The 72,089-nt window shown below is 39.1% G+C and overlaps 2 protein-coding genes across 5 annotated transcripts; one reads left to right on the plus strand and one right to left on the minus strand.

The window, feature by feature from the left end:
* Positions 1-3,286: 3,286 nt before the first annotated feature.
* Positions 3,287-41,206, minus strand: PDHX (pyruvate dehydrogenase complex component X). 4 transcript variants are annotated; one of them, XM_048306198.1, is made up of 11 exons: positions 41,114-41,206; positions 33,978-34,061; positions 29,191-29,291; positions 24,077-24,282; positions 22,710-22,808; positions 16,889-17,063; positions 15,318-15,465; positions 13,111-13,169; positions 10,246-10,404; positions 7,978-8,042; positions 3,287-5,997 (listed from the first exon to the last, which is right to left on the minus strand). In XM_048306198.1, the coding sequence occupies exons 2-11, from the start codon at positions 34,036-34,038 to the stop codon at positions 5,733-5,735; spliced, it is 1,338 nt and encodes a 445-aa protein (XP_048162155.1). In that variant the 5' UTR covers positions 34,039-34,061; positions 41,114-41,206; the 3' UTR covers positions 3,287-5,732. The 4 variants fall into 4 exon arrangements, with proteins under 4 accessions (XP_048162155.1, XP_048162153.1, XP_048162156.1 ...); XM_048306196.1 differs by lacking the exon at positions 41,114-41,206 and adding an exon at positions 40,747-40,915; XM_048306199.1 differs by lacking the exon at positions 41,114-41,206 and adding an exon at positions 40,709-40,730.
* A 12-nt stretch (positions 41,207-41,218) lies between these two features.
* On the plus strand, positions 41,219-54,264 carry LOC125327123 (APAF1 interacting protein). The gene is made up of 8 exons (XM_048306201.1): positions 41,219-41,326; positions 43,660-43,760; positions 46,637-46,685; positions 47,962-48,079; positions 49,128-49,263; positions 51,816-51,983; positions 52,524-52,646; positions 53,823-54,264. The coding sequence occupies exons 1-7, from the start codon at positions 41,219-41,221 to the stop codon at positions 52,621-52,623; spliced, it is 780 nt and encodes a 259-aa protein (XP_048162158.1). The 3' UTR covers positions 52,624-52,646; positions 53,823-54,264.
* The last annotated feature ends 17,825 nt before the right edge of the window (positions 54,265-72,089 follow it).

Below are 72,089 nucleotides of genomic sequence, written 5' to 3' on the forward strand. Positions count from 1 at the left end.
CACTAGTTAGGCAACCTGTTGTCTCAGTGGAGCATTATAGCTATTCAAGAGAGGGATTTTGGTTGGTTGGTTGGTTTTTTGTTTGTTTTGCTTGTTGTTATTTTAGAGATGGAATTTCCTGTGGCATTGATGCCTCAATTCCGAAATTAAAAGTAAATTGTCAATTACCATCCATGACTAGTTTGATTTAAATGGCATACACAGAGACACACTACTGAGCTGTATATAGTGCACATCCACAGGAGGACAGCTTAAAAATTAAACTGGACTCAGGCTTAGAAAAGCACAGGAAAAAATAATGGCTTAGCCTGTGTCTAAATCAGTCCCAATACCATATGTTTTCCAGAATATCTCTTTTTGGACTGTTAGAATTATCTGTAAGTTAAGTAAAGTACTCTGCAACAATTGCATGTTTTACTTGGTCAGTAGACTTTTTATTATTTAACAAAAAAAAAAGCTTAAAACCTCTTCAAGTGCATCAGACAAATTATTCACACACAAGACAACTCTTTCTGCCTCTGCAGCCCCCAAAATACTATACTGAGGTAGGTACAAGGGAAGGCTGCTTTCTCACCCAGATTGCTTCACAGATTCTTCAGGGTATCTCTCTTAGCCGAGAGTATTTGCTCCCAGCTATCATTGCACCTGTCTTATCACTCATGTTTGAGCAACAGATGCGATGTTGCAATTACTCTCTTCCAATGTAATCAGGGCAGGTTTCTCTCAGGCCTCCCCCAGTGTGGTACCTGTACACACCACATCGAAACAAGAACATTAAAGCAGAAATGTTGAAGTCTCAGCAGGGGAATTCAGAAGCCTGTCCCTGTTCATCCTGTAGCCCAAACCTGAAAGACTTTAACAAACATGGTTGAAAAAGCAGCAGATGGTCTTTACCAGCCCATCTCTGCACATACAGAGATTGTACATGGGCCTGCACGTGCACATGGGAATTATGCAGTTCCTTTAAAAGGAGGTCCAAGAAGTAAAATTCCCTTTCTAAATGCATTATGGAATATTAAAGTTTTGAAGTATTATTTCCTTCAGTTTGCCCATGACAATTACATAGACAGAGATCACCTGCTTATACTTTACAGCTTAAAGAAATCCAGGCACTCCTTCATAAAGAATAAAATAGATAAAATACCATAAAAATAATGCTGTTCAAGTACAGGTGCAAATGACTACTTTCTTTTGACTTTCTTTCATCTTTTCTACCCTCTACAATAGGGATTGTCTTCAAAATTAAAGATGTCTTCCTGCAACTGCTTAAATGTAGTCTTTGGCTAAAGTGCCTCTCTCAGCTCAGACTGCACTTACAATTTAAGCCATGTGAATAATATTTGAGACAGCTCTGACAGGTGAATTTCAATAATCACTCCTATGAGTATTATCCATTTCAGTAAGAGGGCCTTGAGCCTCTGTTTGTGGCCTCTGTCTGCAGCTGTCAGAGGGCATACAAATACATGTGGATAACAGCCAAGGAGGTACCTTAGAGCATTGTTTCGGATAACTTTGCATATCCTGAAACGTTTCTTCTGCTCCAGCCTGGGAGTCACTCAGAATCATTAGCCCTTGTTATGAGCTTTAGTAAGACACCACCTGCTTTGAAGAGTGTGATTGTTACTGTAGGTTCAAAATATGAATGGACAGAGGAAAGACTCCAAACCTACCTGAAAAATCTGTAATTCCTCTATATTAGTCAACAGGGAAACACAAGGTGTTAAAACATCAGATGAATTTCTCTGGGCACAACCAATTAGATTCTGAATTGACTCCAAAGTAACTGCAAATTAGTTCTCTCTCTAAATACTCTTGGCGGGGGGGGGTGGAATTTGAATGTTACTTTCATTTGAATCTGTACATTGTTTGTACTTCCAAGTGAATAGTAAAGGTGCTGTAGAATTCCTTCCTAGAATGAGCAAGTAAGTAACATACTGCACTCAGAATATCGGGTTGAAATTCACACCGTAAGCCAGAAGTTTCAAACTTCAGAAGAGTGTAAGAAGAGTTATTTTCCTGATCAACCCAGGGATCTGTGGTAGTTCCTATTCTCCAGGCAAGGAGGAGGAAACAGCATGTTGCTGTCTGCTGAAACCTCCAGAAAGTCAGTGCATGCTGCTGATGCAGACTGGGACATGACACAGCAAGTATAAGCATCTGCACAAGCAAACGGCCTCCGTGGAAAGAAAAGAAATTAAAAGTGTACCAAAGCTGCAAAATGAAACATAATTATTTCTTAGAATAGGCAACTGAAACAGGAATTAGTTGATGATTAGGTCAATGCAGAGTATCCTTCAATTGCTTGGATCCCTGCAAAGTGAAGTGAATAGTGTGCTGAATGCACATTACATAGACAATGCAAAAATAATGAAACTGCAGGAGAGATCTGCTGCTCTAACAAGTCACTACATTCTTCAGACAACAGTGAGCAGAAATAAAAACGTTCACAGCTGCCCTTTCTTCCTATCTAGGTCTAAGCCACAAGAGAAACTTACAAAGTATAAAAAGGAATATTCTCTTGTTCTCTTATCTTTTAAGGAGATAAATAGTGGTATTCATTAACGTAGCATGAATCATTTTCCTTAGTACAGGTACCGAACAAACAGAAATGTCTGTAATTTTCCAGCTAGTTATTTTCTCATAATGACACAAATGTTTAACTTGACAGGTAGGGCCATTATTATGGAGAAAGGGAAGAACAGTATGGTTATTGTATCTGAATAATTAGGTACCATGACACCTATGTGTTAAAACAAAATTGACGTAAAAGTGAAGGAGCGCAAACTGAGTTCAAGCAAACAATGATGTTTTTTCACTGATACAGATGAAAGATGCAGATTTTGTAAAGTAAACATGCAAAGTAGCCTGTCAAGTTTCCAGTAAATGATTTTCACCCCAGTTTAATCAACATGTGATTTCACCCAAATCCTAAGTTTCTCTATTTCTTGGAACATGTTTCTACACATCTCTAGCAGGCTACTGTTAACATCTTCCTACTTCACTCAAGCATGACTACAGACAAAGAAATCCCAAGAGGTTGCAAGTTTAAAACTTATTCTTAACTAAGAACATGCTGAAAGACACTTTCACCTTAAAAGATTTTTTCCTGTTTAATCAATTATGGATGTAACTGCTACACTGGCTTAGAGGAATCTGCTGTCTATGCCTTCAACATTTTAGGGACAAACAGAATAGAACATCATTGCATATGAGTCAGCAGTGTGCCCTGGCAGCCAAAAGGGCCAACTGTATTTTGAGGTGCAGAACACAGCATCAAGCAGGAAGATAAATTAAAGAAATTTTATTTCATAAGGAGTCGATTGCAGGGGAAAAAAAAAAAGAAAACAACCTAAAAGTCAAATATTCTGACATTGCAATTAGGGATTAAAGCATGACACACAGTTCAAGATTTGCCAACAAAGTCCCAAATAGCTACCCTTTATTTTTTTCCTAATCATGCTTCCTGCAATGGGAAATGATACAAAGATAGTAAGTATCCTAAAGGCACACATTTCCAGCACATATTAGTATACTACTTCATTTTTATGGTTTTTTAAATTACTCAAGAAAGTAGATGTCTTCATTGCATTTCTTGCTTTGGTATGTAAAGAATAGGCCGACAGAAGACATTTGAAAGAATAAAACACAAAAAGCTAAATTTTTCAACTGTGAAAATTTTACTTTGAGACAAATTTGCTTCAAAAGTAAGCATACCCATTACAAATGATTCACTTTCTGGCCATTTTACCCATTATCCCTATCCCAAATCATCAAGAAGATACTAAATGTTAAATTTGAATCTGTATGGGCAGGTATTTGTTGTCTCACTTCTGCTTAAGTGGTAGTTGTTGCCAAAGGGTACATTTCCTCTGAATTAAGGAGATCTGACTGCTATCACTTGTCTAAATTCCACACATTTCCTTCACAGGCTGACGACTGACAAATCATATCCACGTCAAATTACAATGCTGGCAAGCAGGCAGGTGTAAAGAAATTGGAATTCAAGCCTGTATTAGCCTTGCCCAGTTCCAAAGCTACAAAAGTTTATTTAACCTGGAGAAGCTGCCTTGCCTGCTGGGACAGCACAAGGGATGCGAGCACCCGCAAGGGTGAGACGGGACACACATGCCATACTTACGTGCAACAGCGCCTTGCAGTGGCTCCGGGAGCGCAGGGAAAGCAGCGGCTCGAAGCACGAAGGGAACGCGCTCCACGCGGAACGGGAGCAGCGCAGAGCAGCCACGCAGCCCTCACCCCCGGGAGCACGGCCGAGGGCTGCCGGGGAACACACAGCACCACGGCAGCGACGCGTGCACAAGTGAAAAGCAGGAAATCACACCGTGAATCGCCCTGCAGAATCTCTTGGGCAGCGCAGATTCAGCAAATAATGAGAGCTTCTTGCACATTAAGGACAACCCAGAAATTGGTCTTTTCACAGTAATATGAGGTTGACAAACAGCTTTGGAAAAACTGAAAGTTAACCATTTCAAATTGCAAATTAATCCTCAGGACCCAATCTTTAATATGGTTTATCAGGAAGAAACTCTTGGAAATAGAGAACAGCTATGTCCACTCCTGCACAGTAAACTAGATCTTCTAATCAAAATCTCTCCCTACAGTCAGATTAATACTTCATGAAATTTATTATATCAGAAGAAGGAAAAGAAGCAAACTCATTTAGCAAAAATTCTCAACTCAGTGTTAAGTAAAGGTTGTCTTGCAATTAGCTGTTTTACTTGTTGAGCTGCAGCCATAATTAATTCCTACAAATCATTAGGAAAAAGCACTTGCACAAACCAGAATAAGACAAACTCCCATAATTCTACTGACAATTTATATTCTCATGAGGTCCTGTAAACACAGTTATTTCCTAACATTTACATGCAATATGTGGTTCCATATTTATAGGTAAGAAAGATACCAATCTAATTCTGTTAAACTTCAGGCCACTGCACTTGAGCCTCCCAGTTACATTTCAATATACACTCATGATGAAACACTTTCTACTTACATCTACATTCCATCCATGCAAAGAACACCATTAATCAGCAAAATTTGACTATTTATATTGGGACCTCTATGAGAACACTGCTTGCACAATTAACTTGTGTTTTTTTCAATACTTAAAGGAGGCTTCTAAGAAAGATTGGAACAAACTTTTTAGCAGGGCCTGTTGCAGTAGGAGAACAGGTGATGGTTTTAAACTGAAAGTGGGTAGATTCAAACTAGATATAAGGAAGAAGATTTTTACAATGAGGGTGGTGAAAAACAGGAATAGGTTCCCCAGAGAGGCAGAAGATCACCCATCCCTGGAAACATTCAAGGTCAGGGTGGATGGGGCTCAGAAGATGTCCCTGCTCACTGCAGGAGGAGCTTGACAAAATGACCTTTAAAGGTCCCTTCCAACCCAAATTATTCTATTATTCCCTTTTATATTTCATAAAGTTTTATTGAGTTTATTTTACAGATGAGATTGACTTTCCTATGCAAACATGGGCCATTGGTACTGTGTGTTTAAAGAATTGTGGTATGTTAACTTTACAGTCTTTTAGCTTTACAGTATAAAACCTGGTTATTACAGAAGACTAAAAGCATGAGTGCTTCACATTAATTCATAAATTGAATATTTTTAACTGTCCATCTCCAGCTATTTACTCCTCTTTACAGAAAAACAACCCTAAGTATATAATAGTTATCTATGTTGTCAAAACAGGAAGCAATCTTCACCAAGTTTAATTTAAGGCCAGTCGTATTGGATTCTCTATATTGGCTTTCAAGGTCTCCAGAAACTTTGAAGCCAGTTCATCATCCACCACTCGACCATCGCTTGAAAGAGTCACTGTCATGAGTTGATGCTGTTCAAGTTTCTCATTCCCTTCTTCATCTTCCACAATCTTGAGCTCTGGTCTTGCTCGGCCCACAGCGAGGATGCAGGCCTGAGGAGGGTTTATGACTGCTGTGAAATCACTGATGCCAAACATGCCCAGATTGGAGATACTGAATAGAACAGAAAAGAGTTTCAGTAACATCAGAAATTACATATTCCCTACAAGAAATTATCTATATTCAATGACTACTATGACTTAAATCCCCTCCAAGGCAAAACCCATTAAGTTAAAAATAGATATGAACTGTTTTTAGTTGAGTACATTCACACTCTCAAGGGTTTGGAATTTTTGCAATTAAAAATAACGCACCTTTTTAGAAGTCCCATTTCTTTACAGCAATATATTCTTGCACTGCACACACTGAAGCCAGAAAGTAGGCAAGTAAAGCAGTATCTTTAAATATATTTTGCCTGTCCCTGTTCTGAGTCAAATGTCTTTTAGACTGAACTTCACAACTGCAAGTTCCAATGGCTGCTGGTATCCAGTAAGTGATAAAATTTGGGCATCCAAGTATCACTCAGGCACATGAAAGCCTCATTGTGCCTTTCTCCCTCAAACACTTCCGTCCATGTCACCACCTGTGAAGTGGTGTATTAGGAAAGGCTTGGACTCTTTTGTGACAAGTTGTCTATGGAGAAAGCTGGCCTACCATCTCCTCCTTTCTGGTTATAGTTACGGCAAAGAGTAGAAAAACGATTAAACAGCACAGAATCATGGAAGAGCTTGGGTTGGAAGGGACTTTTAAAGGTCATCTAGTCCAGCTTCCACTGCAACAAGCTTCTTCAACTAGATCAGGCCATTCAGAGCCCTGTCCAACCTGACTTTGAATGTTTCTGGGATGGGGCATCCACCACCTCTCTGGGCAACCTATTGATGGACATTCGTACCAAGTTGTGTCCCTCACGGGGCCGTATTGGGACAGTGCTGTTTCATGTCTTCAGCAGTGACACTGACAAAGGGTTCAAGTATACCCTCAACAAATCTGCACCAAGCTGAGTAGTGCTGCTGACAAACCTGAGGGATGGGATGCCATCCAGAGGGACCCAGACAGGCTCAAGTATTGGGCTCATGAGATTCAACAAGGCCAATTGGAAGGTGCTGCACCAGGGCCAGAGCAACCCCCAATATCAACACAGGCTGGGGGATGAACCAATCAAGAGCAGCCCTTCTGAGATGGACTTGGGGGTGCTGGTGGATGAAAAGCAGGTCCTGAGGCAGCAGTGCACACTTGCAGCTCAGGAAGCAAACCATATCCTGGGCTGCATCGAAAGTGGTGTGGCCAGCAGGTCAAGGGCAGTAATTCTGCCTCTCTACTCTGCTACTCTGAGACTCCACCTGGAGTGCTGCATCCAGTGCTGGCATCAGAGAATCACAGAACCATTAAGGGTGGAAAAGACTTCTAAGATCAATTCCAACCATCAGACAGCACCATGTTCACCACTACACCATGTCCTTAAGTGTCACATCCACCTGCTTTTTGAACACTTCCAGGGATGGTGACTCAACCACTTCCCTGGACAGCCTGTTCCAATGCTTGTCAATCCATTTCATGTTTTTTTTCCTAATATCCAATCTAAACTTCCCCTGGTGCAATTTGAGGCCATTTCCTTTCCTCCTCTTATTATCTAGGAGAATAAACCAACCCACATCTCGCTATAACTACACTCCTTTCAGGCAGAAAGAGAACAGTGATAAGGTCCCCCTGAGCCTCCTTTTCTCCAGACTAAACAATCCCAGTTTCCTCAGCTATTCCTCACAAGACTTGTGCTCCAGACCCTTCTCCAGCATCATTGCCCTTCTCTGGACACGCTCCAGCACCTCAATGTCTTTCTTGTGGGGATTGGCCAAAACTGAACACTGGACTCAAGGTGTGGCATCCCCAGTGCCGAGTACAGATGAAATGAACTTGGTTCATTTCACCTGGTTCACCAAGGTAATTGTTTCCCCCTGATACAAAACAGTCTAGTTTTGGCCCTCAGAATCATCACATGGAGTTTCATCCTAAACAGAGCAAGATTTTAAAAGCAATGCATTAAAAGACAGTGGAATAGCTGAGGATAAAATAGTTCTGAACCCATGCTGTATTTACCTGAAAGATCCTCCCTGGTACTCTTCTGGTAACAGTTTTCCATCTCTAGCCTTCTTTGCTAGAGCCTGAAGAAAATGAAAGAAGAAAACAGGCAGAGAAAAGAAAGAAATTAGTGTGTTGTAATAGACTAATTCTTTTTTTTTTTCAGTAAGACATTTTAAGTACCATACAGACATTAAGTCAGCAAAAGTCACCTGCTTTTGAATTTAGGGAAGCACTTCAGCAACACTTTTGTTGTATCTGCAGTGATTTGGCAGAGAGACTAGGGCACAAAACTTCATTTTCCTACCAATACTGGCTGTTCAATAAAAGCTGTTCTCTCACCTTACAAATATTGTTCCAGGTTTTACAATGGAACCACCATTCTCCCTGGTGTTTTTAGATTGTCTAGCAAAATACTGGTAAGTTCACAGTTTTCCTGTTTAAAGAAATATTTGTTTAAAGAAACTGACATGTACCATTTCAGAACTTTCTACCAGATAGAATGTATTTCTTCCAGCTAAACATTCAACTACCTTTTGAAGGATGCCTTTAAGGCCACTCCTTCTGTGATCTCCATTTCATTTGTGAGACTTTTCTTTAAAATTCAACAGAAGAAATGTTCAAATACAGCCCAAGAAGTTCATGCTATGTTCCAAGATAAGATCACAGAGTTGTACAAAACTTTAACATTTATAATAAGCATGTCAAAGTTACAAGGATACACTGAGCTTTAATTTAGGCTTTTACTCATCTCTGAGTAATTGGTGAACCAGAAGACAATAGCCATGGGAACAGCATTCACACAACAGGGTCAATATAAGCGTGATGCATTTGTGCAATTGCATTATTTGAATGATGAAAATATGGTGCCTGGATGCACATGACCTGGAAAGAAGTTAAAATTATCCTACAGCAGAAGGGGATATATCAGCAATTACACAAAGAAAGCGCCTGCCAAACTACAGGAAGACTGATAGAGGAGCAGCTGCAGTTACAGTGTGTATGTGCATGTCAGGTATGTATTTATTTCAGTAATTCAGTGAGGAAGCTGAAAAGCAAAATGATGTTGGTGTGGACACCTGCAATCTATGTAACCCAGTGTCTTTTAGAGGGAGCAGTGTGACCTGTGTCACACACATTCCGTTGGAAACGCAAGGGGAATGCTCACTATCATCACCCCACCGAATGTAACACAAGCCTGCATTTCCATCACGGGAACTGCAGGACATTGATTTGTGGTAGCAGAGGTTTGCAATACTGCACAGTATTGGGGACGATAATGAAAGCCCAACATTCAACAATGCTTTTATTCTTGGCATTCTATCACTAACCCCAGAACCATCTCAGCTGGCCTTCCTCCTCAACTAGCGAAAGGAATTGTTTTCACAACACATCCAGCATAAAGTAAGCAATATGGACTGGAAAAACCTTGAAAACACCCATTTATGAATGTTTTGTGGCATGACCCATCTTTCTCTGCTACAACTTTGTTGGCTGTTCCCCTCTGTTAGCACAGACCATTATGATTTCTGTAGTTTTTTGCAAAAGGCAAGGATTTACAAAGTGCAGTGGTGTCTAGTTTGGGGACAGTTTTATGCCCTAGGAGCTGCTTCCATTGCATTCTTCAGATGCTGCAGGCTTTTGATTAGCACTTGTTAAATGACAAAAAAAAGGCCTGTGTTGGGACATTTCACCATTCCTTGTACTTTTACCTGCCAAAAACCACTCCTTTATCTGGCAACAACTGCCACATATCACTCTGACTGGCACCTGGTCTATGCAAAATACTGCTCATTAGTCTGAGGAGTTTAATGTTACATCCTTAATTGAACTGCATATTGAAAAAAATGCAGACAGAAATATGTTTGATAATATAACTGCAAAGAGAGTAAAAAAAGCGGACACAAGAAATTTTCTGGGAAAGGGAAAAAACACCAAAAAACCAAAATCTCAAAGCCCAAGACTGGAAATACTAAAGATATAGCATTAAGTAGCTTTCTCTTGAGGATTAAAGAAATACTATTATATTGAATTGCAAAAGTCTGTACAGGTTTATTTTTCAAGCAGTCTAGCCACCATTCAACTAAATAACATGATATTATTGTTAACTAAAAATGAAGAGAGTTGCAAAATTAATACGAATTTTGAAGTATAAGTAATGCTGAAACTGCTTTAGATCCACTGCCTTTGTTATTAGTGATGTGTATCTGGGTCACGCTACATTTTCTGCTACAGAAAGCGATACAGCTGCTGTATTCCTCAGCCTGCTGCACTTTTCAGACCTACCTTTGCAGAGGCAGCAATTTCCTTTATTCCCTTGGCAGCAACATCTTTTATAATTGGCGTAATGAGCCCTCGGTCCGTTGCCACGGCAATGGAGATGTCAATGGACTGCAGCCGCCTGCAGGCTTCCCCATCCCACGTTACATTCACATCTGGCATTTGCTGAAACACAGACAGACAATAAAAAAAGACAGCTGTTAGAAGAATAACAGTGCAATGAGTTATTAAGAAAAAGGAAATGCCTTTAAGACACATAGCTACATACAGGCATTCACCAAGTTAATTAGGTTGTACTGATTTTATTTATATTTACTTTGTCAAAAACCATGAATGTATGCACCAGAAACTGAAAATGCCAGGAGAGACAGAAGTTTTTTTGGTGTTGCTAGGAAAAGAAAACCAAACTAATTACTACAAATTCCTTCACTGATACCACCTTATGATGGCCCAGCATGTAAAGCTTCAAAGCAGTGCAATTTCTCCCACAAAATAAATCACAGGATGTTGAATTTAAAAGCGTGGAAATGGACATCCTACTACACCCATGTGTTGTTTTCCACTGGTGTCTCAAGCATGACTCTCAACAAATAAAAGATGCTGCAGGTACACTCACTGTTATTCAGAAGTTCTCCTAAATGCATCAGATTTTTTTTTTTTTTGGATAGACTAAGTTAAAATTGAGATGTTTACTGATCATTTCATTTAGTTTTTTGAGTTTATTGAAATGAAGAAGGTATTCCAGAAAAAAGTATGGGAGGGACACACTATCAAAAGTGAATCTAATATCTATCTAAAGTAACTGCACTCCTAGGAAGAAGTGGTGTGACAGTACTCTCAGTTCCTATTCTTCAACACCAGAATGTAGAGTGTAAAAAAAGAAAAAGAAAAAGAAGAAAAGAGAGAGAAGAAGAAAAAGGTATGTAGTATCCTACTTTGCAAGCTAAATAAAGTTCTAGAAGTCCGACAGTTTACACAGCAGTAAGATGCCCTCAAGTGGGTGCTGTGCAACTATAACTCTTTATATAAGGTTGTTCAAAAGAGATGGTAGGGAAAGAATTTGTCACTTCAACAATTAAAGATTCATTTTTAAAGGACAGCTGCTATAGGAGCTGTTGTTACAAAGCCCAACCACTTGAGAATAATCCTGGAAGTTTTCGTTCCTTCCTCCATCCTTCTCTCTCCTTGTTCCAGAAAGAAAGAATTGCTCTACTGGGCTATTATCTAGTGAGCCCACTAGCCATTCACAAAATTCTGGCTGTCAAATGGCAAGACCAAGCTGAAACACAGAACCCATAGCTGGACTTGTGATATCCTAAGTGAAGGAGAAATTTAGCGTGTTTAAGAACTGATACAAGCAGTTTCTTGAGGTGTGTGCCAAACAATTATAAACTTCCAAACCAGCTGCAGTCAGCTCACTAAAGCTAAAAGAACACATTTTCATTGTTCAGAAATAAAATAGTAACGAAACACTCTTTGAAGAGTGCCCAGAAAAGAGTCAGTGAAACTGCATTGAATTTAAACTTGAGGATGTATTCACACCACCCAATTTCAGGGGGGGAAGGTGCAAGTGGAAGTGGGTTTTATTTTTTTAAAGCAGTTGCTCATGTCTTTTCTGAAATGCTGACAGAATGCTGAGATGTGAGCTTGATCATGAACTTGTTTCCTGATATACTGAGTTAAATCTGTTGTTTTGGTTTTTTTTAATGTATTATTTTAAAAGTCAAACAAATGCCAGCATAGATTTCTAACAAAGCAATAGGATAGAGAATTTTATTGATTACTTCCATATCAACACAACATTATTATCATCTCAAAAACTAACAACCCCTCAGAAGACAGAACACAAAACCTCTTGCTCTCTGTCTCCTGTTCCTTTCACCGGCTCTCTGGTGCAGAGATCTGTTATCCAACACTCACAGCAGTTCATGGTAAATTTTGGGGGTCACCATTTCCTCACAAAAGTTTCTTTAGGCCACCAGAAGAAGCTTCTTGTTATGTACATGTCTAACATGTACTAACATGTACATGTACTAACTAAAAACTAATGTTTTTAGTATTAACTTGCAGAGTTTTTTCCAGTCTAAATAAGGCCTCACATTTCTCTCAGGCACTTCCTTATGAAACTGCCTAGAATCCTGTCTATTTTCTGTCCAAATTGCAATTATACATTAAACTATACCTCTTAAAATTATACATTAATATTTAGTACATATTCAGCTAGAAATCATTTAAATGTTTTCCAGTCCAGTGTTCTCTCAATTCCATACATCCATAGGAATAGGAATAGTCCGGTACCTTAAACATAACTTCCGCTCTCAACTTTTAAATAGTTAAAATTATCCTCACAAATGAGAAAAACAGCTCTCACATCCTTTCCAACGTTTTTATATTACTGTGAGGTAATCCAGGCAACGAGAATTCCTAGCAATGAGCAAAGACTGGTTGCCAGAAGAATTTTTACTTCAATGCAGGTATCACTGAATGTGCCATCAGAATACATCTGAGGTAATAACAAGGTTGGTATAAAGATAAATGTTTGTTTATAACTAAGAGAAATAAGATGCAACTAATATTAGATGAATGATCTTGACAATTACTTTAGTCTGCTGACAAAGTAACTACTGCGATTTGCAGATGTTAACTGCAGTAGGTGGATCTTCACTAAGAAGTTCTCATTTTTACAGTTCACAGCATAGACAGTGAAGAGAATTTTACCTGGAAACCTAAAAAACCTGGCAATAAGCAATACAGAATTACCAGCTTTACTATGATCACATTCGTATCTCCACATAGGCTCACAAAATACTTTTCTTGTCTCCTTGGCAGTTTACTATTAAAATATATTTTTAAAGTCAATTATTTGCTTACCTTCAGAGTAACTGCTGTTGCCTTGATAATAAAATCATTTACAGATACTTTAATGTCATCTGCAAAAAGAAACAGAAAAATTTAAAAAAAGGACAACAGTCATTGTTCATATGATTTATCAGCATTTGTGTGATGACAAGATTCCAGTGATTCAGCAGATTTACTCCTTTGAAGCATTGCCAGAAAGTCATTCACCTTCAAACTCCAATAATAAAAGCAAGAAAACTACTTTTTTCCCCCTTGGGACAAAAGGCATATCCATCAAGAAAAATGTCATGCAGAGACACTCAGGAGAGTTTCAGGAGACTGAAACTGATAACTAAAATCAGGAGTGGCAGCAGAAGCAGGGGCAATAGATACAATGCAGATTATGCCATAAGATTACCCTGAAATGCATGATATTTACATAGTGTTAAACTTACAATTTTTGCAATTAAAAAAAAAAAACTACATTACCCTTCCACCACGATCACTGCTGTTAGCAAAACTGATCAAGCAGCAAAACTGCTCAATTTTCAAATCCGGTTTACGGCATATAACACACATATCTTTACAAATACTTTTGCAAGGGAAAATTATTTATAGAAAATTGTATCAAGTGAAACATTCTTAAGTCATCACAAATTTAGAGGAGCAAACCAAGTATCCACTTACCACATAACTGGCCTGCAACATTTGCCATGATTAGTAATCTATGTATAAGAAGAGAGACAGCATTCCAACAGAACATTATGGAATTTGCAATTACTATGCTGCACTGACAGAATTTCACATCAGAAAAACCTGTATCTTGGTCATCAAATATACACTGGTTTCTATTGACATACTACATTCCTAACCCTTGGCAAAAATGTCACTGTCCAGTAGTAGAGCAGGAATACAGTTAAATAATCCATGTCTGATATTTTGCCCTGCGTCACTGAAGTTTATAGTAGTAGAAAACACCATAATTTCCATCAGAGAAAACATAAACATCTACCAGGACAATCTCTGCAATTCAATTTCATGCAAAGACATATGGCATTTCCACCTCTACATTTAAAGGAAATATTCATTAAGAATCAACAACAGCAGGAGAGGTGTGAAAAATTTCAAGTGAGTGATCCTTTTTTGGTTCATTCCTTATGAACTGCTGCTGTTTAAAGAAAATATCAGTATCATAAAATGTCTTTGACATTAACTTGTGAATAAAATACCATTAGGAAAAAAAAACAGGTAGAAAAATGACCTGGATACTGTTGCATTAAAAATTAGTCACTCAAAACTCCAGTGGAAGGAGAAGCAGTTCCTGTATCTTCATCTTGAAAATCTGAATATACCGGTCAAATTTCATTTTAGACCACACAAACAGATAAACAAGCACGGGCTAGTCACTAGAACAGAACAGTTGGCCTCAGTTTCTCAGTCGGTACAGCAACAAAAATGTAAATTAACACTATCCTGCTACGTTATTCTGAATGCAGAGCTCACATGGCTTTGGAAAGCTACCATTTGAACCTACAGGCTTTCAAACCATGACAGCAATTGTGAAGCTTTAGATCAAAACTTGAAGTGTCTTAGACCTACAGTTACTCATTTTTCATTCTTGTGATAATGAGGTGATGAGAAACATCTCAAAGCTGAACTATTGAGAACAAACTACGCAAATGGTACCAGAAAAAAGGACTAATAGAACAACACTAAGAAGAATCCAAGTGAAATTGTTCATGCCCTTTTCTCTTGTGCAGACAGCTATATTCTCCCATGAATGTCTTCAGTCTTTAGAACTAATCTTTGGTCTTGAAAAAAACAGAGTGTAGTAGGAGAAAAACCAGCCTGCTGTTTCTTCCCTTTATAAAATAACAGGCCCTCAGATTTTTTACCCAAGTCACAGACTTAGTACTGGTCTATGAGGTGCATGCCTGCGTGTCTCCATCACCAAACAGAGCGTCACTACTTGCTTATGCAGCCTGAACATTGTGGAAAATTAGTTGGCAAAGTAATGCCGCTGTCTTCCTGTATCCTGACAAGCTGTCCAATTCAATAATTGCCAGGAACTACAGCTTGAGTCCAACATACAGAATACTGAAAAAAAATTATTTGACTGCATAGTGGTCTGCCTATACAAAATCGATACCTCCTGGGGAAGTTTATGTAAACAAGACAAATTATGTATTACTATAACCACATTAGTATTACCACACCTTCAAGTAAATCGCACTACTAACCTTTGGCCAATTCTTTCCTCAATTTCAAAACAGCATCAATGGCACAGTCAGCAGCAGCATATGCATGAGGTATGGTAGTTTTAGACTCCGTTAATCTCTTGGCAATAACTCTTCGGATGTTGCTAGCTGGGATTTCTGTGAATGTGCCCTGAAAGAAATCAGATGCTGCATATTAAATATCAGGAGAGCAAACAAACCTCCCCTTTGCTGAAACAGTACTCCAGCATTTATGCATTATCATCAGTGACTCCTGCCCACTTCAGCTATCCCCTAGGTATCCAAAAGTGATACATTCCAACTACTGAAATTAATATGACTAAGACCATTGAGTGTTCTAGTCTATTCCTGTAAACTGGGATCAACACAACAGGTTTTACAGAATAATTCCATTTTGCAGTATAGAATTAAACCTGTTTAAAAAAAAAAATCCAAATATTGAGGCATTAATTTTCAGCCAGAGTCTATAAGCATTATTCCATCTTCCTGATTTGGCATATTGCTCAGATCATGCTTTGTTCCATTTAAATTGTAACAGAGCATTTCCTCAGTAAGCTACTGCTTTTTCAGTTCCCTGAGTAGTTCATTAAGACAGGTTTTACTGCATCTTTTCTGTTATTCTTCTCCCTCCTTCCACATATATCGAATAATGTTTCACTGGCCAACTTTCTCCTAGAAGGAGGTCAACTTGCCAGAAATCTCTCAAAATATTAGTGACTACAGAAAGCAAGCAAAATAAATGGTTCTGTAAAACATTATTTTGCATACCTAATCTTTAGCACATATCCCTTGAACATACAAGGATTCACATACTCAAATAGTACTCAATACACAGTAAATTGCAATATGTATGTTCTGGTGCAATTGTAGAAACATTTTATTCTGTAATGGATCTGGGTCTGAGCTTGTGTGTTCTTTAGTTCTTTGTACAGTGCAAAAAAAAAAAAAAAAAAAAAAGACGGCATTTTCTGAATATTACGAATTGTAGCTACATTGTAAACTTCAGCCTAAAAAGATACATCAAATTTAGATCTAGAGCCAGAAAATGTTTTTCACGAAAGCTTTTCAACTTCTACTAATGTACATTTCAGCAAGGGCATTTATTCTTTAAAAAAATAATTTCTGGTATTCTAACACTTCAATTTAACATAGAAACTTATTTAGGTTCTAGAGTTTGCAAAATTACTCTCCAAGGCAACCACCAAGAAGCCTTTTCCTTCCTCACTTCTTGACAACTCATTAATGGACACTTACACTTGCAGGAAAGCAAACAAATCAAGTACAGTAAAAATAAATCATCATTCCAGTTTCTCCAAGGCCCGCAATATAAATTTTTTCATCGCTTCAATTTGCAAGCTACACAAAATAGTATGCAGACCATAATTTCGAGGATTTCAGTTTTAATTACATTGCCTTAGAATCACTGAAACACACTAAAAACTGCACATCACTGAGCTTGACATCTAGGTGGCCTTAGTTTCCTTCCTCTCTCCAGATCTACAAATCTCAGAGCTACTGAAGTAGCTATTGCACTATTCAGCTGTAGCAATGCTGAAATCTTAGCAGAGTGTTACCAGGGCAGCAGGTTGTCCTGGAGTGGAAACTGCTGGAATTGCTGGCCTTGGATATGGAGAAGTCACGGCTGTTGCTAGTGAAGGAGAAGGCACCGCAGCAGGAGGTGGAGAAACCACAGGTTTCAATTCACTGGGTTTACCTTTCTGCTTCTGTTGCAGAAGTTTGAGAGCATCCCTGGTGATTAAACAGAGTGAAATATTGACAACAAAGAAACTATTTAACAATTCCCTAAGCATTACTATTCCATCACTTATTCTATTTAATTAGCCACTTCTGTACATTTAAATTTCTGTTGTCAAACCAAATATTAAGAAGGTAATTATTATTAGACGATATTAATTTTGTGCTGCCTTTGTGGTATCTTTTTAGTAAATTCTCATTAATTTCCATGAATAAAAGGGCCTGAATATGCAGTAACAGAAAGCATTTGTGTTAGAGAAGCGTAACAATCATCATCATTACTTGTGAGTGTGCAAAGTGATTTTTGATTTGCATTAACAATTCTTCTGAATAAAAGAGTATATTTATTCAGGCTATAAAGCCTCAAATAAAAGCTGTTTCATCTATTTGAAATAAACTGAATTTAATGTAATTACTTAGTGCTAAGTGAAAACTGAGTAATAGATTTATAACTCATTTCTCTGTACCTTTCCAACATAAATTTGGAGAGTTGGGCACTAATGTTATACAGGCCCATACTTCCTAACACCACATTAGAGAAACAAAGCTGAAGCATTCTCCTAGGATTTTATACTGATACAGCTACCACCACAAAATCTTCCTGTTCTGGGCACAGCATGACAGACATGAGAGACTCCCATCTCTAAGCCATGATAGGGTGCTCTAGGTGCACTGCATTCATAAAGCAACAAGCTAAAGATCAGCACCTACAAGGCTGAACAGAAATAACTGCATTTCCACCACCACTGCCAGCTGCAAGGCAAGACAGTTGTAGATTTCCTGTAGGTCTCTCTTTATGCTCCAGATCTGCTAACAAAAGCCTCTATCATATACCCTAGATAAATCTCTATCATTTCATGAAGACACAGCATGTACACAAAAGTTTAATTACACAAATTGGCAGAGGAAATTAAAATAAATTAAAAATCAGACTACTTACAACCCTACCACGGTTTTGAAACACAATTCATAAATACTAAACAAAGCTATCTAATTTCAGTAGATTACTGTTTGAGAGACTACTCTTGAGTGGCAGCCAAGAGTTATTAAATTTTTATAGGAGGAACAAAATCTCAGAACATTATGCATTCTTAGTTCTTCCTAAAAAGTAGCACTCCAGCACTGAGTGAGAAAATGAAAAAACTTTCAATTTTCAAAGAACTGAAAATTGAAAAGCTCTACATAATGCCTTTTCCCATTGCTGACTTGCTTCAATTTATTCTTACCTTCAACACATAGTTCAACAAAATATTGAAAACAAACAAGTAAATGAGCTCAAGATAAAATTTTTCCTAATTAAAAGTTGTTACTTGTTTTCCCAAATTAACATGCTAGCCAAAATTTGTTTTAAAATTAAGTGTTTAGTATTTAACACACCTACTATATCAGGGGAAAAAAATTAGATTTCATAGAATGAAAATCATTCCCTACCATGACAATTTGAGACACAAAAAGTAACTGCATGACATAATACAAGTTTTTTGTTAACATATTAGAAGGTACCAAAAATTAGTTGAGGGTTTTCACTTGGCAGTCATTAGAGAGACCATCTGGTTTTGGTGTTTTTTAGAGTGTTAACTGAAAAACGTATTGCCAAAATTGAGCTTATTTTTAGATTAAAAGATTTGCTCAAAACTTTCTGAAACTCATTTGTATTGTACAAAAGACACATACATACAAATGAAAATTTAGATGCATGTTATACATACATATGAATAGAGCTTCCCCCCACTAATTCCACATAATTTAACTGATTAAGAAAAACAGGTACAGCAGTGTTATGACTCTCATAGTTGCAACACTGAAAGCCTGAATATGAGTAGAGTTAGAAGAGGAATCAAAGCAGATAAAATAAAACAGGTTTAAGTACAAGTCAGGTAAATAGATGCTTTATTAGAACTGGAAAAAGAAGGGTTGGTCACATCTTTCCAACAACTCTATAAATTTCTATCAACACAAGACAGTACCAGAGAAAGATAGGAGGTATGTTGGGGTTTTAGTTTAGTCTTAGGTTTTCCTGTTAAAGGAATTTTCTCCCATATGCATGTTGCTAGGGGACAAATAGCTGTACTTAAGAAAGACAAAAAGGGGAGTGGGGCGGGCCTGGCTACTCCTTTGTCTACACCTGGGTGTGGGGACAGTTCGCTCTGAGCGTCCGGAGAGAGAAGCTGCAGAGAAAGGAGCTGCTGCTGCTTTCTTTTTGGCCGTTCTTTCTTCCTGCTGGAAGCAACGCCGGGACCCCAAAAGCCGCTTTCCCTGCCCTGCTGGAGACCGAGCTGTGGCTGCCCTGCCCCGCTGCTGCTTCGAGTTTTCGCTACGCTGCAGCCCTGCTCGCCCTGCCTGCCTGGGCCTCCGTGGTTTTTCCCGTCTGGATACATCTCGCCTGCCACCCGGGATTTGCGTTCGTCCCTGCCATTCCAGCCTGCTGTTCCTGAGAGCCCGGGATCAGCTGCCCAGCGGTTTGTGAAGCCTTTGTCCCATCCCTTCCCGGGATCCCAGGGCACCAGAGCCGCGGGTTTCCCGAGCTCGCTCCGGAGCGCCCCCTGCAGCCGCGGGGGAACCATCGCACCTGCCCTGCTCACCGGGAGCCGCCAGCGCCCCTGCCGGCTGCGAGCGGAACTGCACCCGAGGGGAAATAGCCTGACAGCCGAGAAGGCTGGCACTGGGTTTGTGATTGCTGTTACTGCCATAGTTGTTGTTGTTTTGTTTGACTGGTTATACACATATATATATATAGTAAAGAACTGTTATTCCTATTTCCCACATCTTTGCCTAAAGGCCCTTGATTTCAAAATATAATAACTTGGAGGGAAAAGGGGTTATATCTGCCACTTCAAGGGGGGCCTCTGCCTTCCTTAGCAGACACCTGTCTTTCAAAACCGAGACAAGGTAACATGAAAGAGCAGCCTGCTTCGCAGAAAAGGTATGAGAGTTTGGTAAACATTTAATAAACAAAAATATGCCATACCAAACTGTTATTAGGAATATAGAGATTCTGGCAACTCTGTTACACTTCAGCTTACCACTACTACAGAAGTGTGTAGTCATTTCACTTCATGTTAGCCAAAATCCAAAGAATGGTGAAAGCAAACTGAGCACTTTGTGTTCAAAACATACTTTTCCTGATATGAGCAAGTTAGTTACACAGACACCTAAGAATCACTGAGGATCCAACGGTGCCAACAGAGATGCATGGATTGACACAAGCTTCCTGTGGTGGCAGTTACTGCTCTTTATTGTACCCAACCCCTTTCACAGGTTTCATATTCCCCTTTCACACGTTTACACCTGTTTACTCAATTCAGAGACGATTTCCTGGAAAAAGGAAAATGGTTAGCAGAGATTCAGAACACAATAGAACTTCAGAGCACATCAGAAACTTCCAGGTATCAGACCTATTGCACTAGCAACATTATAGAAGGAACCCATTCCTCCCACATGGCAGCTGACAAACTGCACACAGCAGAGATCCCATGCTCAGTCCATACTCAATACGTGCATTTACATGAATTTAATCTCCAGAAAAACAGCACTGCATGCGTGTGCTGGCCTTTCTCTGCAAGTCCAAAATGCCTGAGCAGCTCAGAGATTCCAAGACACACTAACTTAACAACAGCTGGGAGGAACATGCCTCAGAAAAACACAGTTCTCAGTAACCAGCCTTTTCATGGCTCCATTTATAAATCCCTAGATCACTATTAAATAGAATGGGAAAAGGCAGTAGTAGCTGAAACAATCAATTTTAATATAGCCCTCCCAAACAGCATCTGAGCTGATGAGTAGAAAAATGGTACAATCTTTGACAGAATTTGTGAGTCACTTTGTACTGGCACACCAATTCTCTAGGACGTTTTTGATGGAAGTGATATTAAGTGATATAAGAAGAAATTATTACTAGATTCTATTACTTAGAAATAACAAATAAAAAAACTCTGCAACTCGATTAAAAAAAAAAATCACACACAAAATCAACAATAACAAAACAGGCAGGAAAAAGACAACAGTAATTCAACACTGAACAGACCCATATGAGCAATATAAATAAATAAAAGTATGCAGATAAATAAAATATTGGCCTACTAAGGGAGTCGATCATGACAGAGAACACCAGTAGAGTGGAAGTTCCAGCTGCTGTTACAAGTTTTACAGTGAATTGAATTTAAAGATTGAAAGTTGGGGGAAAGAATCTTGCTTGCTTACACAACTCGCTATCTTCGTTTCTCGTAATCTGGTGAGTGCAGCAAAGGAAATATTTCCCTGAATATCTGCAGCAGCTCTCTATAAAAATCTGCACATTTCATTTCAAACTGAATATAATAGCAGAGTCTGTAGGCATCTGAAAGATTAGCTCCATTTCAAAAGAATGGTTAGAAAACCCCAGACATTCTTCATCTTAAATTGACATTTCAAAGTCAAATCTTTTGTATGAAAAAAGCAGTTTTTAAAAGAAATTATTTTGCTAGATAATTCTCATAACTACAGAAAAATCTTTGCTAGATCTCCATGACAACTAGGAAAAGTTAATTCATTAGCTCAAAGTCCCAGAGGGTTTCCACCTGCCATAGCCTCGTTACACACCATAAATTACCATTACACTTACATAATTAACAAAGAACTCTCTCTGATGATTTGCTGTTACATAGGATATTCTATCTATTCAATTCCTTATTACATTTCAACTCTGCCAAAGATCATAAGAAAAAAAAAAAAGCTTTGAAAAACTGTCTGCTGCTTTTCTGGCTCCAGTTCCAAGTTACACTGACCTGATCCTGGTTGTCTTTGAATGGAACTAAACTAACAGCAGCCAGGAAAGTCTGTGTGAGTGAATGATGGTATTTGTCAAAAGGAATAATTTTACTGAGAACACAAATATTTTTTTCTGCCAACATTCTCACCTCCAACAACATACATGCATCATTTCAAGGCTAAATGCACTACCACGTTTTTGCACACAACCTCCTCACTCAAAGGCTGGAGTGCCAATCATTACACTGGAATACTTAAAAGGTATAATAAACTGCTAGAAGCCTGATCATAACAAACCACAGCTTTGTAAACAAATATCCTTTAAATCATAGAGAGGAAAAAAAGGAAACGTGGGAGAAAAACAGAATTCTGGAATTTCTTATGATTACACTTCATTGCTTCCCCCAGCCTAATAAAAATGGGAAAAAATGAAATCCTGACAGATTTCAGAACAGAACTGCAGCAAAAAAAGCAAAAGATCTGAACTCCCTAAAGAAAAGGAGTTGAAGAAAACAGGCCACTGGTATTCTGTTATGGCTCTGCATGCATCTTGGGTAGTACAATTCTTGAGATCCATAGCGGCAGCTAACAGTGGTGCTTAGGAGGCAATAGCCACCATTAGGCTGAGCTGCAGGAAATGTGACAGCAGTACCACACAGCTAAGATGGGACTTAAAAAATGCAAATATATTTTTTGGTTTTTTACTAATTAAGGGCTTCTTCAAATATTTCCTAATCCATTCTCCCTATCTTTTCAACAGGTTTTTCAAATTTAACTAAGCCCATCCATAGCAAAAAATGGAACAAAGACACAGATTTTTTAATAAATAAACTTCAAACTAATGGAGATTGCTCTAGTATCAGAAGTTGTAAGTTTACCAAATTATCTACATACTCTTTAGTGAAGATTCCTCGAGGCCCAGTAGGTGTAACATTGCTTGGCTCTAGTCCATGTGTCTCCAGAATGTTGCGAGCTGCAGGGCTTAAGCGAACCCTGAAGAAATGAGGGGAAAAAATACATTTTTTAAATATTAAGATTAACTTATTTCCTTAATGTACACCATGAGAAACTACATTTCTCTCTGGTGAACTACAAAGCAGAGTACATTGGTACAAAGTACCCAGTGCATCTTAACACGATTTGCCTTTTGAAATTAGGAGAAAAGCCAACATCTAGAGAAAATGTTTTAGAATTCTTAGATACAAAGCAACAACACACTCAGAAAAGAATAAATACTTGGTTTCAAGTCTTTCCACAAAATCTCCTACTTATTATTTCCTAAAGGAGACTACATTTGCACCTCATTGAATTTTAAGAATGGTCCATTAAGCCCTTGCCAAAAAAACCCCATATCATAAATGATCATTTGGTTCTAAACATGCTGATACATCTCCAACAGTTGCAGTGAAAAAGCACTTCTGATGATCTTTGGTACTAAAAGGAAAAACATAACCCTTTCAAGGATCCTTTTGTGGATCATCCTCCTACTACAGGTAATGCCTGGGCAATGACTTCAGTTAGTTGTCTTCCACTTGCACAAGAAAAGCCTAAATGCTGGCAGCATTTAGAACACAGCAAGCCAGAGAGAAAAGGTAACGAGGTTGGGGGAAAAAAAAACCCCATAACACAAGTAAGATATATCCTCCAAACAGGATATATCCTGGGATATGAAGCACTGATTTATGGATTACTGCTACCTGACTAACACTGGGCCTGACTCCCCATCCAAGGTGTTTGCAATGCTTAGAATACCAACGGATCCAAACCGAACTAACAAAGAGCACATAAACCTACTGTTTTAAGTTTTTCACATTCCACTGTTATGAAAATATTTGAATAATTTTTTTCTAATATCAAAAATGCAACAGCTTGGAAGGGTTTTGGAATGTGCCATTTCTTTGTTTATTTTTTCTCCTCAAACAAATAGAAAACAAGTCATAGGTACACTTAGCGTCTGATGCATAAGCACTGGTGTCCATCCTATATCAGCACAACTTCATAAATCAATTGCATGACCGAATAAAAGCACGTTTAATTAAATTAATAAAAAAATAATTAATACAATTACGTTGTTTGAATTGACTTACTGGGCTTTAGAGCAAAGACATATTCTAGGCCTGCAAGGTTTATCACCTCATTCATACTTAATCACTCTTAAACTAACAGCGTACTACTAGGTAAAAAAGGACAGAAGACTTTGCTTGGTTCAGTTCTACTGATCTACTAAAGAGTTCCATTTCATAACAAACATAGAAACTTACTGCAATTTCCCAGGCTGATGTTGCAGTTTAGGAGGGGCTGAAACTGCAGGACCTGCAGGAGGTGAGGCACCTGCAGGTGCTGGTGGAGCCACAGAAGATGGATCACCAGCATCAGCTGGCATTTCAACCTGTTTCCAGTCCTGTCCTTCCTCTACCAGCAGACCAATTAGTGAGCCCAAGCGAACATTTTTGCTTCCTTCTTCCACCTAAATTAAGAACATTAAGTTACATATTACTCTGTCTGCTCTAATATGACTAGAACAAGTAGATGTCAAAGTTTCAGGCATATTAATGACAATTCATCAGTAAGATTGATCCCATTTTATTGCTACTATTAATAAGATATTTCAAGACTGAAATTAATTATAATTGCTATTATAAGGAGAGGAACATTAAGTTATGTCCCAAATCCGATACACCTAAAGTTAGCATTCAGAAATCAAAGTAACCTTTTATAGACACAGACTTTGCAGCTCAGAACTAGAATAGAAAAAGAAAACTTGTTATAATTTTGCTTAACTTTTCATCTCCTGGATTTTTGAGTCACTGCTAGGTTTTCATTACTCACAATAAAAAAACCCCTGCATAAACCTCAATGAACCCCAGAAACTCAGATGTAGAAAGAGCTGAAGTAAGTAGAAGGATTTGAAGGTTCTGGGATGAGAGGCTGGCCACAAGCCAACAGTGTGGATTTGCAGCCCAGAAAGGCAAATGCAGGAGTGCGGCCAGCAGGGAGAGGGAGATGATTCTGCCCCTCTACTCCACTTTTGTGAGACCCCACCTGGAGAGCTGTGTCCAGGTCTGGGATCCTCAACAAGACATGGACCTGCTAAGAGTGGGTCCAGAGGAGGGCCACAAAGATGACCAGAGGGCTGAAGCACCTCTCCTACAAAGGCTGAGAGCTGGGGTTGTTCAGCGTGGAGAAGAGGCTTTGGAGAGACATTATACCCGCCTTTCAGTACCTAAAAGGTGGGGAGAGGGCCTTTTTATACAGGCAGGACAAGGGGTAATGGTTTTACAATCAAAGAGGGCAAGTTTCTCTTAGAAAAAAATTCTTTACTCAAAGGTGGAGAAGCACTGGAACAGGTTGCCCATAAGGGTTGTGGATGCCCTATTCCTGGAAGCATTCAGGGCCAGGTTGGATGGGGCCCTGTGCAACCTGATCTAGTGAACAGCATCCCTCCCAGGGGGGTTGGAATGAGATGATCTTTAAGGTACCTTACAACCCAAACCAGTCAATGATTCTATGTAGCCAAGAAGAGTCAAAAAAATCCTAACTTTGCTGACAAGCCAACAAAGCACAGGTGACCATGACAGGGAGAAAAAATTAGAGATTAAGTGCACAGAGAAATAAAATTCCCTTGGAGCTTTTGCCACTGCAGCATAATCCTTTAGTCACTAACAAATATATACTAAAGTAAATGTTTATTTCCTCCACTGGGAAGAAAAATGGACAGCGCTTATGCTGGCTCATTCTGCAATGGAATTTTTACACAAAGTGGCTTCCATACCAATCCTCATTTAGGTCATGAATGAGAAAATGGTAATGGAGACTAATGTTAGGGAAACTTTCCTGTCTGACCATCCAGGAGCCACTCTGGCAGTCACAGTCCCACCACGTGAGCTGGGACCGAAGCCCCTTTACAGTGGGTGGCTCCAGTGACCCCATGGGTGTCCCCCTTGGCTCCCTGCACACTCCACACTCACACAGTCAGACAGGGTTTCCTTACAGCTCAGCCCTGGGTTTTCCCATAGCAGAATCTCAGACACCTGGATCCCTAAAGCAATTTTAATTGTGGCCCAGTAACACAAAACCAGCTTGAGCTCGTGCCTCTGGGGAAGGACCATGAACAAAGGAATCCCTGTGCTTTTATACCCTCAGTCTGTGTTGCTGATAGCCTGGGGTCTCCCTGCTGAGTCCTTGGCTCCTGCTGTGTCCAAGTCCCTGGTCACCTGGCCGGTGCCACAGGTCCCTCTGCCCTCTGTGGTGCAAAGGGTCAGCACCAGGTCAGGGCCCCTTGCCTGGGGCTCCCACCATGTTCCCCAGCCAGGGCACAACCTGCAGCTCCCAGGGCAGCTGCACACCCAGCTACCTGCTCTAGGTCTATCCCTCAACAATTAATTACAGTTCTTAAACAATCATTCATCATCTGTTTGGTTCCTAATTGAACTGTAAAGTATTTTAGGAAAAAAAAAATCAGTGTTAATTTAAGAAGCAACTCTACTGAAAGAATAATCATCATTCTGAAATTACCCTTCTAATATTTCATTCAGTTATTTAATCTTTTATGGCATTTTACACTGAATCAGACATGATCATTAAAAGACCTATTCAGATAGAGAAGAAATATATATGCATGAGTTTCTATTTTACCGTTAGCCTGCTCTTTCTTAAACCATGCACAGATTATACAGTCAAGAAAAGCCAAGAAGGGTTACAGAACATGAATTAATTCAACCTAATGAACCTTCTATCTTTAAATGCAAAACCCAAAGCATTAAGCAGACTGTGCTTATTTGGCTCAAGTTTTTCATACCGAACTCCGTGAAGATGGTTCAGAATTTTAGCTGGTATCAAAAGGCACAACATTTTTGTCTAATTTCTTTTAGAAAGTGAGTAAAATTTGGCCAGATGATAGCTCAGAGGCACAAAACATTCCTAAATTCCCACCAATTACATCACATCTTAAACTTCTGAGTGGCCCTTGGAAGGATAATCTTTTCAATAAGTAATCATCAGTCCATCCACAAACCTGACACAGCTTTTTTTATAAGCCTTACACAAACATCTATTGAACACCCAATACAGAGCAGAAATATCCACCAGGTACTGCAGAAAGACAACCAAGGATCACACCTGAGCTAGAGAAAAAAGAAAAGAAAATCTGAAAATTTCTGATCTTATTGCTCACTTGTTATTTCAGTTTCTAAAACATTAGGTTTCTTCTGTACTTTTTAGGAGACTGGAATAAAAGCCTCTCTATTCTGTACTCTAATTCTTTGGCCCACCATTTCTAGAGTCCAAGGATTAAAAGAATCCATTGAAGACTGGGTTTGCATAATGATCTGTTCATGTTACTCCAATAAAGCTGCCTCTCTTCCCTTATCCTGAAACACGTTATAGTTATTTTCTACCTCCTGGATTCTCCTTCTCAGGTTCAGCTCTTGGCATAGGATTGTTACCGGATGATATGGATATAACTAAGGCTGAATGTCACTGCTCCATGACAGTGATATAGCTACATGGAAGCTATGCAGCTGCTGGAAAGTCTGCCTTTGATCTATCAAAAAACGTGCCACAGGAGCAATACACACAAAGAAATTTTGAAATTTGCAAGGCATTTGCATACAAGAGAGGAAACAAAAACCCCACAGCTTCTGAAGTACTAATGTTACTTGTAGCCATCATGAATTACTATTAAAGAAACTTAGCAAATTTCAATTTTTTTTTTTTAATATCTCCCTAGGATTAATTCTTTAATACTTTGACAGACAGAATCCCCATATCTCCTCCTCACATAACCTAACAAAGCAGTGTCTGCACATGCAGAATAGATTGCACAAGATTTTGTCACGGCTATTAGAGGCAAACTAATTTTCAGAACCATTCAAAACTGAAGAAGAGAATTAAAAATAGTGAAAGCACTGCCCAGCAATTCTTTAAATAACTACATGGAGACTAAAATCACATTAAAAAAATACATCTGATGTGAGACTTCATCCAGGGATAGCAGAATAGATCCTCTGAAACTTATTAAGTGTGTTATTCCACAGTTGTACACAAAAACTCAGAAGTTTCAAGGTGGTACAAAAAGACTGAACATCTGTGAAAAAAATACTATTTAGCAACGCAATTAAAAGAAGGAAAAAGATGTTAAAAACTCTTACTTGTCTATATACACTAGTGCTCAAATGCAAGTTATCCTGTAGAAATTAAACACTAATGACAGTTTTTGTAAGCCTGATAGAGTTCACTTACAGCTGAGTTCCATCTTACATCCCCTCTCCTTCCTACCCAGCCCCACACCTATCTTGACACTTTCACTTTTGCAAAGGATGTTGCCTTTGCTTATACAAAAAAGGAAGATACTAAACAGAACATCACTTCTCAAATGCTGCCACGCAGGAAAATACTCTCCCTTTTCTGTTTTTCCAAAAGATAACTGTGCAAATACATGCTGATGTAAGAAAATGCAACTGTAGAAGAGATAGGAAGTGTAATACACCAATCTAAAAAGCTTTTGTAATAGCAGCAGAAATACGTGTCTCACTGTGTGCAGGGTAGACTTTTCTCATGGCTCCAGGAACTAGTTTGTACCCATGCCCATTCTGCTGTTTCCTAAGTAGCTGGATTGCAATTAATACTAGTATGCCTAATTTGTATAATTATGTGATCCACACTTCATGGGTAGATATTCCCTAGATGAGACCACCCTGACCAAATGACATATTTACTGTAAGTACCCATTTCTCATATTTTTATTTTATTCCAAATTCTTCCAGTTCAGCCTATTGTTTAAATAATTGAGGAGGGAGAGAAGAAACAGCTGCAATACACCACCAGCTGAGACTGTTCAGAAAATTTGCAACTCATCCCAGTTCTTCTTCTTTATATTAAGCTTAATCAATCTAATTTTGATAGAGGATATTATTAACGCAACTGTTCTCTGGGTCAGCCCATCTTGTATACCATTCCACCTTGACTGATAGCACAAGATAATCTAGCACAAAGACAATACGTCCTGGGTAAAGTACCACCCAAAATTCCATATTCCAACTGATTGTTACTTGTTTTCCTATAACTCAGTGTAAGAGGAGTCATAAACTACAATATTTCATCGCCATAATTCACAAGGTGTAAAACATACAAAACAACCTAATTCAATCAGGTTAAGTGAAAATCCATTAAATATATATAGAATCATGTACCACGTACCAATAGTCTGGTACTTACGTGGAACAAACAGAACAATTATTTCTCCCTAGGAATGCAAGCAAGTGCATTTTTCTGAATGCTGAGGAGAAATTTAGCTATCTAAACTAGTTTTTGAGGCAATATGCAAACAGTCTGAAGAGAAGTTACATCACCCTACTCAGAAATGCAGGATCCCTACCAGTATTTTAGCCAATATGCCATCATCACTTGATTCCATGGTAACCACTGCTTTGTCCGTTTCAATTTCACACAACGCATCTCCAACATTCACTGTGTCACCTGCAAAACACAACAGAACTTAAGAATACTTACCCCTAAGCTTCTTTTTAGATTTATTTAACCATGGAAGATAAATATTCACCATCTAATATAGTCATTTTGTATTCTTTAATCTATTTTATACCTACTTGATCCCCCATGATTACTTATCATATTGTATCTTTCCTTTCCAAAGAAAATCACCAAGATTCAAGAAACACAAACTGCTGTGGCAGAACACTGACATGTTCCAAGTACTGATGTTTACAGTAGGCTTTCCAAGAGGCAGTACACACACAATGAAATTTATTTCCAGAACCCCATACTCAATAGCACTGCCGTGAATAAAATACTGAGCCTTCCACATTCACTGGTAGCCACCAGTCAGAGCAAGCTACCTAAAACTGCTTATGACAATGGTATCATAGTTCTGTAACTGCTATCTATACTATTAAAGACATTCAAATAAAAACCTCAGGAATTTTAATGTCTTCGGGAAAGCACAGCTGCAAGCTTGCTTAATCTCCTACATAGTTCAGAAAGGTCTTTTTAAGCGTTCATTCATTCATACTTACTTTGTGAAATAAGAATATGCACAAGTGCTACAAATTGCTTTTGCTACATTACACAAATCCAAGATTAATTCTGAAGCATACTCTTCCTCTGCTTTTGAAGAGTAACTGTATCTGCTAGCAGATGATAAAGATATTATGTGTCTGGATTATTTCAACAAATCAATACTGACTAGATGGCCAACATTAAAACTGAAATTACATTAAAAACTGTAAGGTAGTTGAATGTTTTGGCTTCCAACAAAATACAGCTTTTTTTCCTTATGGAGACAACGCATACCAGCCTAAAACATGCTTACAATTTTATATGAAGTAAAATTTTAATATTTCCCCATTACCAGAAATGTTGCAATAGCATTACCTGTCTAAGCATTTAGCTTAACTACTGATACTACTCTCTTGTGCTTAAGGAGCAGAATTAAAACCTAGTGCAGGTTACCACCTATATTTAGGTAAGAGACAAACACTATAAAAAAAAGGTTTCCTGTTTCACAACTACATGAATTAGAAAGGGAAAATGAGGTGTTGTACCTCATTTGTGTTAAATGAAAACATCAAAAACTCAGCCACCTACATAATTCTAGAAGTCATAAACGTTCCTATTACAGAAATTGGTAGAGAAATATACTTCATCTTTTTAATGTAAAAATCTAACAGCCACATTACACTTTGCAATAACTAGAGCATGAACAGTTTTATTATAAGAGGAAGTCAAAACTCCAGGCTCTATACTAGTGTTTTAATTTTACTGGATCATTAATTCAAGTAGCCTATATATCAGATCATTAGGCAAGTACTTCTCAGCTGTTAAGAAATCAAATTGTTGGGCAAATTCTGTAATTTGCAGAGCTAAGATTGGCAAGCAGAAAGGATCTTAACTCTGTATCTTCATCTGCCATCAGACTGTAAGTGTTCTGCACCATTAAAAAGAAATCTCAGTGCTCAGAGACCGGCAGCAGTACCTCCAGCAGGCTTGGCCAGCCAAGCCAAACACCTTCATCCATGCGTTTGTCACACATCACATCCCAACTTGGGTACCTGAGGCGGCTGTTCACAGAAAACTGTTACCTTGCACAGGGAAGGCAAGAGGAAAAGTCTTCAGAGAACTGGATAAACCACTTTTCCACTACTTTTTTTTTGTTTTCCTTTCATTGCTGCAGCCATAAAGTCGACATAAATTTGAAAGGCAATTGACTAAAAGCAGTCTAAGAATACTTCACCACAGCATTCAAGTCCTATGTGTGTTTCAGTACCCAAGTACAACAGAAAGGACAATACTTATTTTCATTAGAGATTGAAAAACTTTTGATTGCTCCTAATTGATGCACACTTTGATGTCAATTACAAATCAGCTTTTCCAATAATTAGGATTAGGAAAGAACATTTTTGCAAAGTGTATCTTTGCTCTTACACTTTAAACTGAGAGCAGTATTTGCAACAGAAGCTGCCTGAATGGGAGCTCTCTAAGACAATGAGCAATGCCCTTGAAAAAACTTAAGCGGGGTTTGGGCTTTTTTGTTTGTTTTTTGGGTTTTTTTCTTTCTTTGTTTTTGGTTTGGTTTGCTTTTAGTGATTAAATTCTTACAGCTAGGCTGAATGGTTAGGATCTCTAGTGAAGCAGAGTATCTTTCTAGCAGATCCAGTGGGCATCCAATAGCCTTGGTGCTCTGTTCAACTACTGACAGACAAGTATCCAAATCACAAGATACAAACTGCCTTTCTTAATGTACTCTTTGCAAATAAAAACAGAGTTGACTGAACATAGATACTGAAGTCCCTGGAGCTGATGTGTCACAAGGTAGCAGAGTTACACAGCGCGTGGATGCTGCCAGCACTGTTGTATATTCTGTTTTCTGCCCACATTAACAAGAGGATTTTGGTCTCCTGGGCTGTCAGTCTACCATCTTTCATCAACATTAAATTCATACATAATAAATACAAGATTTTCGAAACATAATTTTATCTTTGTGAGAATGACTTTATTACCCACAGTAATCAACATGAAACTGCATTAAGAATGAGAAGGAAAAGTAAAGCTGTCAATTAAATTCAGCTCTTTCCTTTCTGCAGTAGTGAAATTATCTGTCCATCCTTGTGAAACCGTAAAATGAAAACATTTGATATTTACACAAAGAACAGAAAAATTATCAAAATAGTATTACACTGACCCCTTCTGGTCATACAGTGGGAAAAACATTTCACATGCAAGCAACTTGCTTCTGTCAGCTGCTTAAAAATATTTTCTTGGATATTAGATTGTCAAACATTTATATTCAGCAATAACACTACTTTTACATGGCAAATGCTCTAGAGAATTAAGTAGTTAAGAGCATTCCTTACAGAGAGGAGTGTAAGCAATAAATCACTTCACTATTTTCTTCAAAATTTATCTTCACTTCTTTTTTTTAATATTGTCTTTATGTTTATTGTCCAGACTCTTAGAGGAAACAAAAGTATTGACAGGAACTAATTATGGTCACAGATGTGGCCAATAAGAGAAAATACTATATTCAGGTTTGATCTTCTTTCTAAATAGAAAACAGAACAATAAAAATACTAAAATACTTTTCTTTCAAAGTCCAATCATCAATTAAGCTTTGATTTTAATTTAATTAAAGCAGGTGTGGAGATTTTTTTTTCTTTTGTGTTAGGGTTGAAGGCTAGTGGAAAGACTGAGAAAAACCACTGTATAGCTTCTACATTCTAACACTTTTTTATGAGGAAAGCTGATTCATTCCTGTTGGGGAGCAAACTGGAATGTACTTCAACTCCTACCAAGCTCTCTTTGCTTTCTCTTGCAATTTTGAATGCTATAATTACTGTAAGAGAGGCTACTGTTGATTTTTAATGTTTTACAATTGTTGACAACTAACAAATATAAAAAGGTCTTTGGATCATTCTTTCCTCTCTGCATAACCTTGGACTTGATTAACTGAAGCTTCAAGTTTCAAGAACACTGGTGCTTTTTTTCCATAGACATAAACTTCTGTATTGCTCCTAGTAAATTCTGCAAAAATTCTTACTAAAAGTTTCATGAGTAAAAGGCCAAGTCCACTACTGGAGCAAGAAGCTGCCATTCAGTCACCTCTCAAAATGTAGGAAAGCAAAGTTCTCCAGCAACACATTAATGGAAGCTGTATCAACACTTAAAAGGGTAAGCCAAAGGAAAAGGCTTATCTAGGCACAATAGCCAAAACATGTTTAGCTATCCAAATTGTATCTGTCGAAGATAATAAGCTTCGACATATTTTCTTTTCTCCAGATGTATCCATCTCTTTAATTCTCTAAAAATGCCTGTGAACAAGATATATTCCTACTGCCATCCAAAACCCTGCAAGACATCCTATACCAATGGACAGCTGCTACCTGGAAACCAAAACTACAGTCAAAATTCAGGTTTAATATAAAATTGAAGAAGGGACAGCGAAGAGTAAACGGGAAAAAGGTGTCCTGACAGAACAGGAACTGCTCACTTTTCTACAGATCATTTTTCATTTACATGCAACCTACGTGAAGATGAAACTTGACAGACTTTTTATCCAGTTGCTCCAAAATATTTTAACAGAAGCACATAGTTGTCAGAGTGCAGAGTTCAGGCTTTTTTTGGATGAGTAGGTTGGGTTTCAGTTGGGGTTCTTTTAGGGAAAAATTTCCCCATTTGGTATTAGGTTTATGAAAATAATCTAAACTTCTTTCAGCTTTAACTGTAGACTATAATCAAGATATTAAAAAATATATTCAAAAATACCGTGTCTTTCATGGTATTCCCTAACACAGCAGAATAATGAAAGAGAGACCCTCCCCAAACTCAATGGCTCCCAGACTTCCAGAGTTACTGCTCAGCACGACAACACTGGGAATTAAAAACAGCAACACACTCACACCCTGGAACAGCCGAATGGAAATTTTTCAAAAATACTATCAATGCAACCTTTTGGAAGACAATTAAGCCAAAAAACATTTCAAGAACCAACAATTTCAAAGCAGGTATAGTTCATGATGACAGCATCCATATACCAAACATTTTGCTACAAAATACTAATCTATAACCCGGAAGAATAATCTTATTCTTACAGAATAGATTTACATAGCTGAAAAATTACAGAAAATGTGACCACAGAAAATGCTACCTTACCTTCCTTTTTTAACCATTTCACAATGTTTCCTTCTTCCATTGTTGGAGAAAGTGCAGGCATAAGAACTTTAATACCAGGTGTACCTGCAAAACAAGCATATGGTTATCTCAATGTAGTATTTTTTCAGTATAATTTTTTTCTCAGATAACTGCTTAACACAAATGAAACTAAAAGTGCATGAATCTGAAAGATAATTGAACAAAAGATTCACTATGATGCTCCCTTTTTTAAGCCTACATACAAGCATGACCACCACAGAGCACAAAGGAAAACAAGGCATATTACAATAGAAATGGAAATTCAAGAGCCCTGAATTCCTAGACCTGAAGTTCTGTTGATCATCTCGAAATCCACCAAAAGCATTACATCCTCCTTTCTTCTGTCCTCCTTCTCCTCCTTGACCCAGGATGTGGAATTTTTTCCAGATCAAAGCGTATCCTTTAAATTAATAAAGCCCTTGTGATCCTAGTATTTCAGACACTGATGATCTACCTCTTTCACTGATAAACTTTTCTAATGTTTATTCTTTTTACTAGAAAACTGTGTCTACTTTGCAGGAAACTATTGATTTCAAGTGTCAGTGATTTTGTCTTGGCTCAGTAAATCCATATGCAGAAGCAGCACTGCATAACAGCAACTGTGTGCCATGTTAGTGGGATTCTTCCGAGGGTAGAGCTCAGGATACAGCACAGTCCTTGGCTTCACAGCAAATTACACCTCTTGTCATCTGATCCTCTATACCAAAGGAGTATTCTGACATTAATATGAGCAATACTACCCTTCTGAACTTTTAAGAATAGTTATGAGGCCAAGAAAAAGTATCTTTTTAGATACAATTTTGTAAAAGCAGCTCTCCAGTACCTGATTTTTGAGGCTCTTTCTTGAACTATTGCATCTGAATTTGTGTTCAGTTACAGAACAGACATAGACACATAGAAGGTACATTGTATACAACAGCAAGGTTCAGTTCTGCTTCATAGTCCCTTTTCTCTAATATTCAGCATTAAGGATTGTTATCATTCAGTAGGAAACAACACCACATTTCTCCCAGCTGCTATATACTGCTTGGAGTAGTCGGGAACAGCTGAAAAAAAAAAAAATCTTAGAAATTAATCCTTTTTCAATTTTTTTTCCTTTATTATCTGCTTTTCAGCTCAAAATTCTTCTAGTTTTTCTTTTTTGCCCCTTATTTTTCCCAGAAGCTGCACTAAGGCACACGGAGAGCAGGGAGGTGATTTAGGACAGCCCAGCTTCACCAAGGGCAAGTCCTGCCTGACCAACCTAGTGGCTTTCTACGACAGAATGACTACACCAGTGGACAAAGAAGGGCTATGGATGTCACCTCTCTGGACTTCTGTAAGGCCTCTGACATTGTTCCCCCCAACACTGTTCTCTGTAAATTGAAGAAATAAGGATCTGATGGGTGGACCATTTTGTGGGTGAGGAATGGGTTGGATGGTCGCATCCAGAGGGTAGTGGTCCTCATCTCAGTGCCCCATGGACATTGGTGACAAGTCTCTTAGAGGTACTAGTGGCTGAAAAGCTGTCTTGTGGCAGGTTGTGGCTCACAGCCCAGAAGGTAAACATAGCCTAGGACACATAAAAATCAGTGTGGCCAGCAGATGGAGGGAGGTGATTCTGCCTCTCTGCTCTGCTCTGGTGAGATGCTGCCTGGAGTACTGCACCCAGCTCTTGAATCCTCAGCACAGGAAAGACATGGATATGTTGGAGGGGGTTCAGAGGACAGCCACAAAAATGAGGAGGGATGGAGCACTATTAAAAAAAATGCCCTAGGGTATTTTACCGTGTCCTGCAGCCGTAGGGAAGAGGAGAGAAGATCCAGCAGGCAGGAACTGTGCAGCAAGATTGCTTTTATTTAATTATTTTACAAACTTTTATAGACTTTTTTCTTCATAGTCTAATTGGACAAAGGATCAGCCACCCCTTGGGGGTGATTGGCTAGAATCCTAAAACATCCATTGTCAAAATATTTTTCTACTATACCATAAACAAGACTTTTCAAGGCTGCAGGTGTTTGGTTGTTTACAGAACTCTGCTACCTCTTCTGTGTGAGAGAAAAGTCTCTCACAGACTTAGAAAATAGCAAGAAAATCCTTGCTAGCAGCATTTTTGTATCCACAGAGCACTTCTTGTATGAAGAAATGGCAACAGACTTGGAGCCGGCTGTTCAGTCTGGGGAAGACAAGGTTCCAGGAAGACCTTATTGCCACCTTTCAATACTTACTAAAGGGAGCTTTTAAGAGAGATGGGGACAGACCTTTTAATAGGGCCAACAGCAATAGAACAAGGGGTAATGGTTTGAATTGAAAGAGGGAGGATTTAGACTAGGTGTAAGGACGATTTTTAAAATGACAGAGGTGCCCAGAGTGGTGGTGGATGCCCCATCACTGGGAACATTCAAGGTCAGGTTGGATGGGGTTCTGAGCAACCTGGTCTATTTGAAGATGTCCCCGCTTGTTGCAGGGGGGATGGACTGGATGACCTTTAAAGGACCCTTCCAACCCAAACCACTCTACAATTATTTAAAAATGTGAAATGGAAAGTGTAGCAAACCTCTAATGACCTATGTAGCCATCAATTACCTCGACGTTTTAAAACGCACCAAGAGCCGAAAGTGAGTTATTTATTCCCTAAAGCCCCCAAGACAGCAACACAATCAGGATCGTGCTACCCAAAACACTTGAGTTCTGTGGAAATGAGCTCAACTGCATGGCTGATGTTCCCAGAAGACTGCATCAGTCTTTCCATGGGAGTTTCAGTTTAATATTACTCATGACTGTAATGTTTAGAAATGTATCCAGACAATGTTCCTTGTAACACTCACAATTCCCATCTGAATTACCTCCAAGCACTTTCTTTAAAAAGTTTCTTCTTGCAACCTCTCATTTTGGACTAATATAAGAAAAATGAACTATGTTATGCATATGAATGCTTATCTGTGTTTATTTACCAAATAAAGTTTTGTAGTACTTGAAGTATGATTGACAAATTAAAGTATGAGTTAACAATTGTCTTAGGCTATACATATTTATTCAAAAATAGTATGTATCAATAACAGCAAGTAGAAAACAATACATTATAGGATGCAAAGAACTGTTCACAGTTTCATTAGTCTAACTTGACAAGTCTGGCTTTGACAATCAAAACATTATTTTGAAGTCATATCCCACAAATACCTAGGATTATTGAGAACTAGTGGACAGACCTCACTAAAAAAAAGTAAAAATAACATACATTTTTAATGAGGAAAAAATTAATTTTTAAACATGGTGGTTCACATTTCTCTTCCATAAAGAGCTATTTGATCCATTTCCCAGAATATGCTTCATACTCTGGCACAAATACAAAAGTGAGCAACAAATTTGTGCCACTGCAACATTTTCCCTTCAACGTTATCAGTAACGATCACAAAACATACAATCCATTCTGGTCCTTTCATCAAGTTAGAAGAGGAACTCCAGCAGCAAGTACCCATGAAATGAACAAAAAAACAAATAAAATTGGATACAAAGTACAAGGAAGGACCGTGTGTATCCATTTAATGCTTATGCACAGAGGCCCAGGTTTGGAGAAGTTCAGTGCTCCTGCAACTAAGAGCCTTGTTGAGCACGAGATACGCCACAACATTAGCTACAACAAAGCTTTCAAAGCTATTTTAATTGCTTTCTAGTTAATGACCATACACATACAAAAACCAGGCTTAAATGTGCCTCTACAAAGAAAAGCAAGCTTACAGTGAAGAATTGCCTTCACCAAATATTATTTGCCCTCATTAAATGAAAAAGGGGGATAATAAAAAGAATCACTGTGTTCATTAAGTTAGCTGCACTATACAGGCAGCCCTTACAAGCACTTTGAGAAGTAAATATTGTTGCTTTGTAATTATGGGTCAGGAAAAAGTTCTGGCAATTGGCACAGAATCTCAAAGACTGAGTTCATGGGCATATTAGAATTTAGAACCATAAGCATGCGAAACCTCTGAACTCCCAGTCACCATCCACTGATTTTTACTTCTACCAACAGTAACTGTGTTAATACACATCAATTATCTGAATAAAAATGGAGGAAGACTTAAAAAGAACCCAAACTTCACGTGACAAAAAGGCTGCTGTCTCAAAGGCAGCTCGCTGTGTATCCAAGAGAATTTGTTCCTGTTCACACGTTTCAAGAATCAAGTTGAATCTGGGAACATTTCTGCTGCCTTCCCTCTCCCTGAAGGGATTCAATGCATATTTAGGCTGCATAGCAAAAACACTGGAGAGCAGGGCTTTAAGAGAGCAGACCAGTACACCTCTATTATTTCCTATAAACTACAACCTAAGAACCTCAGTGAGAGGCAATTTTGTACTTACTCAGCATAACACTTCCAATGCCTCTTTTTGACCTCCTTTAACGTGGAACAACTACAGCATTTTCAAACCAAAAAACCTGCAATGAACTGAAGACAAATGCTTTAAATGCTCTGTGTCCCACCAGAGAGATATTTCATAACTTCTTACACACACTCTGTAGTCAGTAGAGAACTGAAAAATTTACTGCAACTTAACACCAATGATAAGATTATGAAACATTAAAAACAAAGAAAAGTTGACACACTTCTAACATAAAGAGGTCATTCTACTTTTTCTATTTTCAGTTTTTCCTCTTTCTCTGTGACCAACAAACTAGGAATTCCATTCCGAATTAATTATGCAAAATAAATTTTCCCCTACCAGCACCACAGACAAGGACAGAAACACGCAGAGAAACAAAAACTCATGTGACATGAAAGCCTAGATCCACATGAACCAATACGTCAAATAGTGGCTTTTTCAGAAACAGAAAAACAGAGAAATAAAACTAATGCTAAAATGAAATTGACTTAACTTGATATTGTCTAACTAGGAGCCAAGAGTTTTATGTCCAAAGGAGCTCTATTTTACCAGAGAACTTATGACTCTTCCTCTTTGTTTTCATTTTAGAGGCAACAATAAACTCTAAAATGGTGTCACCAAAATACACACCACCTTGAAAAGCTGTAAGTACACTAGAATAAGGAAAGCCTGAATGAGTTAAAGGTGTGACCTATCCACACAAACACTTAAAAGCTTACTGTAAGGAATTACAGAAGATTTTAGTCATTTGCATATCCAAATTTAGAAATGTAAGTCCAGCTATATATTAAGTACTCTCAACATAAAGTACACAATAGATTGTCTGGGAGGACTGTAGACAGAAGTTCTTTAAGGAGCTAATTTAGAAGAAAAGACCAATTTAGAAGTAGCTTACCCTGCATTATATTATATATGTACGCTATAATATGAAGAAAGAAGCAAGTTTTTTCTAATAAAATTTGAAAATAAATATTTATTTCAAGAAAGGGATAGACTTCCCTGTATCACACACAGCAGGTTTTATAAAGGAAAAGATTTTCACACTTTGCAAAACAGCAAAAGCAACCAGTGCTGGAAAGAAGGGAATGATGAAGTCTAAACCACAATGACTAAATTGTCTCTGAAATACTACTGAGTTTTATTACACGAGGTTAATGAAAGGCCATTTTTTTATAAGTACACTTAAACCCCACAGAGTTCACGTACTTCATGCTCAGCATCACACCAGGACCTCATAACAATGCACCTGATCATTGTTTCAATGTTTTACCAGTTGTAACTTTCAGATCAAGTAGGGAAAGATCACATTTCATTGCAGGATCATTCATGATCCATCCACACATTCATTTCCTCTTAGAGACAGAGGAACACATGGAAGAGTAGATGATCTGACTGATAACTGTGTAACAACAAACTCCTGAAAAATGCATCTTGAAAGGAGGTTGTCATAACCTCACACCTTCACTTCTGTGTAGGAAAGGATCCTAGACATGCAATTAATAAACTCAAACTCTATCTCTCCATTAAAAAAAACCCAAATAGAATTACACAAAATATACATTACACGCTCTTCTCCTGTTACTTGAAACATTATGTGGAGAGTGAGATGGCAGAAACGTGGTGGAAAACATGGACCAAAAACACCAAATAAGAAGCTTTCTTTTTCAGTGCTTAGCTATACTTACACTTAGAAAACACACTCCTGTTTTCAATGGTGGGAACTTTTTCATTATCCACAAAAAAAGTTCATATTTGACGACTTAATTTATTTTCCTCTAGGTTGCAATTCCTTCAGTGATCTTGCTTTCTAGATCGTTAATAATTCTCACATTTCTCTCCGAGTTTTCTCCTATGAGCCCACACACATCCTGATGCACTTCCAGTACCTCCAGAGACCAAACCAAACACACCCTGCGAAACGATCCCACGTCCACAGCCTCTCACCCACCTCCCCACGGGTCACTATCCAGTTTCTGCCGTCTCCCTGCGCAGCTGGAAGGGAGAAGGTAGAGCCTGGGAAGCAGACAGGGGTGGAGGAATGGTGTTTTTAATGGGTTTTTCCCCCCTTCTTATTATCCTGCTCTGATTGTGATTGGCAATAAACTCAATTAATATCCCCAAATCGAGTGTGCTCTGCCCACGACAGTAATCGACGAGTGGTCTCTCCCTGCCCTTATCTCAACACATGAGTCTTCTGATATATTTTCTCTCCCCTGCCCAGTTTCGGAGGGGAACTGTAGAGGGGCTTCGGCGAGTGCCTGACATCCAGCCAGGGTCAACCCAGCGCAGCCACCCGCTCTCAACCCTCTCTCCGCAGCAGGTCCCCGCAGACGCACCTACAGAAGGGCAGCCATCGCACCAGCCCGCCACTCACCGAGCAGCTCCCGGGTGCCGTGCAAGTGCCTCCATCCTGCCCGGGCGGGGAGGGAGAGCCCCGCGCCCAGCGCCGAGCGCCCGACCCGCAGCAGCCTCAGCACCCGCTCCCCGCCGCCGCTCAGCCACAGGGACGCCGCCATCTTGCCCTCCCCGCCCCCACCGCGCCGGGCTGCCCCACGGCCTGCCTGAGCAGAAATAACCCGGCACACCCCAGCGCCGGGGGGCGGCTTCACCGAGCCCCGTGTCCCGCCAGCCCCTCCCGCAGCACCGGCCGTGGGTTTGGCCGCCTCGATCGTCCCAGGCACGGCCGAATGTAACCGCATGGACACCCGTGTCCAGCCTGGCTGTTCGTCGCCGGGGCGTACCCGCATCTCCTTCTAGTCACTGCCGGCTCCCGGCCCGGAGGAGGGCATCGCCCTCTCCATCCCGCCCGCCGGCGTCCGGCTCGGGTCGGTGCCTGCGGCCGGGGGATGCCCAGCGCTGCTCCGCAGGCACTCGGGCGGCTCCCCGAAGAAGGCCCCGAGCAAGGACCCCGCGCTGGCCGCGCCATGGCGGCCGCCGGCGGGGATGCGGCGCAGGTAACGAGGGGCCGGGGGGCGGCGGGGCTCCGCCAGCGCTCCAGAGAGCTCCCCGCAATCGCAGGTGCTGAGGCTGTTCTTGAACCTTGCTAATTAGCCAGTAGCTTCGCAGTAGCTAATTAGTAGGGAGGTCCTGGGAGTACTGGTGGATGGCAAGCTGCATGTGAGCCGGCAGTGTGCCCTGGCGGCCAGGAGGAAATTCAGCCAGCAAGACCAAGGCGTACTGAGTGTCCAGCATTCAAGGAGCAATGGCCATAAGCTAAAACACAAGTTCCACCGCAACACGGCGATGAACTTCTTTACGTTGAGGCTGGCAGAGCACTGGAATAGGCTCTGGGGCTATGCCCAACAGAGTCGTGGAGTTTGCCTCTCTGGAAACATTCAAAACTCAACTAGAGACTTTCTTGTGTCACATGCTCTAGGTGACCCTCCCTTGGCAGGGGGGCTGGACTAGGTTATCGCCAAAGGTCTTTTCCAGCCCTAACTATGCTATGATCCTATATAAACATGTTACAAATTTTAGTACAGTTTCCAAATGTTGTCAGCTGTCAGTCTGGCTGCATCTACAGGACTCATGCCTCTTTTTATGTTAACTGGGGTTTTTTAGGTTTGTTTTGTGATTTGGTTTCCTTTAATTGGTCTTTGATTGGGGTTTTATATATCATCACAACCAGAACATGAGTTGGCAGTGCTGTGCTTCATCAAACAAAGTAAACATTGAGCATACGGAAGCACTGCCTGGACAAGGCTTGGAACACCTCTCCAGTGTGACACTGGTCGAGAGACCAGCCCAAGCTTCAAAACCAGCAAGAACTGACAGCAGGGAGATGAGAGGTATCAGCAGACTAGGTAATATGGCCTTTCAGGAAAGAGGGAAAAAATATACTTCATCATAAACAAACAAAAAACAACAAGAAAAAAAGAGCAGCAAATTGAGTTGTCATAATAGGTAAAACATTGCCACAGAGGTGAAAGGGAAGACCATCTTCTGCACGTTCATGATTTTTGGTAAGAGAAAACAAGCTACAACAAACAAGGTTTAAGCTAGGCATTAGGAAAATATTTCCAGCCTGGGACAGTTAACAGAATGCCTAAGGATCTTGTGTCTCACTGTCATTGGAGGTTGCAAAGGTGAGGTTAAAGTAGGAGATTCCAAACGTCGAACGTGCCCCAGGCTGCCATCTCCAGTAATTCACCTTCCCAGTCTCCTGCCTCAGAACCGCTGCTTTGTGGTCCTGTTCCATGCTGCCTCCTCACCCCTAGTTCTGCGAGTCCAACACCAGCTGGAAGCACTTCTAAGTATTTCAGGAAAGATGTTGGCACCAAGTAACCATGTGCCTACCGTTCTTGCTGTGCACTGCTTTTGCTTTGGTTCTCCCTGCTCTGCGGGTGTTGACAAAATATTCCCCCCCAATGTGGATTCTTGCTGCTAAACAAAACATTTTTCTTGGAAATATTATTTCATGGGCCTTAATGACTGAGGTGAGCAGTAGAGCAGCGAATCATTTGACATTTTAGAAAAACTTTTAAAACTTCTAGTTGCTGCAATTAAAAAAAAAAAAGAAACCTAAAAAAAAGGCACACATAAAAGCAGCTGTATTACTGTGGTAATGTAGGTAGACTCTTACCTCTGACACTAGAGATACCTTTGGTTAGTATATAGATACAGATATTAATGTAATAAACAATGGAATGTGGAAAAAATACAGGAACCTTTTTTTCCTTCTAAAGAAATATTAAAATAATGCAATTTGCCTTCTAGCTGAACTGCATGTAAAGTAACCTTGTGTTGTAAAAATGTAGGAATGTAAAGTTCATAAAATAATTTGCATATATTTTCTGTGTGGTACTTTTGAGTGCTATTGACTAATAATGTCTGTTCTAGTGAAACTTGTAAATCAAGTAAAATAAACCTATAAAAGAACTGATTTAATAGGAAAACTACTAGTTGAGCTTGTAAAAATGGGTAATGTTAGATGCATTTATTTTCCTTTTTTTTGTGTAATAGTCCATAACATAATCCTGCTGGTGTAATGTCTATGGGCCACTGCACTCAAATAAATTTTAGATGAGCCCTTTCCTGTGAAGGATAGTCAGACATGCACCTTATTTGGGGGTTTTGTTTGTTGGTTTCAAGGTGTGAATGTGACTGGCAGAGCTTAAAGGGCATTGTGTAAACATGCGATTATTTTGTAATTGAAGTTCATTAGCATAAATTAGACTTCTGCTGCAGTATAAAAGTACTAATCCTTTAAACTCTGTTTGAGAACTTAAATTCTTAGGTTTGAGGTGTTTCTGATGGTTTTTCATTTATTTGTTTAATTTCTTTTTAGGATGGGTTACATCCAAGGAATCTTATCCCAGAGCTTTGTAGACTGTTTTATGGCTTAGGCTGGGTAACGGGAACTGGTGGAGGAATCAGCTTGAAACATGGGTAAGTAATGATGAAAGAGAAATAATGTAGTAGTTACAGAGAGAGGCTGGCTGTGTTTAGGAGCTGAGGAGGGCATTTCAGTTCCATGAGAAATGTTTGCAAGTCAAGAGTGAGCAAGAAGTTAGAGGGGGAAATGAAGTGTGCCAAATTTAACCTTATAGAAGGGAGGTGAATAATCTGAATTAATCATTGCAGACCCTTCAATGGAGAGAGACAGCTGGAGAGAGTGACCTTATCCTGTCCTTTTCATACCTTTGTTTAAGGTAGATGAATTGTCTTTAAAGAACAATGCATTCCCCCTTTTCATTCAGTATGGAATTTAGAGTGGGTTACATCAGGCACATGGCTTTCAAATGCCTGTGGTTAAGTAAGATCAATCTCACCCTGGACGTTTTGCAGGCCAGATATTTCCTCTAAGAAAGAAATTACTATTCTACTGAGGTAATTTCTAAGGAGACAAATACTTAACATATAATTAAAGCAGGACAGGTAACAGCAATAATTTTTGGTCTGTATCTCCTATGAAGAAGCACCACTTTGTGTTTTAATTTGCTTGTCTCCCACCTATTCATAATTCCCAAACTTTTAGTGGAAACAGAGCTCCTCTCAGTGGCCACTGAAAAAAAAGGTAAGTCCTCATTCTGCAAAGAGCCTTGTACAGTGCCTGCAATTCTGTACTCAGTCACAAGGTTGTGACACGAACTTTAGAGTATCTGACCTCTCATTGTTCTGGTATACACTTGCATGCATGCACAAACAGCCATTGCTATTCAAATATATATTTTATATATACATGAATAAAAGACCCTAAATGCTCATGCTTGTGCTGTTTGTATTTTGTGCAGGTCATTCAACTTCCCTGCTTGATTTTGCAAGCAAAGCAACAATAGTAATAATAATGAGATGAATGAAAAGAGGGTAAATTCTTGTTTTTAAAGTAGTCTATGGGAAGAACTTTCTAGCACTAATTTGTCATCAGTAGCTAAATGTAGCCTATTTTCTTTGTCATTCCAGTGCAACTCCTGTTGGTTGTGGCAAGACAAATGGCATTATCAGAGGATGCACTAATATAGTGATGGAGTTTTCCTTAGTAGTTCTATAGCTTGTTCACTTAAAATTGTTGTATAGGAAAATGTGAAAGAACAATTGAAATTTGATTCATATATATCAACTGCTTTTACCAGCTAATCTTAATCAGCCTTACTCACTGTGCAGTTCATATCAACTATCAGGAAGAAAAAAAAAATCAATTTGGTTGTGGGATAGCTTATTAAAAATGGATATAGAATTCTTTGTAAGGTATCTTGTATTTGAAGACTTTATTTTGTCATCAGATTTTCCCTTTCTGGTTAAGATCTAAAAATAAAAAACTGGTTTAAGAAAAATTGTGTGTCTGTCACGAGTTAACAGAATTACCACTTGATTTCTCATCTTGCTCATGCAAATGAATTAAGAGTAAATTAATGCAATGCCAGCAGTGTTAATTCATGAATGTTAAAAATTACAAATATGATAAAGCCACATTTTTCTGTCCTTCACAGACATTTTACCACTATAAATAGTACATCATCTTAAGAGTTTTATTTTTGGAAGAATTAAAATCACAGAATTGTTTAGGTTGGTAAAGATCCTTAAGATGCTCAAGTGTCCAACCATAAACCTACCATTGCCAAGTTGACCACTAAAACACATTCCTAAGCACCATGCCTAAATGTTTTTTAAATACTTCCAGAGATGGCGAGCCAACTGCTTTCCTGGGCAGCCCATTCCAATGCTTGATAACCCTTCCAGTGAAGAAATGTTTCCTAATATCCAATATAATAAACCTGTCCTGATGCAAATTGAGGTAATTTCCTCTTGTCCTGTCACTGGTTTCCTGGGAGAAGAGACCAACCTCACCTTGCTGCACCCTCCTTTCAGGCATTATAGAGAACAACGAGGTCTCCCCTGAACCTCCTTTTCTCCAGACTAAACACCCCCAGCTCCCTCTGACATTCCTCACAAGACTTGTGCTCCAGACCCTTCCCCAGCTCCATTACTCTTGTCCAGAAATAGAAACATCCCGTGGTCCATAGGAAATGTATCTGTAACTTGACTACTTATTCACTAGATGTCTCTGTGCTCCTGAATTTAGTATGTGACTGCTGAAGCTGAATAGTGATTGCAATTGAGAGAGAGAATCTAGTTGGGGTTTTTGTGCTAATAACAAAAATAATGCAGATACCATCTTGAAATCATTTTAGTTTTGATCAGTTTTTACAGTTTTTGTTCATGTAGTCCTTGCAAGAAGTGATGCACTTCTACTTAAATTTCAGCCATTTAATTGCACTGAATTAGTGCTATCTCTTTATCAACACAAATACATACGTAACTGCACTAGAAACCTAACCTGCACAGTTAAAAAAGAAAGTATTTACAGTGTTGAATCTTACAGATAGTTATTACTGTTTATAGATAGTTTACAGATTTTTATGTAATGGCTTTGTCACCTGTCTTGTCACAGAGCAGTATCTGCTTGCAATTTCTCATTTAATTTTTACTCTGAATTGTAGTTTGAGTTATTGCAGGGAGAGGCTGTTTTACTGTGTTGGAAATGTAAGGCTGCACTTCTTACATGTTTTTCAGGTATCTGTCAAGTTGAAAGCAGGGATTTATACCCCGGCAAGTTACAGATTTTATTTGCCCTTGTACAATTTGGTTCTATTTTGAAAATAATCTACCTATCAGTGTATGGAAAGAGCAAGAAAGTTTTTAAATTGTGAGGGTCTAGATTTGCTATTTCCGTTTCAGTGGCTCAAGAGCTCTAAGGCCTGTGCAGTTGAACAGTCATTGCTCAACTGTGTTTACTGACTTTTCCCATCTGCAACTTTTCCTAGGGATGAAATCTACATCGCTCCTTCAGGAGTCCAGAAGGAAAGAATACAGGTATGTTAAGCTGTACTTTTACCTCAGAGCTCATCTTGAGATGGATAAAAGTGCCTTTGTTTAGAGTTTCATTTTTCCTTATGTGAAGTAACAAACTTGTTATACTGTTGACTACATTACTGAAACAACTGATGATTTCTCCCAGTACTCCACTATCATAGCAAGCCAGTATGTGTTTCAGAGGCCAGTCTTGATGATCTCTTTGCTTGAAATAAACACAAAGGAGTGTGAGAGTGGGGCATTACTCCAGTCCAACCTTATTCTTTGTCAAGCTTGATTGGCTAAAGCTGTCTGGCTACAGTTTCAAGTCACCGACGTGCTCACGTGAATAGGTATTAACACCTCACCGCCGTCTATTTTCGTTTGAGTGATTGCAAATATTTATCTTGATACTCTCCCCATTAAAAGGTGACCTTGTCTGTCTGTCTGTTTTCCAAAAACCCCAAAATGTAAGAGGAGGGGAGAATGGTAAATGATAATTATTTTATGACAGCAGGTACTCTCCCGGAGTAGAGTAATACATGGAAAGGATTTGTCATCTCATAAATCTGAGGATAAATACAGTGAAGAGTGAAAGGAATTTCTTCACTGATAGAAACTTGGGGTCTCACAGCAGTGTTTGCTGGGGGTGTGGAGAGGTAAGGTAGGCAAAGGTATGTAAGATAACCAGGATGGTCTGCTCTGTGCTTGCAGTAGCAGAGGATTAAGCAAAGTGAGGAAGGAAATCTCTTGTGATTGTATTTTCTGCTGATTTTTAAAATAACATTAAAATTTTATTACTGCCCTGAACAATTCTTCGTACTATTATGAGTAGCCAATTGATGCAAAGGTAATATTCATGTAAAGCTACTAAAAGTAAGGTTTAAAAAGAGGTAGTTCTACAAGTTAAATGTATTAACTTGTGTCATTTGTTGGTTCTTTTAAGTAGAGAAGGAAAAGTACATCTACATTTCTTATTTTGAATCAGTTACTACTTTTCCTTTTGATCTATTGTTATTACTGAGCTACAGACTATCTCCTTTCTGAGAAAATTGTAGTTTTACAAATATCTGCGTGGCTTCAGTCTAGGTAAAAAGAGTACCTAATATTAATTTCCATTACACAATGTCAGTAAGTAGTATTAGAAGCTGGAATAAATGTGGTGCATTACAGCACTTTTACAAAGTAAAAATCACATTCTATATTAAATATGTGGTTTGTATATATTTGTTTCCCTAGAGGGAAAACAAAACTATTTGAGTTATCACAGGTCAAAATAATTTCTTCTTTCTTACAGCCAGAAGATATGTTTGTTTGTGACATGGATGAACAGGACATCAGCGGTCCTCCACTGCACAAGAAACTAAAGAAAAGCCAGTGCACACCTCTTTTTATGAATGCCTACACTATGAGAGGTATCTAGCAGTGTTGTAGTTCAGCAGTCACTGAAACACTGTATTTGTACATCCACAAAATTGATATTCAGTACCATATTCTTTATACATAGAAGTTACAGTGAAATAAACATGAAACTATAAAATAAACTGATTTGCAAAGATATGTATAGAGTGGGATATAACATCCTGTCAGTGTCACTTGCAATTTAATCTTCTCTTGTAGCTATGCCTGTGATCATGTTTTCAGCACTGATTTTTTGTGCAGAATATTGGTAGGTTGCAGGGGAAGCCCAGGATTTGCAGCAGTTTTATATCAGTAGTTTCACCAATTCAGCTATTATGGTTTAAATCCTTTTGCATCCATTGGCTGAGATTAACAAATTATGAATAGCTGAAAACAGTATGAAACTTTTCTTTTGCAGGTGGACAAAGTAATAAAGCTTTTGATGTTGTGTAAAATTTATATGTTATTTTAGAGGGGATTTAGGGAGTCTCTTCTGATCTTCCTGCAAAATCAGCTTACATGTGTAATCAAGGAAAAGCAATATTGCATCTTCATAAGTAGATTATAATTATTGTCTACCTATCTTTCCATCATGACACAATAAGATAATGATGAGTGTTTTTTCAGAGAATCAGCAGATAATTGAAGAAGACATAAAAAGAAAGTAAAGGGCGTTAAACTTTCATGTCACAAATAAGTTTGGGAATTCTTCATAACCTCAGAACTCCGATAAAATTAAGAGTGTTTCAGTTACTGCAGTATGTAAAGAAATGTACAAGTAGTGTTTCTGCTTGAATTTGTACAAGTAGTGTCTCTCCTTGACGTTGTCACGAACTTAAAGTTAACGCAAGTGTCCTAAGACAATCCATAATTATCCCTTACAGGTGAGTAATTACCTCATTCTTTCATTTAGGTTGCTGTATATTTTTTCATCTCATACAGCAGATCACCATTTGCTAAGATGACTAATCAAAGGAAATTAATCAAGAATATGCATTAAATTTTCTCATTAGACATATTTTAAAATTAATTCTAATTTTTTTTTTCTTTTTCTGCTCTTAGGGGCAGGTGCAGTGATCCATACACATTCCAAGGCTGCCGTTATGGCTACCCTTCTTTACCCAGGGAGTGAGTTCTCTATTACCCATCAGGAGATGATAAAAGGAATCCAGAAGTGTACTTCAGGAGGCTATTACAGGTACTCCTCTATATTTAGGAAAAGAGGCGTGATATTTGATCATTTGTTTTCAACAATATAAATACAAGTAATTTGAGTTATGTACTTGAAAGTGTGTAATATAAAATATTAGGAATAAGAAGTAAAAAAGACCTCTGGAATGAATGAGTCACTGGTTCTCTGTAAGGTCTGAAGCCTGTGGAAGAGATCTGAGATAAAATCTTGTAATGCCAAGGCTGCTGTGGTCTGTTGAGCTACAGGAACAAGCCAAATAAAGAGCTACGTCCTGAGATGTTACCACATCTCTACAACATTCAGCTGAAACTGGAGCCAGCCAGCACTAGGTTGGATTGATAGCATGTACAAACTACATTTGGGTGGACTTCACATATCACTGCCTGTGCTAGTTTAGGGCATGTTAAGAGAGTAGAGGATTTCAGATTTACTTGACAGAGTTTGAAAGAAAATTCAGAATAAACAGCTCATTAAAGATAATGTTATTACTTTTCAAGGATGAGCTCTGAGGTAAGTGCTGAGTTATTCCAAATTATGTGTGATGGCTTGTTTTGAGGTCTCCACCCACAGAGTGTTGAATTGGGATCTGCAAACAACATTTATATAACATGTGACAAGGAGATGAGAAATTGAAATGCTGAATTCTTTCCACTTTTTGATGTTAATTTTTGTATCTAACTATTGCCCTTTGGCAAGGGAACAAGCCATATGTGATTTTTACGCCCAGGCATATTTTATTCCATTTTGGTTGACTTGCCAACTTTACTTTCTTGTCACCATTAGCATGTGCATTTTTAATGTGGTAAAAATACAAGCCCTTTTATTGAATTGTCTAACAACACTGGTTTTAAAAAAATCCACAACAATTTTTTTAATATGCATTTTGAACTCCTACACACTCCTATATGTTAGTCAGGAAACATTGTATTTATTGGGTTCCGGGCCTCCAAGTTGACCTGTGTCATTATATTAATTTACCAGAAAAACTAAAGAAATCAAAGCTCCAGGTTATATGGCTCATAAGCACATATTCATCCATACTAAACTGATTCCACTGGCTTGCTTCACACAGGTCTCCCCATTGAATTCAAAAGAAAAGTGGGACCTTCTGAAAAAAGGGATTGTATGTTGTTTCTAGTTACATAAAGCTTTTCTGGAAAAGCTGTCCAGGAAAATGCTACAGATAGAATAATCAGAAGTATATGTTGGCCTAAATATGACTCCAGTGACCCCAGACTAGTTTTACCTTTGACTTCCATAGAAGGAGAATTAGATCAGTAGTGAACAGCTTTCAAAGTCAGACTGTCACAAGGTATTTTACATGAAGGTTTGACTTAATGTAGGCTGCTTATATTTCAATTTTAAAAAGAGATACCAAGTATTTAGCTCATTCAGAGTCTTGTTGGCATTTTTTAGGTATTAGTTCTTGATAGAAAGCTTATGGTCCTGATTAGGAATTAGTTATGGTGTTTATAGCAGCTTCCAAGCTCATGTGCAAGTAGAAAGCAGAACCTATGAAGCTGATCCATTAACTCATTTGGCCCAATTAGTAACAAACACTCCAAGTGTAATTTTAGTGATCACAATTTTTAAGAGTCAGAGTAAAGCTTCAAATGCCACCTCACTTTCTTCATTCACTATTTTTATAGCCTTCCTTGAGAAAGCATCAGCATTGAGAATCATAAGGGATGAGACTTTATCTTCTGAATATTTGATTTAAAATACAAGCTGTTGCTGTTTGGGTGTTTTACCATTGCTTTCTTTCTGTGGTTTACAAAAGAAAGTACAACTAGCATCCACTCATGAAATACCTATGTGATCTCAATGATAAATCTGAACCTGAACTGGGGACTTATTAAAACTATTTAAACAAGTTTCTGCTAGTGCTAATTAAGGTTCAAACAATGCCAAATATCCCAGTCCTCCTTCAGAAGAAACTCTCAGGCAAGTTCCACTGAGTAACGTGCATCATCTTGTCTTTGGAACTGGGGTTCTCAGGCTCTCTTAAGATCACATGTAGCCCACCAATGACTCCATCACAGAGAATTTATTTTTCATGTGTTGACTCTACCTTCTATTTATATGCCTTAGCAGGACAATCTTCCAGGGGCTTTTTGGACTACCTAAATTAATTTTTTTCTGCTCTTCAGCAAACAACTTAATTTCCTTCTTCATGATATGATTCTTTTAAATAATTTAATCTGAGGTAGAGCTTGTAGATGATGCCAATACAGGATGAAAAGTTTGAAAAAGTTGTAAAGGGACCCAACTACAAAGTGATATGGGAATAAACAGCTACACCTAATAGATTAAAGTGTTATTTTCTTTTTGTGCCTCAAGTGTAGCTCAGGTATTGCCAGCATAGTATGTGTTTTGTGAGTGAGAGATGTTCCTGAGAATTCTTATGCTACAGCATGACTCACAAGAGAAGAGCGTAAAATCTAGTGCTGAGAACTTAACATTTTACACAGTCAGAGGATAATCTCTTTCTTAGGGAAAGGTTTCATACATCCAAGCAGAGGGCTTTTTAAATACATGACCATGGGGTTGTTTTATAGGTATGATGATACACTAGTGGTTCCTATTATTGAGAATACACCAGAAGAGAAGGATCTCAAGGAGAGAATGGCACGTGCAATGGAAAAATACCCAGACTCTTGTGCTGTCTTGGTCAGACGTCACGGTGTTTATGTATGGGGAGAGACATGGGAAAAAGCCAAAACCATGTGAGTACAATTCAGGAATATGCTATCTCTTGCCTCAAGATCTTAATGAACTTAATGCTATGTATATTTCCAGCCCATGGACAATGATTCAGAATATTAAGGCCTCACTGCATGTATAGGGAGCTTTTGGGAATGGATTCATCCATGATTCCATTGCTTGTTTTTCCTTTCATATCATTGCTGGCTCATAGGGTTGCCAACATTTTCCTTTCAGACAAGTCAACAAGTCCCTCCTCATATGAAACATGCAGGCAGTCCCTGCTGTTATATGATACCTGCCAATACTGTTTGTGTGGCCCTCTCTAGTCCCATTTTTGGAATTTACTTCATTTGCTGATCGAATGCAGCAAATCAATATTATGTAGCAAAAATGCTGGGCACTTTCCATTCCGCAGCATTGGAAGTAAACAATGATAGAGCTGTCCAGTCAGACAGTCAGACTGGTGATAAAAAGCTTAAGGAAGGAAAATACTAATTTTCATAAAACATGGTAAGACTTGAGCCTTACTTACATTGCATTTTTTTCCCTATTTATTTTAGGTGTGAATGTTATGACTACTTGTTTGATATTGCAGTGCAGATGAAGCAGCACGGGCTAGATCCTTCAAAACATCCAGCTGGAGAAAATGGGATCTTGTAAATGTCAACAACATTTATATTCAGGTGTGAATTTATCTGGCAGGATGATCTGTTTGGAGGGAGAGTCTACAGATGACACCATCACTTCAGTCTGCTTTTCCCACTCAGGAAACTTCAGTATTGCTCATCTTCCCCCAGTCTGCAATTTTTTCTATGCCTGAAATAATGATCCTTTTCCACACAGTACAACAAAAAGTGTATGTATTAATAGCTAGGTATGTCCAGTGCATATTTAGTATCAAGGTACAGCATGGACTGTGATTTCTTTTTAAAACAAAATAGTATCAAAAGCATTACCAGAAAAGCCAATGCACTAAAAAGGCCAGAGCCTAGTGAGCTGATCTGTACAGAGATGTCTGAACACCCACATTTGTTCTTCGGCTGGCGGGATCAGATTTGATTTCAGACCATCTCAGTGGTATTACTTACATGGTGGGTTGGTTGGGGTTTTAGGGGGTTTTGTTTTTTCCTTCAGGAGACTTGGCTGGTTTGAGTTTCACTGATTAGTGTCACCCATTTACCTCATGCAGAAAATCACCTTGACTTTACTATAGCAATGATCAGTTTTGGAAGTTTTCATAAGAACTTTTTGAAGTAAAACCCCATTGGTAACATGATCAGGATGTACTTTGCATGAAGGATACCTGAAACAATTCTCACATAAATAATGTACAGCTTGATATGGCAAAATGCAGTGGTAGCTTAACACTGCAGAGTTGGAAAATGCAAGCGAGTTTAGAGGTACCAGTACTGAAATTATAAAGGAATTTCTTGAGCAAAGCAGTGGTGTAATTAAACAGGATCGGCTAACATTGCAGTTAATCCACTGTACCCACATTTTCCTCAGAAGAAATAACAAATGCTTGCTCAGGCAGCATGAGCCCGGAAGAGACAGGGACTTGGCTCTTCAGCCTTTATGCCCACTCCAGAGGAGGAGGCAGTGGGACAGGAGGTTTGCTGTCAGTGAGCCTCTGTCTCAGCAGATATTCAGGGTGCTGCCACTGCCTGCAGTGATGAAGACACGCTGGCTGCCACACCTGTGCAGAGCTACCTCATGGCCCATGAGAACCATTCTAAAATGGCTCCTCAGCCCCTGCAACTGGATAATTTGGGCTACTGTAGTGGTATTAATATTCCTTTGCCTGTTTATTATGAGTAGTTTTAGAATATTTTTGCTTTTACTTTGTTTCTCCTGTACAGGTTTCTTACTGATCATGGGAGTTCCAGCTTTCACCCCACACTATTGAAGCCAGAAGGGGGTGCTGGTCCTCTGCTGATTGACAAATCTGAGGCACTTTTAACTGTTAAACGCATCCAAGAAGATAAGGAGAGTTAAAAAAAACCAAGTACTGAACAATCATTGTAATTTACAAATCCTGTCAAATGCCACAGTCGGAGGAATGAAAATTCAGATGCAAAAATACTTCGAAAAACTTTGGAGAACCAATGTCACATTTTGGTTTTGTGCCTTAAAAATTCGTATTTTAGCAACCTGCATTTGTTGATCCTGCTCTAATGCTACACCACTTAACTTGAAATAAGTCTCCATTTCTGAAATTTATTGTAGCTTTTATTCTTCGGGGGAAAAAAGTGAGGACAACCCCTTAATTAGAAGTTAATAAAGTTTAAAGCATTGTTTGAAGTGTTGATGCCTTCATACCATGATCGTGTTTATGGGTTTTGTTTTTTCTTTTAAAATTAAGCCTGTAGCATATGTATTTTTAAATTCTCCTAATTGTCATTATAATGAGAAGGAAACACATAATTTTATAGCATGTATTTTGTAGTTGTTACTGAGGGACTGCTCTGGGTCTTACCTCTTTAAATTCCTTCACTTTGAATAACAGCTTTTTCTGACCTCTGATTAGCCCCCCCCCCCAAGGTAGATTTAATCAAACTGCTCATTAAAATACAATCTCACATATTTGTGACACTTAGTGTCTTCTTTCAAAATCTTCTGCCATGGCCCCCAGTGGCATCAGTGTAAGCTTCAGCTGACCAACTTTCTACTTGAGTATTGAGACCTCACTCCTGAGGGTGAATTGAGACAGGCTAAGTGCTGGCTGACCCTGTTTTCTGCTAGGGGCCATGCATTCCCACCACTTCCCTTTCCATCATCTCTGGCACTTTTTTTTGAGCTTCCATGAAGTGAATTAACTCTTCAACCTAAAATAAAACTACTGTGGGAGTGGGAGAAAGAAAATTTTTCTGTTATTTCCTAATAAGCCGCTGGTAAAACACTGAACCAAGTCAAAGGTGGGTCTAAAGAGAACCAGAGGCAGGGCAAGAGAGGAGATGGCTGATGCCAGAGATGGCAGCACCACTTCCCCCTTTTCCTGGGGGATCACAATTAAGGTCAGTGTTTTGTGTATGTTAGGCATGTTTGTCCTTCCCTCTTGTGCATAGCTCTGTACCTGCAGTGTGCAGCCTTTAACCCTTAGGGGACCTTGGTTATTGTGAAATAGTGGTTATCACTAGGTAACTGCATGTTGTTGGCTATATGTTTATTATATGTTTTTTCATTATTAGACACTTGTTTGTCAGTGGCAAATATTTTGCAACGATTCCACATCTTCTGAGTGTATGTGGATTGCAGTAAAACTTGTGTGAAAATGCTGTTTTTTAGACCAGAGGGTGACTTTTACAGGCTGCTTCACTTAAGCACAAAGTATCTCTGAAGTGGGTTCAAGACTTCAGAGGTGCAACTGACCTGAAGGGAAAGCAGACTGCAATTCTCTCAGCTTTTCTTCCTTGTGGATGTACTAATAAAAATACTTCTTAATGTGACAATCCAATGAGTCTCGAAATCAAGTTGCCATCTATTTATTGTGGCCTTTTAATTTTTTATTAAAACTGCCTGATTTTTTCAAAAAGTGATTTTGTGTGGTATTCTGATGATGATTTCAAAATAGGTAATGATTGTATCATTCCATAATACTGATGTTTTGTAAGGATAAAGAACATTTTCTATTTGGTGTCTTTTTGTTTTGCATATATAATGACAAACCATAGAAGAACACTCATGAGGAAAGATATTTTTGGCCAAATATGTTCCTCTGGGGTTGTGTTAATTACAATATTCACTTTTCTCAGGCAGCTACAATTTGCCACTCTGTATCCTTTGTAAAATCTGTAAATCATCACATTTCTACAGTAGGAGTTAAGTTCTTTTCTACAGGATTTCTAGATGCTCAGAGTGCCATTTAGTGATTTGAAAATGAGTTAAATGCACTCTTCTCATGTCTTCTCATGTGAACCCTCATCAAAGAAATTAATGCCTTCGCAACTCTGGTGGCTTCATAACCCTGTGAAATGATTACTGTTTCCTGAAGTGCTCACAAAGCTCTTGCAGTTCAGCTCTGATTATGTAGAACAAAAATAGGAAAATGTCTCATATGATTCAAAGCTTCTTAACTCACATAATTTTAAGTCTGTTTTTCTGATGTGAATGGTAGGCTTATAAGCCAGCTAGGTATTTTTCTCTGTTTGCAGCAAAGACTTGATCTCCATCAAAGCCGATTATCTAGGTTTAGTATCACCAGATAGGCTTATGGCAAAATGACATAATTCCCATTTCAAATGGCTCATCCAAAAAGCCAAGTAAGTTCCAACATTTCTCAATAAAAGTAACTTCCTAGCAAACATCCTGCTTGCTTTCCAAGAAGGAAATAAAACTGCAGAATACGGGATCTTGAAATGCGAATAGATAGAACTCTTAACTCACCTTAAGCAGTTACGATGCCAGTGTGTGTTCTGTCGTGAATGCTGTAATGCCTGAACAATTGGCATCCTCTTTAGCTCTGAAATTGTCATTTAAAAACTAACATGAAAAAAGCCCACTGACCAATGGAACATTACAAATAAACCAGTAGCCTTCCTCTAAACTTTTTTTGACGCGCTTTTTGGCAAACCGGTTTGTAACAGTTTTTTGCTATTTTACAGAAGATGTCAAATTGGAAAAAAGATCCCTGGAACACTCTAGATTACTCTTAAATTGAGGAGTAGAAGAAAAAAATACAGTTTGATATTAATCCTTCCTTATTTCAAAGTAGTTAACTTCTGAGCTGATACAAGTTTAGGTGTCTCTACTGAAGGGAGTTATCTCTACAGATTCATAAGCAATAAAAAAATTAGGAAAATGCTTCATTTTTCAAGCCACTTTGTGTTTAACTTTTGTTCTAAGGGGGGGGTGAACCTTCACAGGCTTTTTTTATTTTGTTTTCTTACCTGTTAGGTGAAATAGAAGTTGTGTCTTACAGAGCCAGGTTGTGTCCAAGGGCAGCCCTCAGAGCTGAGACTTTTGTAACAGCATGTGGAGGTGCCTGAGACTGCACTTTGCTACCAACTGATCTAAGCCTTCATGGATCTGGACATTTACTTAAATTCCAAGTCAGCTTAATGTTAAAAGCTTAATGTTACTCAGGAGGAATGCTACCTGACCTGATTTATAAAAGAGTGAAAAGACTGAAAAAAACCTCAGGCATTTTATCCTGGTACTGCTGCATAAAACGGATGGTAAATAAAATCTATTTTTTTGTTGACTTGATTAGCATAGGGTGGTATTTCTGCTAAATAAGCATGCTAGGGTTTCAGCATAATGAGTGCAAAATTATTTTGTAGGTGAAACCTCTAGTGGAACCACAGCCATTGCCTATTTCTTAGGATTTTAATCTATTGAAATCAAAAGCAATTCCAAATATTAAATTTTAAAATTTTTCTGTAGTCTTCAGACTTAATCTTGCATCTGCTAGTTTTTGCTAGAGCAGTCAAAGAAAGCCAGTGACTGCCTAATGCTCAGTACAAAAAATGGAATGAGCATGTTTGTCCAGATGGGGAATCATGGAAGTTCATATACTCTGAGTAGCGTTTACAAACACTCTCTCTGTACTTACATATGTGTGTTGGGTTTTTTACTCTAAGATACTGTGCTGTTGTACTAGCAAGTTTCTCCCATCTATGACAGATAAAATTACAGGTTAATCTCCAGAAACCAGATCAACAAGAATTTATTTGAGTAGTTAAGCATAAATTCTTGCTCCTTAATGAGCCTCCGATTAGCTTCAGTTTCTCTAATGGTAATTTCTGGTTATTACAAACAGAATACACTGGATATAGAAGAAAGAATAGGTCTTATATTTAAAACAAAGAGCTGGAAGTCTAGATTTTGTGGCTGATTCAACCATTACCTTAAGGACATGCCTTGAACAGTTCACTTTGATGGGAGTTTCAAAAGACCTTGAATGAATCAGATACTACCCTAAATCCCATTGGAAAGTTAGGGGATTCATTTCATTAGGCTTCCCTCTTAACTCCAAGGATGTAGCTGTCTTTATTTCAAGCATGAGTTAGAAAAGAACAGAGGGGTCACATTGAGTACAAGCTGCCAATTTATCCCTGCTGTATCCCAATTTGATATCAAATATCTAACTGGTATTTTTTTTTACTGTACTACAAACCTGTGGTTAAGAGAAAGGTTACATAATTTGATTTCACCTGGAAGGAATTTACAAACCCGAGAAATCAGGAACTGAGCTGTCCTGCTTGCTCAGATGTACATTAAGACTACCACAAGTAACACCGCACAGTTTTTGTGGCTTCAGTTTCTCCCCTCTTGAAGGATACCAGCTCTCTGTCTTTCCAGATGAAGCCTCTGTTTTATGATGTCATTTTTAATTGCCTGTTCTCCAGACAAAGCAGGTTACCCTGACAGTCCCCATTTCTGTGCAGCTCCTGAGAACACTGCAAGAAGGAATATGTGCAAATGATGACGGTGCATTACCCGGGCTCAGCAGGTTGCTGGGCACTTACTTAACACTAAAGATTCCATTTCTTTTGTCTTTATGCTTTGTCTTATTTCCGTGTTTTATTCAGTTTTAATCCTGCTTTTCTGTAAGATTTTCTTCCTTCTGGTGTTTTCCTTACAATCTTTGAAACCAAATGTAAACTTAGTACCATTTGCATTCTGGTTGAACTTTCAAACCCAGGAATACTTTTGTGTTAGCAAACATCTCTTTCCTCATTCATCTGCTACATCCCTGACATATCTGGGCATGTCCTGTTATTGTCTGTTTGCAAAATTTTGGTACTTAAAACAGTTAACATGCCTTTTGTATCTCAGACACACTAGGATTTTGCAAGCAAGTGTCTGTTGATTGCAAGAGCATATGAGCAAGTATGAGACTAATTTCCTGTTAAGGAGTCGCTACATTAAAAGGATATTTGCATAATCATAGACTAAGATAATGTAGGGAAAACCCCTGAGATCATTCTGCTGCCAGGATTAAGCCAAGCCCAACATGTAATTTATTTGAATGCATGAAAGCTGCTTCTTATCGTTCACTTCTATCTCAAGTCTCCAAGCACTTTAGTTGGCAGCAGCAGGCTCTAACTCCTCCTGAGTAATTCATTATCCTCAACAACTTTTAAAAGGGTTATTTTAAGTTTAACTTAACAGTCCCTACAACTTAATTAATACAATAAAAAAATTATTCATTTTATGACTTCTGTCACATGTTCAAAATCAAGCTACAGCATCTTCTTGGGTCATCATTTCATTTGATGCCCTCGCCTTCAGGTTATGATAACTTCAGAAATCTTGCATGCACCACAAAAACAGGGGTTCAGGACTACACCTATGAAAAACATAGCCAAAACCAATGAGATTTCATAATTCAGGAACTTTTTTCTACTTGCATATAAATAAAGAAGTGTCCACATAGGAGTTTAGCAGAAGGGCTTCAAGAGAAAGTACATTAGCAATGAAAAATCAAGGCACCTACCAGGGCTGTTTCTGAATGGATTCATACTCAGGGCTGGACGTTCATGATTTCCATTTTAAATTCAGGTGCATGCTTGAAGTTTTTATTTGGAGAATCTCATTGTCAAAGTAAAGAATTTGTCACACTTACCACCTGGTACTTCCTCCAGTTAAACATGCTTAGAGGCTTATGGCTAGGGTGCTGTAGTGGTATCTGAAAGGTTATTTATTTTTTTCCTCATCTTGGATGGGTAAGTTATTTGAATCCGGAAGTCCAGTTGACAGGAAAAAAAAAAAAGAGCCAAAAAAATCCCAAGGCTGCTGTCATGCTTGCTTGCCATGGTTAAAACAAATGGGGATACAAAGAGATGTGCAGGTGTAGCAAGAGGGCAGCTGCTGTTTCTGAAAAGCAGCCGAGGGAGGAGAACCCATCCAGGAGCATGTCAGGGACAGCTCAGGCTATCAAGCCTCCAGCCATAGCATAAGAAGGGAGTAACGTTTCAAGTGAGGAAAGAGCAAACATTATGATAACAAATTATTTAATTGTAGGAAAGGCAAGAAGAGAGAATATAATTAAGATCTCAGACACCTAAATAAGAAAGCATCTAGTAGCAGTGGTACCAACATTAGCAGATAAGCACAGTTGAACCAATAGCATGATGATCACTGTCCATTTCAGTTTAAACACTAATAAAACACTTCCGCTCTACTAGAAATTGTACCATGTTTTACTGTAACTATGATTAAAACAGCACAGCTCTAGTAGCCTGAATATTTCAATATTATTAATGAAAGTGTTGTATACTAACCTACATTAAGATGTATTGTCCTGTTTGAGACTTCTAGTCCTCAGTGAGGAAGACTGCTATGTATGAAAAAGAAGGTCTGGACATTTTAAGTAGTTCATACGGCACAGATCGCCACTAAATTTTTGAAATGTTAAAAGCAAGACTATTCTTAATTAGGAACTAATTCCATTCAAACCAGAAGAGAACAAAGGCTGATGGAGTAGACCATAGTGTAGCCCTCAGTGTAAGTCGAAACTCACATTGCACAAAACGAATTACTAAAGGAAACTGACAATACATTGCAACCCGTTCCCATAGGGAGACAATGGACTGAGGACAGTTATCCCAGCTATATTTAATGTCTCTCCATAAAAAAAAGCCTATGTTTAACTCTAACTTGATAAAGGCTCCCAAGCTGAAACACTGAGACCAAAATTGTGGCATTATGCCATACAGCAGCATTATGCAAGACATGAGCTTTCCCTTATCATCTTTCTGTGCATTTGGAAATCTGTGCAGAAATCTATATGAAGAAATTTATCAGAAGGCTTAATCTGCAGGGGTAAAAAAAAAAAATCCCGGAACTATTTTGCTTATTTCCTTTATTATTAATGATAGGCCATTCACAGCTTCACTTCCAGAAATCCTCCAAATCTCTGCAGGGTTCCAATCTGCCTTACCTATTTTTACAGGTCTCTGATTTTTTTCCCTCATACCACATCCAGAATTGATCCTAACAACACAGGGGACAGTTCTACAAAGATTTCTTAATACAAGAAGTGTCCACATGTGAGAACTGCTTCAGGATGAAAGAAGGAATACAGACTATTCATATGTAGAAAAAAAAAATCCATCATGAGTGCAAGGAATGAGCACAAGATTCCTGAACAGAGAAATAGGGTGCAGATGAACAGGAAGGGGCATGCTAAAAATCCATAAGTAATAAGTGTTAAAACCCCAGAAAATCAAAGTAATACAGCAGGGATCACTAAATGCTGTTAGCCCAGAGAGGTTAAAGTCAGAATAGTTTCATGAGTTGTATTTTTATACCTTGCCACCTCCACACTGAAAATGTACCTTTTGATACAACAAATTAATTAGATGGACTAATTCCATCTATAAAGGAAATTATCACCATTTTCTATGCCTTTTACTTTGACTAGAAGGACTAAAACATTAAAAAGGCTAAGAACAGGCCAGAGATAATTTCACCAGGATAAAGAATAATGTAAGCAACTGAAGCCTTCCTTGCAGAACTCTTGCACGCCTTCCTTGAGGGGCTGAGCACAGACAGTTATTTCAGGAGCAGGAGATACAGCACTTCCTCAGGATTTGCAGATGTCTTTGGGAATTAGCTTCTATAACCCAAACAGGCTCTTGGGATTACCTAAAATATTTGGTCATTTCAGCTTCAAGAGCACAAGAGCAGTATAAAGTCACAACATCCTTCTCCAAACCATATCTTCAACACTTCAGTTCTTAGAGGAAGTCTTAAGTTCCTGTTGTGGTTTAAATCCCAGACTAAGCCTCACACAGCCACTTGCTCACTCTTCCCTGGTGAGATAAAGAAGAGAATTGGGAGGGGAAAAAGAGAAACTTCAAGCATTCAGATAAAGACAGTCCAAAAGTAAAGCAAAAGCCAGGCACACAAGCAAACCAAACCAAGGAATTCATTCACCACTTCCCATGGGCAGTGTTGAGCTATACCCAGGAAAGCAGGGCTCTGTCATGCCTAACAGTGACTTGAGAAGGAAAATGCCACCTCTCTGAACATGTCCCTGTTCTTCCTTCTTTCCCCAGCTTTATGTGCTGAACATGATGCCATACAGTGTGGGATGTGTCTTCAGTCAGCTGTGGTCAGCTGTCCTGGCTGTGTCCCCTCCCAGCTCCTTGTGCACCCCCAGCCTCCTCACTGGTGGGGTGGGGTGAGGACGCCTTAGTTCTGTGTAACACTGCTGAGCAATAACAAAAAACATCCCTCTATTATCAACAATGTTTCCAGCACAAATCCAAAACCCAGACCCATACCAAGGACTATGAAGAAACTTAATTCTATCCCAGCCAAAACCAGCACAAAGGTGTGATCTTCAAGTCAGGTACAAATCAATTCCTGCTCAGAGAAGTAATATCAGGTGTTTGACTCTCCTGTGATTCACTTAAGCTCTGTAAATGTTTTGTTCTTCCTTACGCATCTTTCAAGCATTTATAGCTTGAAAGTGCTATCCAAAAAAAGAAGGTAAGTTTCTGATACCTGTGATGAACTGCCTTGTAAAAATTTTGTATTCAAAGGTAGAAGAGGATTTACATTTTTCAAATGCAAGCTGTATGTGAAGTAAAATAAGGAACCAGTAGCACACAACACGAGCAACAGTAGGTCTTTAATCTTGAGCCATATCTGGGTCCTAGACTGAACAGAGCAGAATAGCAGCCTCCTCCTATTTGAGAAATCTCAACCTAGAATCCATTCCTAAAGGTGGATGACTAAGCACTGTCTTTGAATAAAATGCAACCAGGGATTATTATTTTTTTTCCTGAGGAGAAGGAAGTAATACCAGTTTCATCAAGTTGTGTTCAAGGCAGTTATTCAGAATTATGAAAACCTGGTACCCTTTTGTAACAAGGAGGCACAACCAAATTTCTCCCATCTCAAGATGAGAGCTAAAACTTCATTTATTCTAAATTTGGAGGGAGCACTCTCATTCCTTTTGGCTGAAAATGCTGTGAAAATATTCACTGGCTCACAAAGAGATAGCACTGGGTACCTATGAAACCTTGAGCAACCAATAGACCATTTAGATGGGACAGGGGAGTCTTGAATTCTACTCTGTGTTTATAGACAGATTCTTGAATCAGTGTCCTCCTTTTTTTTTTTTTTAGCTTGAGCTAGAGGAAGATGAGTAAGCAGAAGGAAGCTAAAGCACTGTCACTCAGCAAAGCTTTTGTCATGGGAGATGCAGATATATAGGAAGACCCTCCAGCAGAAGAGGGAATCACAGTGTACTGTGTACAGAAGTGTCTCGGTTTTGAAAAACAGGTGTCTGCTAAGGAAGGCAGAGGCCCCCCTTGAAGTGGCAGATATAACCCCTTTTCCCTCCAAGTTATTATATTTTGAAATCAAGGGCCTTTAGGCAAAGATGTGGGAAATAGGAATAACAGTTCTTTACTCTCTCTATATATATATGTATATAACCAGTCAAACAAAACAACAACAACTATGCCAGTAACAGCAATCACAAACCCAGTGCCAGCCTTCTCGGCTGTCGGGCCCTTTCCCCTCGGGTGCAGTTCCGCTCGCAGCCGGCAGGGGCGCTGGCGGCTCCCGGTGAGCAGGGCAGGTGCGATGGTTCCCCCGCGGCTGCAGGGGGCGCTCCGGAGCGAGCTCGGGAAACCCGCGGCTCTGGTGCCCTGGGATCCCGGGAAGGATGGAACAAAGGCTTCACAAACCGCTGGGCAGCTGATCCCGGGCTCTCAGGAACAGCAGGCTGGAATGGCAGGCTGGAGCGGCAGGCTGGAACGGCAGGCTGGAGCGGCAGGCTGGAGCGGCAGGGACGAACGCAAATCCCGGGTGGCAGGCGAGATGTATCCAGATGGGAGAACCCCACGGAGGCCCAGGCAGGCAGGGCGAGCAGGGCTACAGCGTAGCGAAAGCTCGAAGCAGCAGTGGGGCAGGGCAGCCACAGCCCGGTCTCCAGCAGGGCAGGGAAAAGCGGCTTTTGGGGTCCCGGCGTTGCTTCCAGCAGGAAGAAAGAACGGCCAAAAAGAAAGCAGCAGCAGCTCCTTTCTCTGCAGCTTCTCTCTCCGGACGCTCAGAGCGAACTGTCCCCACACCCAGGTGTAGACAAAGGAGTAGCCAGGCCCGCCCCACTCCCCTTTTTGTCTTTCTTAAGTACAGCTATTTGTCCCCTAGCAACATGCATATGGGAGAAAATTTCTTTAACAGGAAAAAAACTAAGACTAAACTAAAACCCCAACAAGAAGATTTTTGAATGAGTGTCATTTTTATAAAATTGAATTTTAAAAGCTTAGTTTTCTGGTCAGTTATGAAAAACATTTCATTCAGAGCCTGACCTAGATGTGCCCACACCCTCCAAAGACATATAAAGATTTTGGTTCCTGAAAGGGTTTAGTTTTGATGTATGTGCTTGGTTATTCAAGGCTTTTGATTATTGTACACAATTCTAGAAGAAATTTAGATTACAAGGGAAAGAACCTATGGATTAAATATCTCTAATAGAAATACTTAAGAAGCTTGAGAAAAGTCCTTGATCTTGAAATGGAGGTTTAAATAGGCACTTCAGAATAAATCTAAAGAAATGAGCAATTACAGATTCCAAGTCACCCTTTTAACAAAAATCTCTTTTGCTTTCCATGTTTCTTATAATCTTCTTTTGGTCCAATCATTCATCTCAGCAAATTTTTCATTTTTCAAATTAGTAACCTTTAATAAACACACCCCTGTAATTTGCATTGATAATCCTTTTCCCTAGAAGAGTGGGTGTTGCTGCAGGAACATGTCCAGAAGTTGCTCTCCAACCAGTTACTACTCAAAAAAACACCATGCCAGTAGCTATTATGACTCAATAATAGATTGAAATCTCTTGTTATGTGTTAATATGGGATAACAGCTCCCTTAGAACTTCCATTAATAATGAAGCATCTTAACAAAATACAGACAGAAAAACAGCTGCTGTGAACTTTTGGTAGATACTATTTCTGCAAGATCTCTGTATTACAGTAGCACTCAAGACACTGAATCCCAATCTTCCAGACACCCAGGAAAAATGGTAACAGGCCCAATTCAATGGCTGACACGTGTAAAAATGAGAAAATGCACTTTCAAGATAATGCAGTGACACAGACATATGGTGCTTTTGTGCATGTGGTAATTGTTACAGTGCTAAATGCTACAGTGTTCTAACTAGAAAGGGGTTACGTTCACCTGAAATAAAAGCAGAAAAAGCCCCCTTGTGTGGTATGAGAGGAAGGGAGCTTGTTGTACCCATGTAACAGCATCATTGTAACTGGTAGAGTTTTCTATTCTAAAAGAACTGGTTTAATATAGGTAAGTTTTCATCTTGGAATACGAGCATACATTCAGGATTTGAATAAACAACCTCTTATTCATACCCTACTTTATTTTGATGGTGACCCTTATGTAGACTGAACATGATTCTTTCTGTTGACATGCAACCATAAATGCTAAAATCCATTGAGAAAACCTATTCATTCTAAACTTCGAGAGAATCGACAAAAAATGGTTCTTTCTTTAATTTTTAGAAAGCCTAAAGATCAAATTTTCTCTCTTATCAGCCAAATATTCATGTCCATGTTAGAAACTTTGCATCTAATTATTAGATCTATTGGATATTTAATTTCCACTCCCATTAAATGAATCTGATTCTATCTTGCTCTCAGAACTAGAAGTTTAGGTTTGGAGAGTTAATGCCACCCAGAGTAAGAGGACAGTAGTCCTTTTGATTTGTAAATGAGATAGAGCATATATTTCACCATGTAACTCAAAAAACCTGTCCTCAACCAAATCATTTGCCACACGGAAGGACAACAAAACCAAAAAGACTGTTTGATCTTCATTTATACATGTCAATCAAGTACCTCTTTTCTTCTTCCTTCTCCCCCAGTTGTGCACCTTTCCCCATTGCCCTGCAGCAGTACATGGGTACTCACTCTATTTTTTTCCATTTATTTTTTAATCAGTTATGATAAGAGCTGTCCGTAATGTTTAGAGAGGTAGCAGGAGTAACATTTTCTTGCTGTGTTAGCTTGGGATTTTTTGTGCAAGCATTCTTCCAAAATGTCATTTTAAAATATTTAAAAACCAGTCAATTACATGATTACAGGAAAATAGCAAGCACTGAACATGTTATCTTAAGTTAAACATGCAAGTTACTGCCATTGCTGATAGAGTCACAGAGTAGTTACCAGCAAATAATTAATTTTAGTGGAGGTTTTTTTCCACAGCAACTACACAATTAACTTGTGTGTCTAGTGTTATTTCAAGATGGGTGTACTGTTCAACTTGCTTGAGTTATGCAATACAGGTGTTCTGTATTTGATGAAACATCCTGTAACCTGAGATCATTGCTACTGAATGGGTGGAAAGGTACCCACTCAGCAAAGTGGCCAGGGGTTAGTACTGCTTGCTCTGGAAAAGTACAAAGGGAAAAGAAAGAGTACATAGAGGGTGTGGTTTTAAAAAAAAAAAAAAAAAAAAAAAAAGGACAGATAGCCCTTGTGCCAGTGGGACTCATGAAAAATCTGGGTTTTCTGGGTTTTCAAGGCTTTTGATACTGTCCCTCACAGTATCCTTCTGGACAAGTTGTCCAGCTGTGAGGTGAGCAGGTACACAGTGTGCTGGGACAAGATCTGGCTGAAGGGCAGGGCCCACAGGGTTGTAGTGAATGGGGCTTCATCTGCCTGGCAACCATTCACCAGCAGAGCTCCTCAGGGTTCAGCTGTGGGATCAGTCATGTTCCGTATCTGTATCAATGGTCTGGATGCAGGAGCTGAATGCATCAATAGCAGGTTTGCTAACAGCACCAAACTGGGAGATGCTGTTGACTGGCTTGAAGGACAAGCAGCCTTGCAGAGGGATCTGGATAGGTTGGAGCATTAGACTACCATTAATGGGATGAGATTTATCAAGTCCAAATGCTGGATTCTGCACATGGGATGGAGGAACACCGAGCACAAGTATAAATTGGGAGAGGAGCGGCTGCAGAGCAGGAAGGGATTTTGGGGGGTACTGGTTGGCAAGCAGCTCAGCAGAAGTCAGCAGTGTGCCCTGACAGCCCAGAAGGCAAATTCCATCCTGGGGTGCATCAAAAAGCATCCCTAGCCAGTTAAAAGAGATGATCAACCCACTGTATTCAGCTTTGGTGCAGCCTCACTTTGCTCACTGTGGGCAGTTCTGGGGCCCACAATTTAAGAAGGATGTGAAAGTACTCTAATGTATCCAGAGAAGGGCAAAAAAGCTCGTGAAAGGGCTGGAAGGAATGTCCTATAGGAAGGGGGCTAAGGCTTTGGCTTTGTCTAGTAGGGAGAAAAGGAAGCTGAGCTGTGGCCTCCTCGGTCTTTACAGCTTCTTAAGAAGGGGAAGTGAGAGGCACGTGCTGATCTGTTCTCTTTGGTATTGAGTGATAGGACAGATGGGACTGGTTCAAAGCTGTGTCAGGGGAGATAAACCCTTACTTGACATTGCAAAGCATTTCTTTACTGAGAGGGTGGTCAAATACTGGAACAGGCTTTCTAAAGAGGTGGTCAATGCCCCAAACCAGTATTTCAGAGGCATTTGGGACTTTCCCTAATAACATAGGCACTTTCCCTAATAACAGGTCTTAACTTCTGGTCAGCCCTGAAGTGATCAGTTGGACTAGATAATCACTGTAGGTCCTTTCCAACTGAAATATTTCTATTCTATTCTATCCCATCCCATCCTAAATGATCTCAAACCCAAAAGCAATTGGCTTCCTTTCGTGGATTAGGTCAAGACACTGACTGGCCAGAGCCATGTTTTCCTTATCTGTGAAAAAGGATAAAATTCCTTTCTGCTATGCTTTGTAGATTGTGACCAGTGTAATATGCTCTCATGGTAGAAGGTCAGCTGTGGTCAACTGAGGCTGCTTAAGTGCAGTTAATAAATAAATATAAGACAGGGGGAAAGGGAGAGGAATATGCAAGAGAGACTAAAGGAAAAAAAAGGAAGGAAAAAGGAAGCCTATTGAAAAAGTCAAATAGGACAAAGACTTTAGATGTCAAGGGGACCTTAAGAAACACTCACATGAAGAAAACATCAAGAAAAATATAGGGTGAAGGATTTAGAACAAGAGTATCTAAAGGGCAGAAAAATAGTAGAGCTTAGAAAAACATTTACTTTCTAAAAGTATTTGATAACAGAAAAAAACAGCGGCTCTGTGATGAAACAATGAGCACTCTGTGGTACACCATCTGTTTTTCCCACGCTGGAAAAACAAATCTCCTTCCTCTGTAATTGGTTGCATTTCTCTGTGATGTAGCCACGTATCTTGGACCCTTCTGAGATGAGAGCTCCACAGTGCAGAGACTCCCAGAGAGCAGAGTAGGTGAACCCAAAGTACTTGCAGAGGAGGGCTACTAAAGGAAGTTTCCCTGATGGCTAGTAACTTTAGCACTAATTAAGTGTCTGTTAGCAGCTTTGTGGTTCCAGTCTCCCACAGGATGGCCAGAGATGACTTTTACAGCTTATTTCTGTGTATGTAGCGCAGCTAGCACATCACTCTTGATGCCCTGGAGCAAAGGCAATTACTTTTCCTCCTTTCCCCTTTCTATGGAAACTTCTAAAGCTGAATGGAGTTAAGGCTTTTGTAGGTGTTCTCTAATTCACCTGTACTGGCCCAGCTACTACTAATAAACATCAGCCAGCCATGACTGAAGTGATTGGGTTTGACTTTCATTCTTAACCTTTGTGTTGATATTGACTCGGCTCATTCACCCTCCCTTGTGCATGGTAAGCTTCATGCTATGCTAAAAACAAGCTCAGAGAGATGCTACCAGCTTGCCACCAAGGTAGGGAATGGCCAGGGGCTTTGAGCTCAAACTATGGCTGTGAGCTGTAGGAAGAAAACTCAAAGATGGGAGAAAAGGCAGCAGCTTTGAGGAGCAATGTGCTGGAAGAACTCTTTCATGCCTGGCTGAGAATTATTTACAAGTCTGACATTGCATTATCTCAATCTCAGCAGGATCCTGTTGATTTTGGTAGAAACCTGATGGTTATCCAAGGATGTCAGGTTCAGAAGATTTTAGAGGGTTGTCTTTTGGTTTTTATTCTGGGTGGGTGAAGCTTGTTAGTTGGGGGTGGGAAAGCTGGGAGGGGTGGAGGGGAGGGGAAGGGGGGCAGGAGGACAATCAAGTAAAAGGAAGAATCCTGCTTTACAGAGGAATAAACAAAACCCTAGAGTATTTGCTAGCATTCCCCCTTTCTCATGATGCTGCATTATTTTCAAAAAGTCACATTAATGTTTTCCAAAGTGACTTCTGCTTTTACTTGCTTATGTCTCATTCCACATGTCCCATACCTCTGTTAATTCCCAAAAATTTCTTTGCGCAACAGCTACACATGTGGAACACATACAAAAGCTCCACATATATTTTGGGTCAGAAAAGTGATCCAGGTTTCTTAAGGCAGAAGGCCAGCTTCAGTCCTCTGAGTATATAGGTTCAGTAAAAATTACTTTGTTTTCTCCTTAGGGATGGCTAATCAATGACCTGGGAGCAAAGTCTGGGCCCTGACTTTTTACCAAGTCCTACAAGACTGTGAGATGGAGTGATCAGGCCAGCTGATTTAGGAATACTGATAAATGGAGCAGGGAAGGATGAAGACTGGGTCTTGAAGGGTTTACCTAGTTTCTGCTGCACTGTGCAAACACATCAGTATCTTGCTCCCTTCTACTCCTCTAAGAAGAAAAGTGACACCCAAGCATTAGGAAAGTGACTGTCCTCAATTTGTGCAAACAATTACTAGAAGCAGTCCTATAAACTGGGCTACTCATGTACAGCATGCATGTATTTTTCACACAGGGAAAATATATAAAAGAATTATTTCTTACTTGACCTAGGGAAACACCACTCCCACTCTGCACACAATTACATCTTTTATGTTCTGCATGAAAGAATATACTGCAAATGGATCTTAGTACAAAGTTTAAATAAAGAATTGCCAAGTAATAATTAACTCAGTCTGTCATTTATTATGATTAGGCACTAAGGTAAGGCCAGTTTCCTTTAATGCTTTTCAAAGAATGTACTCATTTTAGAACAGGTATGACCAGTTACACAGACTTCTCAAAAGACACAGTGTTCTCCTCCTGGCTTAGTGATGCCCTGGGTATTCATTTTCATTGCCAGTTTTGACTTAATTATCAATATCACAGCCATGTTGACATGCTAAAAGCCCAGTCACACAGAAATGACCCAGCACTTTCACCTGTAACCTCTCCTGTAAGGTTTAACTAATGATCTCATTGCTTCTGCAATAAAGTACTTTTCACTGAAGGACAAGATATGCTATTATGGTCAAAATGTGAGGAATCTCAGGTTACATCTTATTCCTAAGCTTTGTTAATGTGGGAGGCTCTTTGGGCACAGGTGGCCAACCAGAAAACCAATAAAACAGACCTAAGTAGCTCCAAAACATCTTACAGTGGAAATACTTTTTGTTCTGACTTCCTAGTCTGGATGGTGTTTTGAGAGACAGCTGTACAGACATACACACGCACAGTTGCACAAATCTATTAACATCTCTCCATATTACTGGGCAGGATTTGTCTGGTGCTGAGATTCTGTTGTAGCACCCCAGTGCACTGCACATCACCCACTAATGAAGCCTTATTTTGAGATTTTTGGGTTAGAGATAATGATAATCTCACAAAGTTAGTATTTACTATTTATAATATAGTTGCACCTAGGAACCCCAAATGAAAGGATTCAATTTAATTAGGTGTTTTGCAAACAATAATAAGAAAGAGTTCCTGCATCACAGATCTAACAGGGTTCTTATCGGACGGGATAAAAGCAATGGATGAAAGAGATAAACAAGGTGGGAGTGGACTGGAAAGGCTGCTTTACAGTTGTAAAGCAAACAGACTTCACTACAGCTCACTACTTGCCTAGCTGATGGGAGTGGTTCATGAGCATCACAGCAGAAAAAGGTTTTGAGGAGGGATTTAGAGGAGGTTAAGGCATAAGGCTTTATAGATTTTGGCAAGGACTGGTTTCCACTGCTAGGCACTGCAGCAGAGAAAATATTTAATACTTTTGCTTATCACTGAAAGAAGCACAACTGCTTAAGAACTTGCAGTAGGTGACCATCCCTCACTTTAAAATTAATTAACTGCTATAACGTATGGTGAAAGATGATTTTTCTAATTGACTCAAGCCCATTTGACATCCATAAACTGGAAAACGGTTTTAATTTTCATCTCCTGTGAGTACATATAATTATACCCTCTCTTTGTTGTTTATCCTGAGGTTGATCGTGTTCCAGTAGGGCTCAAGTCCAGCGAGCATAACTGTATGTTGAAATGTAAATTGCACAATAACCACCGCCACAGAGACTTAAATGGAATATTATGAGATTTGTTATAATCTCATATGGTTTTACAGGATATTTTAAACAAACAAAAACAAAAAAATATTTTGTGAAATAGAAAATATGACCACATTTCACAAAAACCTCAAGCCTTTTCCATTGTGGGTTGAACAAGATAGTTTCTTTTCCACTTACATCTATGCTTTCAGTGTTCAACATTACATCTATGCAACCAGTGTTAAATACAGTTATTTGGGAGTAAGTAATAACATATTGCTCTTAATGCTATCTGATTTACATTGCATTAAAATAAATATCTAAATTTAAATCAAGTTAAACCCTTCAGAATATAATAATTAAGATCCCCTAAAACTGACGTGTATGCCATTGTCAGCTGCAACTCCTCTCTTGCCCTCTGTGCCCCACTCACTCTCCAGGGTCCCTGGATGCTACTCTAGGTTTGGCTGTTCATCCATTAGCTCCTCATCCCTGGCAGGAGCCTCCCTCTGCTGCCAGTCAGGAACTTTCACTCAGCCAGTCACCCTTAACCACATACTTAAATCCAGACCAGATTTGTTGCTTCGGTTCCCCATGCTGGTGTAGCACAGTAAGAAATGAAGCATGATGCTGGTCAAGCTTTCAAGCAGGTGAGTCAAAAAATTTGTATGCAAATCTCTTCTCCCTTGCTCTTTAATTACATCTAGTCTGTTTGTTTTAATTTTCTCTCTGTATTCCCTGCTCCTTAGCTTCTGACATCAATCTGCAAGGCATTTTTCAATTGATTAGTGACTTGCTCATACAGTATGTACCCATGCTAACTCTGGTCATTGTCTGCACCA

This window comes from Corvus hawaiiensis, chromosome 6 (assembly GCF_020740725.1).
Source record: "Corvus hawaiiensis isolate bCorHaw1 chromosome 6, bCorHaw1.pri.cur, whole genome shotgun sequence".
In the NCBI taxonomy this organism is placed as follows: domain Eukaryota; kingdom Metazoa; phylum Chordata; class Aves; order Passeriformes; family Corvidae; genus Corvus; species Corvus hawaiiensis.

Excerpts from the sequence above, each read along its gene's own strand:
- PDHX (XM_048306196.1), bottom strand. The coding sequence starts at position 40,888 with ATGGCGGCGTCCCTGTGGCTGAGCGGCGGCGGGGAGCGGGTGCTGAGG. Across the intron at positions 22,809-24,076 it reads CATCAGCCTGGGAAATTGCA|GGTTCGCTTAAGCCCTGCAG; the intron begins GTAAGTTTCTAT and ends TCATTTCTTCAG. Across the intron at positions 13,170-15,317 it reads GAGGAAAGAATTGGCCAAAG|ATGACATTAAAGTATCTGTA; the intron begins GTTAGTAGTGCG and ends TTCTTTTTGCAG.
- LOC125327123 (XM_048306201.1), top strand. The coding sequence starts at position 41,219 with ATGCCCAGCGCTGCTCCGCAGGCACTCGGGCGGCTCCCCGAAGAAGGC. Across the intron at positions 43,761-46,636 it reads GGAATCAGCTTGAAACATGG|GGATGAAATCTACATCGCTC; the intron begins GTAAGTAATGAT and ends AACTTTTCCTAG. Across the intron at positions 46,686-47,961 it reads TCCAGAAGGAAAGAATACAG|CCAGAAGATATGTTTGTTTG; the intron begins GTATGTTAAGCT and ends TCTTTCTTACAG.